The sequence below is a fragment of the Zeugodacus cucurbitae genome, unplaced genomic scaffold (genome assembly GCF_028554725.1).
Source record: "Zeugodacus cucurbitae isolate PBARC_wt_2022May unplaced genomic scaffold, idZeuCucr1.2 ctg00000019.1, whole genome shotgun sequence".
NCBI classification, from domain to species: Eukaryota; Metazoa; Arthropoda; class Insecta; order Diptera; family Tephritidae; genus Zeugodacus; species Zeugodacus cucurbitae.
This window is the reverse complement of record NW_026530832.1, coordinates 62,643-134,731: the sequence shown is the minus strand read 5'-3', so window position 1 is coordinate 134,731 and position 72,089 is coordinate 62,643. Positions and strand designations below refer to the sequence as shown.

The 72,089-nt window shown below is 36.4% G+C and overlaps 3 protein-coding genes across 3 annotated transcripts; all 3 read left to right on the top strand.

Annotated features, from left to right (window-relative positions):
- Positions 1 to 44: 44 nt before the first annotated feature.
- On the top strand, positions 45 to 2,108 carry LOC128923616 (glutamate dehydrogenase, mitochondrial-like). The gene is given in 5 exon segments (XM_054235855.1): positions 45 to 510; positions 706 to 993; positions 1,055 to 1,359; positions 1,426 to 1,842; positions 1,896 to 2,108. Coding segments are annotated over 5 exon segments (1,620 nt in total). The 5' UTR covers positions 45 to 113.
- A 40,736-nt stretch (positions 2,109 to 42,844) lies between these two features.
- LOC128923617 (glutamate dehydrogenase, mitochondrial-like) lies at positions 42,845 to 44,743 on the top strand. The gene is given in 5 exon segments (XM_054235856.1): positions 42,845 to 43,145; positions 43,341 to 43,628; positions 43,690 to 43,994; positions 44,061 to 44,477; positions 44,531 to 44,743. Coding segments are annotated over 5 exon segments (1,524 nt in total).
- A 10,148-nt stretch (positions 44,744 to 54,891) lies between these two features.
- LOC128923618 (glutamate dehydrogenase, mitochondrial-like) lies at positions 54,892 to 56,790 on the top strand. The gene is given in 5 exon segments (XM_054235858.1): positions 54,892 to 55,192; positions 55,388 to 55,675; positions 55,737 to 56,041; positions 56,108 to 56,524; positions 56,578 to 56,790. Coding segments are annotated over 5 exon segments (1,524 nt in total).
- The last annotated feature ends 15,299 nt before the right edge of the window (positions 56,791 to 72,089 follow it).

The window sequence follows — 72,089 nt, the reverse complement described above, 5'->3', positions numbered from 1 at the left end:
TATACAACAAAATCAGCGGATACCAAAATAATTGCCGTAAAAGTGAGTGCAAAAAATTTCTTACAAAAACACAAAAAAAAATCATAACTGGGATTGCATTATCGCAAGGCAATATGTCCTTCCTTTTAAATGGTAAACTTTTACGATCTTCACTATCGAAGACAGTTTTAAACTGGACCGGACTTGGGGCTACGCGTGAAAAGCACGTGATGCCCAAGCATTTGGAAAAAATCAATAAAGACAAAGACCCACCATTTGCACACATGGTTGAGTATTATTATCACTCGGCCGCTCAGCTAATGGAGCCGATGATGATAAAGGAGCTGGAAAAGTATCCTTACATGAAGAAGGAACAGCGTGAACAACGTGTTTCCGCCATGCTTAAATTGATGGGCTGCACTACAAATCTATTGGAAGTTACCTTCCCTATAATAAGAAGTGATGGCAATTACGAGCTAATCACCGGCTATCGCGCACACCACACTAGACACAGATTACCACTCAAAGGCGGTGGGTTCAATTATATTATTGGCTATTATTTTTCTAGAAAAGCTGGTATATTCAAAAAATTTCTCAACGAATTTTCTAGAATATATGCATGTAGTTGTGTGTTTCAAGAAAATGTTCTTCCTTTTCAATGCTTCAACTGCTGATGTCTAGCATGATATATATAACTGACTGATCATATCCGTTCCTCTTTTGTAGGCATACGTTTTGCCATGGACGTCGACGCCGATGAGATACGCGCTTTGGCTTATCTGATGGCGTTTAAGACGGCTTGCGTGAATGTACCGTTTGGTGGTTCCAAGGGTGGCATACGTATCGACCCGAAGAAGTATACTGCACAAGAATTGCAAACAATTACGCGTCGCTATACAATGGAGCTATTACGTCGCAATATGATAGGTCCGGGTATAGATGTACCGGCACCAGATGTGAATACCAGCCAACGCGAGATGAGTTGGTTGGTGGATCAATATATTAAAACTTTTGGTAATTTTTTTTTATGAAATATTAGAAAACGTCTTGATAGACAAATAAATTGTTCTTCTAGGCTATAACGATGTAGATGCATTGGCCATCACGACTGGTAAGCCAGTAGAAATAGGCGGTATAAATGGTCGCACCGCCGCCACGGGACGTGGTCTATTTAAGGCGGCTGAATGTTTTATTATGGATAAAGATTGGATGGATTTATTAGGCTGGAAGACTGGTTGGAAAGATAAAACCGTGATCGTACAAGGGTTTGGCAATGTCGGTTCCCATGCATCCGTTTTTGTAGTGGAAGCCGGTGCCAAACTGATCGGTGTTCAAGAATTTGACGTGTCTCTAGTAAATGAGAATGGCATTGATCCAAAGGTATGTGGCGTATTGAAAATAAATATCTCCATGATAATATTTTTTTAATTTTCTTCATATACTTAGGACTTAATGGAGTATTATGCAAAAAATAATAAATCAATCAAGGGCTATACCAAAGCCACCGAAAAAGAGGGCAGTTTGTTGGGTGAAAAATGCGATATACTAATGCCTTGCTCTACGCAAAAGGTTCTCACTGTCGAAAATGCTAACAGTGTACAAGCCAAGATGATTTTAGAAGGCGCTAATGGTCCTTCGACGCCAGCTGCCGATGAAATATTACGTAAAAAGAATGTACTCATTATACCGGATTTGTTTTGCAATGCTGGCGGTGTAACGGTATCCTACTTTGAGTACTTAAAGAATATCAATCATGTATCTTATGGCAAAATGAATGTTAAACGCGAGAAAGCCATAATCAACGAGATCTTTAACTCCATGAATGAGTGCGAGGTAAGTGAACTTTGACCACCGTGCAAATAAGTTAATTTGTTAATATGAATTTTTTTTATTTATTTATTTAGGATAAGTTCAAGCCAAACAAAAAGTTAAAGCTCATAAGAGACTGTACGAAGGAGGCGGATATTGTAGACGCAGGACTACAAACAGTTATGGAAACTGCGGGGGCAGGCATTAAGATTGTGGCCAATGAATTCGGTCTCTGCAATGATTTACGCACCGCTGCCTTTATTTACTCGATTTCTAAGATTTTCCGAGCCTTAGAAATGGAGGGCATTTCTCAACAATAATTACAGAATGCGTCTGAAGTCGCTTGGCGATTATTTATTTTTACAAATTTTACATTTATATATTTATAAGATCCAAAGTGTAATATCCTTTTGTATATTTTTCTTAAATTTTTAAATAAATATTTCTTTACAAAAACACAAACAGAATGGCTTCTTGACAGCAACAGTTTAACAATTAAAAAAAAAAACCCCTACCCACTTACTACGCCAATTTTGGTGGCATTCACCACTGCAATGATTTACGCACCGCCGCCTTTATTTACTCGATTTCGAAGATTTTCCGAGCATTAGAATTGGAGGGCATTTCTCAGCAATAATTGCAGAATGCGTCTGAAGTCGCTAGGCGATTGTTTATTTTTACACATTTTACATTTATATATTTATAAGATCCAAAGTGTAATATCCTTTTGTATATTTTTCTTCAATTTTTAAATAAATATTTCTTTACACAAACACAAACAAAATGGCTTCTTGACAGCAACAGTTTTACAATTAAAAAACAAAACCCCTACCCACTTACCTCTGTTTTTGGTACCCTTATATCTGTTTTTCTGTTTTTGGTAATATGGTACTCATACGACCTGTATAACCCCATTTGCGCGCCGTGAAAAAATCGGTTTTTCACCACGCGCCAATGCATCAAATGCACCAAAATGCACCAAAAAAGTGGTGAATGGTACCAAAAATCCATCCACCAAATGCACCAAAAATAGCGTAGTAAGTGGGTAGGGGTTATTATGCATTATTCGTCATTTTTTACGATCCCCAAAATCCAAAATTTTTGCCAGAATAAAATAATTAACATTAAAAAAACATTAACATTAACATATTTTCAACAGAAAAAATCAAAACTTCAAAACATAAACAGTCAATATTGTCAAATTTATTTTTCTCAGTTCAGTTGATATTGAGATTTTCATAAGAACAGTTGTGTTGAACGGAGCGATTTGAATTTGTTCTCGAAGAAAATAATTACAAAAAAAAAACCTGACGCAAATAATAAATAAACAAAAAATATTTTCTTACTGAATATTGTGGAATATTTATATATTCGTAATACAATTGTATATATACAATATACAACAAAATCAGCGGATACCAAAATAATTGCCGAAAAAGTGAGTGCAAAAAATTTCTTACAAAAACACACAAAAAAAATCATAACTGGGATTGCATTATCGCAAGGCAATATGTCCTTCCTTTTAAATGGTAAACTTTTACGATCTTCACTATCGAAGACAGTTTTAAACTGGACCGGACTTGGGGCTACGCGTGAAAAGCACGTGATGCCCAAGCATTTGGAAAAAATCAATAAAGACAAAGACCCACCATTTGCACACATGGTTGAGTATTATTATCACTCGGCCGCTCAGCTAATGGAGCCGATGATGATAAAGGAGCTGGAAAAGTATCCTTACATGAAGAAGGAACAGCGTGAACAACGTGTTTCCGCCATGCTTAAATTGATGGGCTGCACTACAAATCTATTGGAAGTTACCTTCCCTATAATAAGAAGTGATGGCAATTACGAGCTAATCACCGGCTATCGCGCACACCACACTAGACACAGATTACCACTCAAAGGCGGTGGGTTCAATTATATTATTGGCTATTATTTTTCTAGAAAAGCTGGTATATTCAAAAAATTTCTCAACGAATTTTCTAGAATATATGCATGTAGTTGTGTGTTTCAAGAAAATGTTCTTCCTTTTCAATGCTTCAACTGCTGATGTCTAGCATGATATATATAACTGACTGATAATATCCGTTCCTCTTTTGTAGGCATACGTTTTGCCATGGCCGTCGACGCCGATGAGATACGCGCTTTGGCTTATCTGATGGCGTTTAAGACGGCTTGCGTGAATGTACCGTTTGGTGGTTCCAAGGGTGGCATACGTATCGACCCGAAGAAGTATACTGCACAAGAATTGCAAACAATTACGCGTCGCTATACAATGGAGCTATTACGTCGCAATATGATAGGTCCGGGTATAGATGTACCGGCACCAGATGTGAATACCAGCCAACGCGAGATGAGTTGGTTGGTGGATCAATATATTAAAACTTTTGGTAATTTTTTTTTATGAAATATTAGAAAACGTCTTGATAGACAAATAAATTGTTCTTCTAGGCTATAACGATGTAGATGCATTGGCCATCACGACTGGTAAGCCAGTAGAAATAGGCGGTATAAATGGTCGCACCGCCGCCACGGGACGTGGTCTATTTAAGGCGGCTGAATGTTTTATTATGGATAAAGATTGGATGGATTTATTAGGCTGGAAGACTGGTTGGAAAGATAAAACCGTGATCGTACAAGGGTTTGGCAATGTCGGTTCCCATGCATCCGTTTTTGTAGTGGAAGCCGGTGCCAAACTGATCGGTGTTCAAGAATTTGACGTGTCTCTAGTAAATGAGAATGGCATTGATCCAAAGGTATGTGGCGTATTGAAAATAAATATCTCCATGATAATATTTTTTTAATTTTCTTCATATACTTAGGACTTAATGGAGTATTATGCAAAAAATAATAAATCAATCAAGGGCTATACCAAAGCCACCGAAAAAGAGGGCAGTTTGTTGGGTGAAAAATGCGATATACTAATGCCTTGCTCTACGCAAAAGGTTCTCACTGTCGAAAATGCTAACAGTGTACAAGCCAAGATGATTTTAGAAGGCGCTAATGGTCCTTCGACGCCAGCTGCCGATGAAATATTACGTAAAAAGAATGTACTCATTATACCGGATTTGTTTTGCAATGCTGGCGGTGTAACGGTATCCTACTTTGAGTACTTAAAGAATATCAATCATGTATCTTATGGCAAAATGAATGTTAAACGCGAGAAAGCCATAATCAACGAGATCTTTAACTCCATGAATGAGTGCGAGGTAAGTGAACTTTGACCACCGTGCAAATAAGTTAATTTGTTAATATGAATTTTTTTAATTTATTTATTTAGGATAAGTTTAAGCCAAACAAAAAGTTAAAGCTCATAAGAGACTGTACGAAGGAGGCGGATATTGTAGACGCAGGACTACAAACAGTTATGGAAACTGCGGGGGCAGGCATTAAGATTGTGGCCAATGAATTCGGTCTCTGCAATGATTTACGCACCGCTGCCTTTATTTACTCGATTTCTAAGATTTTCCGAGCCTTAGAAATGGAGGGCATTTCTCAACAATAATTACAGAATGCGTCTGAAGTCGCTTGGCGATTATTTATTTTTACAAATTTTACATTTATATATTTATAAGATCCAAAGTGTAATATCCTTTTGTATATTTTTCTTAAATTTTTAAATAAATATTTCTTTACAAAAACACAAACAGAATGGCTTCTTGACAGCAACAGTTTAACAATTAAAAAAAAACCCCTACCCACTTACTACGCCAATTTTGGTGGCATTCACCACTGCAATGATTTACGCACCGCCGCCTTTATTTACTCGATTTCGAAGATTTTCCGAGCATTAGAATTGGAGGGCATTTCTCAGCAATAATTGCAGAATGCGTCTGAAGTCGCTAGGCGATTGTTTATTTTTACACATTTTACATTTATATATTTATAAGATCGAAAGTGTAATATCCTTTTGTATATTTTTCTTCAATTTTTAAAGAAATATTTCTTTACACAAACACAAACAAAATGGCTTCTTGACAGCAACAGTTTTACAATTAAAAAACAAAACCCCTACCCACTTACCTCTGTTTTTGGTACCCTTATATCTGTTTTTCTGTTTTTGGTAATATGGTACTCATACGACCTGTATAACCCCATTTGCGCGCCGTGAAAAAATCGGTTTTTCACCACGCGCCAATGCATCAAATGCACCAAAATGCGCCAAAAAAGTGGTGAATGGTACCAAAAATCCATCCACCAAATGCACCAAAAATAGCGTAGTAAGTGGGTAGGGGTTATTATGCATTATTCGTCATTTTTTACGATCCCCAAAATCCAAAATTTTTGCCAGAATAAAATAATTAACATTAAAAAAACATTAACATTAACATATTTTCAACAGAAAAAATTAAAACTTCAAAACATAAACAGTCAATATTGTCAAATTTATTTTTCTCAGTTCAGTTGATATTGAGATTTTCATAAGAACAGTTGTGTTGAACGGAGCGATTTGAATTTGTTCTCGAAGAAAATAATTAAATTCTTACTGAATATTGTGGAATATTTATATATTCGTAATACAATTGTATATATACAATATACAACAAAATCAGCGGATACCAAAATAATTGCCGAAAAAGTGAGTGCAAAAAATTTCTTACAAAAACACACAAAAAAAAATCATAACTGGGATTGCATTATCGCAAGGCAATATGTCCTTCCTTTTAAATGGTAAACTTTTACGATCTTCACTATCGAAGACAGTTTTAAACTGGACCGGACTTGGAGCTACGCGTGAAAAGCACGTGATGCCCAAGCATTTGGAAAAAATCAATAAAGACAAAGACCCACCATTTGCACACATGGTTGAGTATTATTATCACTCGGCCGCTCAGCTAATGGAGCCGATGATGATAAAGGAGCTGGAAAAGTATCCTTACATGAAGAAGGAACAGCGTGAACAACGTGTTTCCGCCATGCTTAAATTGATGGGCTGCACTACAAATCTATTGGAAGTTACCTTCCCTATAATAAGAAGTGATGGCAATTACGAGCTAATCACCGGCTATCGCGCACACCACACTAGACACAGATTACCACTCAAAGGCGGTGGGTTCAATTATATTATTGGCTATTATTTTTCTAGAAAAGCTGGTATATTCAAAAAATTTCTCAACGAATTTTCTAGAATATATGCATGTAGTTGTGTGTTTCAAGAAAATGTTCTTCCTTTTCAATGCTTCAACTGCTGATGTCTAGCATGATATATATAACTGACTGATAATATCCGTTCCTCTTTTGTAGGCATACGTTTTGCCATGGACGTCGACGCCGATGAGATACGCGCTTTGGCTTATCTGATGGCGTTTAAGACGGCTTGCGTGAATGTACCGTTTGGTGGTTCCAAGGGTGGCATACGTATCGACCCGAAGAAGTATACTGCACAAGAATTGCAAACAATTACGCGTCGCTATACAATGGAGCTATTACGTCGCAATATGATAGGTCCGGGTATAGATGTACCGGCACCAGATGTGAATACCAGCCAACGCGAGATGAGTTGGTTGGTGGATCAATATATTAAAACTTTTGGTAATTTTTTTTTATGAAATATTAGAAAACGTCTTGATAGACAAATAAATTGTTCTTCTAGGCTATAAGCCAGTAGAAATAGGCGGTATAAATGGTCGCACCGCCGCCACGGGACGTGGTCTATTTAAGGCGGCTGAATGTTTTATTATTAAAAATTTATTTACTCGATTTCGAAGATTTTCCGAGCATTAGAATTGGAGGGCATTTCTCAGCAATAATTGCAGAATGCGTCTGAAGTCGCTAGGCGATTGTTTATTTTTACACATTTTACATTTATATATTTATAAGATCCAAAGTGTAATATCCTTTTGTATATTTTTCTTCAATTTTTAAATAAATATTTCTTTACACAAACACAAACAAAATGGCTTCTTGACAGCAACAGTTTTACAATTAAAAAACAAAACCCCTACCCACTTACCCACTTTTGGTAATATGGTACTCATACGACCTGTATAACCCCATTTGCGCGACGTGAAAAAATCGGGTTTTCACCACGCGTCAATGCATCAAATGCACCAAAATGCACCAAAAAAGTGGTGAATGGTACCAAAAATCAATCCACCAAATGCACCAAAAATAGCGTAGTAAGTGGGTAGGGGTTATTATGCATTATTCGTCATTTTTTACGATCCCCAAAATCCAAAATTTTTGCCAGAATAAAATAATTAACATTAAAAAAACATTAACATTAACATATTTTCAACAGAAAAAATCAAAACTTCAAAACATAAACAGTCAATATTGTCAAATTTATTTTTCTCAGTTCAGTTGATATTGAGATTTTCATAAGAACAGTTGTGTTGAACGGAGCGATTTGAATTTGTTCTCGAAGAAAATAATTACAAAAAAAAACCTGACGCAAATAATAAATAAACAAAAAATATTTTCTTACTGAATATTGTGGAATATTTATATATTCGTAATACAATTGTATATATACAATATACAACAAAATCAGCGGATACCAAAATAATTGCCGAAAAAGTGAGTGCAAAAAATTTCTTACAAAAACACACAAAAAAAATCATAACTGGGATTGCATTATCGCAAGGCAATATGTCCTTCCTTTTAAATGGTAAACTTTTACGATCTTCACTATCGAAGACAGTTTTAAACTGGACCGGACTTGGAGCTACGCGTGAAAAGCACGTGATGCCCAAGCATTTGGAAAAAATCAATAAAGACAAAGACCCACCATTTGCACACATGGTTGAGTATTATTATCACTCGGCCGCTCAGCTAATGGAGCCGATGATGATAAAGGAGCTGGAAAAGTATCCTTACATGAAGAAGGAACAGCGTGAACAACGTGTTTCCGCCATGCTTAAATTGATGGGCTGCACTACAAATCTATTGGAAGTTACCTTCCCTATAATAAGAAGTGATGGCAATTACGAGCTAATCACCGGCTATCGCGCACACCACACTAGACACAGATTACCACTCAAAGGCGGTGGGTTCAATTATATTATTGGCTATAATTTTTCTAGAAAAGCTGGTATATTCAAAAAATTTCTCAACGAATTTTCTAGAATATATGCATGTAGTTGTGTGTTTCAAGAAAATGTACTTCCTTTTCAATGCTTCAACTGCTGATGTCTAGCATGATATATATAACTGACTGATCATATCCGTTCCTCTTTTGTAGGCATACGTTTTGCCATGGACGTCGACGCCGATGAGATACGCGCTTTGGCTTATCTGATGGCGTTTAAGACGGCTTGCGTGAATGTACCGTTTGGTGGTTCCAAGGGTGGCATACGTATCGACCCGAAGAAGTATACTGCACAAGAATTGCAAACAATTACGCGTCGCTATACAATGGAGCTATTACGTCGCAATATGATAGGTCCGGGTATAGATGTACCGGCACCAGATGTGAATACCAGCCAACGCGAGATGAGTTGGTTGATGGATCAATATATTAAAACTTTTGGTAATTTTTTTTTATGAAATATTAGAAAACGTCTTGATAGACAAATAAATTGTTCTTCTAGGCTATAACGATGTAGATGCATTGGCCATCACGACTGGTAAGCCAGTAGAAATAGGCGGTATAAATGGTCGCACCGCCGCCACGGGACGTGGTCTATTTAAGGCGGCTGAATGTTTTATTATGGATAAAGATTGGATGGATTTATTAGGCTGGAAGACTGGTTGGAAAGATAAAACCGTGATCGTACAAGGGTTTGGCAATGTCGGTTTCCATGCATCCGTTTTTGTAGTGGAAGCCGGTGCCAAACTGATCGGTGTTCAAGAATTTGACGTGTCTCTAGTAAATGAGAATGGCATTGATCCAAAGGTATGTGGCGTATTGAAAATAAATATCTCCATGATAATATTTTTTTAATTTTCTTCATATACTTAGGACTTAATGGAGTATTATGCAAAAAATAATAAATCAATCAAGGGCTATACCAAAGCCACCGAAAAAGAGGGCAGTTTGTTGGGTGAAAAATGCGATATACTAATGCCTTGCTCTACGCAAAAGGTTCTCACTGTCGAAAATGCTAACAGTGTACAAGCCAAGATGATTTTAGAAGGCGCTAATGGTCCTTCGACGCCAGCTGCCGATGAAATATTACGTAAAAAGAATGTACTCATTATACCGGATTTGTTTTGCAATGCTGGCGGTGTAACGGTATCCTACTTTGAGTACTTAAAGAATATCAATCATGTATCTTATGGCAAAATGAATGTTAAACGCGAGAAAGTCATAATCAACGAGATCTTTAACTCCATGAATGAGTGCGAGGTAAGTGAACTTTGACCACCGTGCAAATAAGTTAATTTGTTAATATGAATTTTTTTAATTTATTTATTTAGGATAAGTTCAAGCCAAACAAAAAGTTAAAGCTCATAAGAGACTGTACGAAGGAGGCGGATATTGTAGACGCAGGACTACAAACAGTTATGGAAACTGCGGGGGCAGGCATTAAGATTGTGGCCAATGAATTCGGTCTCTGCAATGATTTACGCACCGCTGCCTTTATTTACTCGATTTCTAAGATTTTCCGAGCCTTAGAAATGGAGGGCATTTCTCAACAATAATTACAGAATGCGTCTGAAGTCGCTTGGCGATTATTTATTTTTACAAATTTTACATTTATATATTTATAAGATCCAAAGTGTAATATCCTTTTGTATATTTTTCTTCAATTTTTAAATAAATATTTCTTTACACAAACACAAACAAAATGGCTTCTTGACAGCAACAGTTTTACAATTAAAAAACAAAACCCCTACCCACTTACCTCTGTTTTTGGTACCCTTATATCTGTTTTTCTGTTTTTGGTAATATGGTACTCATACGACCTGTATAACCCCATTTGCGCGCCGTGAAAAAATCGGGTTTTCACCACGCGCCAATGCATCAAATGCACCAAAATGCACCAAAAAAGTTGTGAATGGTACCAAAAATCCATCCACCAAATGCACCAAAAATAGCGTAGTAAGTGGGTAGGGGTTATTATGCATTATTCGTCATTTTTTACGATCCCCAAAATCCAAAATTTTTGCCAGAATAAAATAATTAACATTAAAAAAACATTAACATTAACATATTTTCAACAGAAAAAATCAAAACTTCAAAACATAAACAGTCAATATTGTCAAATTTATTTTTCTCAGTTCAGTTGATATTGAGATTTTCATAAGAACAGTTGTGTTGAACGGAGCGATTTGAATTTGTTCTCGAAGAAAATAATTACAAAAAAAAACCTGACGCAAATAATAAATAAACAAAAAATATTTTCTTACTGAATATTGTGGAATATTTATATATTCGTAATACAATTGTATATATACAATATACAACAAAATCAGCGGATACCAAAATAATTGCCGAAAAAGTGAGTGCAAAAAATTTCTTACAAAAACACACAAAAAAAAATCATAACTGGGATTGCATTATCGCAAGGCAATATGTCCTTCCTTTTAAATGGTAAACTTTTACGATCTTCACTATCGAAGACAGTTTTAAACTGGACCGGACTTGGGGCTACGCGTGAAAAGCACGTGATGCCCAAGCATTTGGAAAAAAATCAATAAAGACAAAGACCCACCATTTGCACACATGGTTGAGTATTATTATCACTCGGCCGCTCAGCTAATGGAGCCGATGATGATAAAGGAGCTGGAAAAGTATCCTTACAGGAAGAAGGAACAGCGTGAACAACGTGTTTCCGCCATGCTTAAATTGATGGGCTGCACTACAAATCTATTGGAAGTTACCTTCCCTATAATAAGAAGTGATGGCAATTACGAGCTAATCACCGGCTATCGCGCACACCACACTAGACACAGATTACCACTCAAAGGCGGTGGGTTCAATTATATTATTGGCTATTATTTTTCTAGAAAAGCTGGTATATTCAAAAAATTTCTCAACGAATTTTCTAGAATATATGCATGTAGTTGTGTGTTTCAAGAAAATGTTCTTCCTTTTCAATGCTTCAACTGCTGATGTCTAGCATGATATATATAACTGACTGATCATATCCGTTCCTCTTTTGTAGGCATACGTTTTGCCATGGACGTCGACGCCGATGAGATACGCGCTTTGGCTTATCTGATGGCGTTTAAGACGGCTTGCGTGAATGTACCGTTTGGTGGTTCCAAGGGTGGCATACGTATCGACCCGAAGAAGTATACTGCACAAGAATTACAAACAATTACGCGTCGCTATACAATGGAGCTATTACGTCGCAATATGATAGGTCCGGGTATAGATGTACCGGCACCAGATGTGAATACCAGCCAACGCGAGATGAGTTGGTTGGTGGATCAATATATTAAAACTTTTGGTAATTTTTTTTTATGAAATATTAGAAAACGTCTTGATAGACAAATAAATTGTTCTTCTAGGCTATAACGATGTAGATGCATTGGCCATCACGACTGGTAAGCCAGTAGAAATAGGCGGTATAAATGGTCGCACCGCCGCCACGGGACGTGGTCTATTTAAGGCGGCTGAATGTTTTATTATGGATAAAGATTGGATGGATTTATTAGGCTGGAAGACTGGTTGGAAAGATAAAACCGTGATCGTACAAGGGTTTGGCAATGTCGGTTCCCATGCATCCGTTTTTGTAGTGGAAGCCGGTGCCAAACTGATCGGTGTTCAAGAATTTGACGTGTCTCTAGTAAATGAGAATGGCATTGATCCAAAGGTATGTGGCGTATTGAAAATAAATATCTCCATGATAATATTTTTTTAATTTTCTTCATATACTTAGGACTTAATGGAGTATTATGCAAAAAATAATAAATCAATCAAGGGCTATACCAAAGCCACCGAAAAAGAGGGCAGTTTGTTGGGTGAAAAATGCGATATACTAATGCCTTGCTCTACGCAAAAGGTTCTCACTGTCGAAAATGCTAACAGTGTACAAGCCAAGATGATTTTAGAAGGCGCTAATGGTCCTTCGACGCCAGCTGCCGATGAAATATTACGTAAAAAGAATGTACTCATTATACCGGATTTGTTTTGCAATGCTGGCGGTGTAACGGTATCCTACTTTGAGTACTTAAAGAATATCAATCATGTATCTTATGGCAAAATGAATGTTAAACGCGAGAAAGCCATAATCAACGAGATCTTTAACTCCATGAATGAGTGCGAGGTAAGTGAACTTTGACCACCGTGCAAATAAGTTAATTTGTTAATATGAATTTTTTTAATTTATTTATTTAGGATAAGTTCAAGCCAAACAAAAAGTTAAAGCTCATAAGAGACTGTACGAAGGAGGCGGATATTGTAGACGCAGGACTACAAACAGTTATGGAAACTGCGGGGGCAGGCATTAAGATTGTGGCCAATGAATTCGGTCTCTGCAATGATTTACGCACCGCTGCCTTTATTTACTCGATTTCTAAGATTTTCCGAGCCTTAGAAATGGAGGGCATTTCTCAACAATAATTACAGAATGCGTCTGAAGTCGCTTGGCGATTATTTATTTTTACAAATTTTACATTTATATATTTATAAGATCCAAAGTGTAATATCCTTTTGTATATTTTTCTTCAATTTTTAAATAAATATTTCTTTACACAAACACAAACAAAATGGCTTCTTGACAGCAACAGTTTTACAATTAAAAAACAAAACCCCTACCCACTTACCTCTGTTTTTGGTACCCTTATATCTGTTTTTCTGTTTTTGGTAATATGGTACTCATACGACCTGTATAACCCCATTTGCGCGCCGTGAAAAAATCGGGTTTTCACCACGCGCCAATGCATCAAATGCACCAAAATGCACCAAAAAAGTTGTGAATGGTACCAAAAATCCATCCACCAAATGCACCAAAAATAGCGTAGTAAGTGGGTAGGGGTTATTATGCATTATTCGTCATTTTTTACGATCCCCAAAATCCAAAATTTTTGCCAGAATAAAATAATTAACATTAAAAAAACATTAACATTAACATATTTTCAACAGAAAAAATCAAAACTTCAAAACATAAACAGTCAATATTGTCAAATTTATTTTTCTCAGTTCAGTTGATATTGAGATTTTCATAAGAACAGTTGTGTTGAACGGAGCGATTTGAATTTGTTCTCGAAGAAAATAATTACAAAAAAAAACCTGACGCAAATAATAAATAAACAAAAAATATTTTCTTACTGAATATTGTGGAATATTTATATATTCGTAATACAATTGTATATATACAATATACAACAAAATCAGCGGATACCAAAATAATTGCCGAAAAAGTGAGTGCAAAAAATTTCTTACAAAAACACACAAAAAAAAATCATAACTGGGATTGCATTATCGCAAGGCAATATGTCCTTCCTTTTAAATGGTAAACTTTTACGATCTTCACTATCGAAGACAGTTTTAAACTGGACCGGACTTGGGGCTACGCGTGAAAAGCACGTGATGCCCAAGCATTTGGAAAAAAATCAATAAAGACAAAGACCCACCATTTGCACACATGGTTGAGTATTATTATCACTCGGCCGCTCAGCTAATGGAGCCGATGATGATAAAGGAGCTGGAAAAGTATCCTTACAGGAAGAAGGAACAGCGTGAACAACGTGTTTCCGCCATGCTTAAATTGATGGGCTGCACTACAAATCTATTGGAAGTTACCTTCCCTATAATAAGAAGTGATGGCAATTACGAGCTAATCACCGGCTATCGCGCACACCACACTAGACACAGATTACCACTCAAAGGCGGTGGGTTCAATTATATTATTGGCTATTATTTTTCTAGAAAAGCTGGTATATTCAAAAAATTTCTCAACGAATTTTCTAGAATATATGCATGTAGTTGTGTGTTTCAAGAAAATGTTCTTCCTTTTCAATGCTTCAACTGCTGATGTCTAGCATGATATATATAACTGACTGATCATATCCGTTCCTCTTTTGTAGGCATACGTTTTGCCATGGACGTCGACGCCGATGAGATACGCGCTTTGGCTTATCTGATGGCGTTTAAGACGGCTTGCGTGAATGTACCGTTTGGTGGTTCCAAGGGTGGCATACGTATCGACCCGAAGAAGTATACTGCACAAGAATTACAAACAATTACGCGTCGCTATACAATGGAGCTATTACGTCGCAATATGATAGGTCCGGGTATAGATGTACCGGCACCAGATGTGAATACCAGCCAACGCGAGATGAGTTGGTTGGTGGATCAATATATTAAAACTTTTGGTAATTTTTTTTTATGAAATATTAGAAAACGTCTTGATAGACAAATAAATTGTTCTTCTAGGCTATAACGATGTAGATGCATTGGCCATCACGACTGGTAAGCCAGTAGAAATAGGCGGTATAAATGGTCGCACCGCCGCCACGGGACGTGGTCTATTTAAGGCGGCTGAATGTTTTATTATGGATAAAGATTGGATGGATTTATTAGGCTGGAAGACTGGTTGGAAAGATAAAACCGTGATCGTACAAGGGTTTGGCAATGTCGGTTCCCATGCATCCGTTTTTGTAGTGGAAGCCGGTGCCAAACTGATCGGTGTTCAAGAATTTGACGTGTCTCTAGTAAATGAGAATGGCATTGATCCAAAGGTATGTGGCGTATTGAAAATAAATATCTCCATGATAATATTTTTTTAATTTTCTTCATATACTTAGGACTTAATGGAGTATTATGCAAAAAATAATAAATCAATCAAGGGCTATACCAAAGCCACCGAAAAAGAGGGCAGTTTGTTGGGTGAAAAATGCGATATACTAATGCCTTGCTCTACGCAAAAGGTTCTCACTGTCGAAAATGCTAACAGTGTACAAGCCAAGATGATTTTAGAAGGCGCTAATGGTCCTTCGACGCCAGCTGCCGATGAAATATTACGTAAAAAGAATGTACTCATTATACCGGATTTGTTTTGCAATGCTGGCGGTGTAACGGTATCCTACTTTGAGTACTTAAAGAATATCAATCATGTATCTTATGGCAAAATGAATGTTAAACGCGAGAAAGCCATAATCAACGAGATCTTTAACTCCATGAATGAGTGCGAGGTAAGTGAACTTTGACCACCGTGCAAATAAGTTAATTTGTTAATATGATTTTTTTTAATTTATTTATTTAGGATAAGTTCAAGCCAAACAAAAAGTTAAAGCTCATAAGAGACTGTACGAAGGAGGCGGATATTGTAGACGCAGGACTACAAACAGTTATGGAAACTGCGGGGGCAGGCATTAAGATTGTGGCCAATGAATTCGGTCTCTGCAATGATTTACGCACCGCTGCCTTTATTTACTCGATTTCTAAGATTTTCCGAGCCTTAGAAATGGAGGGCATTTCTCAACAATAATTACAGAATGCGTCTGAAGTCGCTTGGCGATTATTTATTTTTACAAATTTTACATTTATATATTTATAAGATCCAAAGTGTAATATCCTTTTGTATATTTTTCTTCAATTTTTAAATAAATATTTCTTTACAAAAACACAAACAGAATGGCTTCTTGACAGCAACAGTTTAACAATTAAAAAAAAAAACCCCTGCCCACTTACTACGCCAATTTTGGTGGCATTCACCACTGCAATGATTTACGCACCGCCGCCTTTATTTACTCGATTTCGAAGATTTTCCGAGCATTAGAATTGGAGGGCATTTCTCAGCAATAATTGCAGAATGCGTCTGAAGTCGCTAGGCGATTGTTTATTTTTACACATTTTACATTTATATATTTATAAGATCCAAAGTGTAATATCCTTTTGTATATTTTTCTTCAATTTTTAAATAAATATTTCTTTACACAAACACAAACAAAATGGCTTCTTGACAGCAACAGTTTTACAATTAAAAAACAAAACCCCTACCCACTTACCTCTGTTTTTGGTACCCTTATATCTGTTTTTCTGTTTTTGGTAATATGGTACTCATACGACCTGTATAACCCCATTTGCGCGCCGTGAAAAAATCGGGTTTTCACCACGCGTCAATGCATCAAATGCACCAAAATGCACCAAAAAAGTGGTGAATGGTACCAAAAATCCATCCACCAAATGCACCAAAAATAGCGTAGTAAGTGGGTAGGGGTTATTATGCATTATTCGTCATTTTTTACGATCCCCAAAATCCAAAATTTTTGCCAGAATAAAATAATTAACATTAAAAAAACATTAACATTAACATATTTTCAACAGAAAAAATCAAAACTTCAAAACATAAACAGTCAATATTGTCAAATTTATTTTTCTCAGTTCAGTTGATATTGAGATTTTCATAAGAACAGTTGTGTTGAACGGAGCGATTTGAATTTGTTCTCGAAGAAAATAATTACAAAAAAAAAAACCTGACGCAAATAATAAATAAACAAAAAATATTTTCTTACTGAATATTGTGGAATATTTATATATTCGTAATACAATTGTATATATACAATATACAACAAAATCAGCGGATACCAAAATAATTGCCGAAAAAGTGAGTGCAAAAAATTTCTTACAAAAACACACAAAAAAAATCATAACTGGGATTGCATTATCGCAAGGCAATATGTCCTTCCTTTTAAATGGTAAACTTTTACGATCTTCACTATCGAAGACAGTTTTAAACTGGACCGGACTTGGAGCTACGCGTGAAAAGCACGTGATGCCCAAGCATTTGGAAAAAATCAATAAAGACAAAGACCCACCATTTGCACACATGGTTGAGTATTATTATCACTCGGCCGCTCAGCTAATGGAGCCGATGATGATAAAGGAGCTGGAAAAGTATCCTTACATGAAGAAGGAACAGCGTGAACAACGTGTTTCCGCCATGCTTAAATTGATGGGCTGCACTACAAATCTATTGGAAGTTACCTTCCCTATAATAAGAAGTGATGGCAATTACGAGCTAATCACCGGCTATCGCGCACACCACACTAGACACAGATTACCACTCAAAGGCGGTGGGTTCAATTATATTATTGGCTATTATTTTTCTAGAAAAGCTGGTATATTCAAAAAATTTCTCAACGAATTTTCTAGAATATATGCATGTAGTTGTGTGTTTCAAGAAAATGTTCTTCCTTTTCAATGCTTCAACTGCTGATGTCTAGCATGATATATATAACTGACTGATAATATCCGTTCCTCTTTTGTAGGCATACGTTTTGCCATGGACGTCGACGCCGATGAGATACGCGCTTTGGCTTATCTGATGGCGTTTAAGACGGCTTGCGTGAATGTACCGTTTGGTGGTTCCAAGGGTGGCATACGTATCGACCCGAAGAAGTATACTGCACAAGAATTGCAAACAATTACGCGTCGCTATACAATGGAGCTAACGGGTGATTTTTTTGAGGTTAGGATTTTCATGCATTAGTATTTGACAGATCACGTGGGATTTCAGACATGGTGTCAAAGAGAAAGATGCTCAGTATGCTTTGACATTTCATCATGAATAGACTTACTAACGAGCAACGCTTGCAAATCATTGAATTTTATTACCAAAATCAGTGTTCGGTTCGAAATGTGTTTCGCGCTTTACGTCCGATTTATGGTCTACATAATCGACCAAGTGAGCAAACAATTAATGCGATTGTGACCAAGTTTCGCACTCAGTTTACTTTATTGGACATTAAACCAACCACACGAATGCGTACAGTGCGTACAGAAGAGAATATTGCGTCTGTTTCTGAGAGTGTGGCTGAAGACCGTGAAATGTCGATTCGTCGCCGTTCGCAGCAATTGGGTTTGTGTTATTCGACCACATGGAAGATTTTACGCAAAGATCTTGGTGTAAAACCGTATAAAATACAGCTCGTGCAAGAACTGAAGCCGAACGATCTGCCACAACGTCGAATTTTCAGTGAATGGGCCCTAGAAAAGTTGGCAGAAAATCCGCTTTTTTATCGACAAATTTTGTTCAGCGATGAGGCTCATTTCTGGTTGAATGGCTACGTAAATAAGCAAAATTGCCGCATTTGGGGTGAAGAGCAACCAGAAGCCGTTCAAGAACTGCCCATGCATCCCGAAAAATGCACTGTTTGGTGTGGTTTGTACGCTGGTGGAATCATTGGACCGTATTTTTTCAAAGATGCTGTTGGACGCAACGTTACGGTGAATGGCGATCGCTATCGTTCGATGCTAACAAACTTTTTGTTGCCAAAAATGGAAGAACTGAACTTGGTTGACATGTGGTTTCAACAAGATGGCGCTACATGCCACACAGCTCGCGATTCTATGGCCATTTTGAGGGAAAACTTCGGAGAACAATTCATCTCAAGAAATGGACCCGTAAGTTGGCCACCAAGATCATGCGATTTAACGCCTTTAGACTATTTTTTGTGGGGCTACGTCAAGTCTAAAGTCTACAGAAATAAGCCAGCAACTATTCCAGCTTTGGAAGACAACATTTCCGAAGAAATTCGGGCTATTCCGGCCGAAATGCTCGAAAAAGTTGCCCAAAATTGGACTTTCCGAATGGACCACCTAAGACGCAGCCGCGGTCAACATTTAAATGAAATTATCTTCAAAAAGTAAATGTCATGAACCAATCTAACGTTTCAAATAAAGAACCGGTGAGATTTTGCAAATTTTATGCGTTTTTTTTTTAAAAAAGTTATCAAGCTCTTAAAAAATCACCCTTTATTACGTCGCAATATGATAGGTCCGGGTATAGATGTACCGGCACCAGATGTGAATACCAGCCAACGCGAGATGAGTTGGTTGGTGGATCAATATATTAAAACTTTTGGTAATTTTTTTTTATGAAATATTAGAAAACGTCTTGATAGACAAATAAATTGTTCTTCTAGGCTATAACGATGTAGATGCATTGGCCATCACGACTGGTAAGCCAGTAGAAATAGGCGGTATAAATGGTCGCACCGCCGCCACGGGACGTGGTCTATTTAAGGCGGCTGAATGTTTTATTATGGATAAAGATTGGATGGATTTATTAGGCTGGAAGACTGGTTGGAAAGATAAAACCGTGATCGTACAAGGGTTTGGCAATGTCGGTTCCCATGCATCCGTTTTTGTAGTGGAAGCCGGTGCCAAACTGATCGGTGTTCAAGAATTTGACGTGTCTCTAGTAAATGAGAATGGCATTGATCCAAAGGTATGTGGCGTATTGAAAATAAATATCTCCATGATAATATTTTTTTAATTTTCTTCATATACTTAGGACTTAATGGAGTATTATGCAAAAAATAATAAATCAATCAAGGGCTATACCAAAGCCACCGAAAAAGAGGGCAGTTTGTTGGGTGAAAAATGCGATATACTAATGCCTTGCTCTACGCAAAAGGTTCTCACTGTCGAAAATGCTAACAGTGTACAAGCCAAGATGATTTTAGAAGGCGCTAATGGTCCTTCGACGCCAGCTGCCGATGAAATATTACGTAAAAAGAATGTACTCATTATACCGGATTTGTTTTGCAATGCTGGCGGTGTAACGGTATCCTACTTTGAGTACTTAAAGAATATCAATCATGTATCTTATGGCAAAATGAATGTTAAACGCGAGAAAGCCATAATCAACGAGATCTTTAACTCCATGAATGAGTGCGAGGTAAGTGAACTTTGACCACCGTGCAAATAAGTTAATTTGTTAATATGAATTTTTTTAATTTATTTATTTAGGATAAGTTCAAGCCAAACAAAAAGTTAAAGCTCATAAGAGACTGTACGAAGGAGGCGGATATTGTAGACGCAGGACTACAAACAGTTATGGAAACTGCGGGGGCAGGCATTAAGATTGTGGCCAATGAATTCGGTCTCTGCAATGATTTACGCACCGCTGCCTTTATTTACTCGATTTCTAAGATTTTCCGAGCCTTAGAAATGGAGGGCATTTCTCAACAATAATTACAGAATGCGTCTGAAGTCGCTTGGCGATTATTTATTTTTACAAATTTTACATTTATATATTTATAAGATCCAAAGTGTAATATCCTTTTGTATATTTTTCTTAAATTTTTAAATAAATATTTCTTTACAAAAACACAAACAGAATGGCTTCTTGACAGCAACAGTTTAACAATTAAAAAAAAAAAACCCCTACCCACTTACTACGCCAATTTTGGTGGCATTCACCACTGCAATGATTTACGCACCGCCGCCTTTATTTACTCGATTTCGAAGATTTTCCGAGCATTAGAATTGGAGGGCATTTCTCAGCAATAATTGCAGAATGCGTCTGAAGTCGCTAGGCGATTGTTTATTTTTACACATTTTACATTTATATATTTATAAGATCGAAAGTGTAATATCCTTTTGTATATTTTTCTTCAATTTTTAAATAAATATTTCTTTACACAAACACAAACAAAATGGCTTCTTGACAGCAACAGTTTTACAATTAAAAAACAAAACCCCTACCCACTTACCTCTGTTTTTGGTACCCTTATATCTGTTTTTCTGTTTTTGGTAATATGGTACTCATACGACCTGTATAACCCCATTTGCGCGCCGTGAAAAAATCGGTTTTTCACCACGCGCCAATGCATCAAATGCACCAAAATGCACCAAAAAAGTGGTGAATGGTACCAAAAATCCATCCACCAAATGCACCAAAAATAGCGTAGTAAGTGGGTAGGGGTTATTATGCATTATTCGTCATTTTTTACGATCCCCAAAATCCAAAATTTTTGACAGAATAAAATAATTATCATTAAAAAAACATTAACATTAACATATTTTCAACAGAAAAAATTAAAACTTCAAAACATAAACAGTCAATATTGTCAAATTTATTTTTCTCAGTTCAGTTGATATTGAGATTTTCATAAGAACAGTTGTGTTGAACGGAGCGATTTGAATTTGTTCTCGAAGAAATTAATTACAAAAAAAAACCTGACGCAAATAATAAATAAACAAAAAATATTTTCTTACTGAATATTGTGGAATATTTATATATTCGTAATACAATTGTATATATACAATATACAACAAAATCAGCGGATACCAAAATAATTGCCGAAAAAGTGAGTGCAAAAAATTTCTTACAAAAACACACAAAAAAAATCATAACTGGGATTGCATTATCGCAAGGCAATATGTCCTTCCTTTTAAATGGTAAACTTTTACGATCTTCACTATCGAAGACAGTTTTAAACTGGACCGGACTTGGAGCTACGCGTGAAAAGCACGTGATGCCCAAGCATTTGGAAAAAATCAATAAAGACAAAGACCCACCATTTGCACACATGGTTGAGTATTATTATCACTCGGCCGCTCAGCTAATGGAGCCGATGATGATAAAGGAGCTGGAAAAGTATCCTTACATGAAGTAGGAACAGCGTGAACAACGTGTTTCCGCCATGCTTAAATTGATGGGCTGCACTACAAATCTATTGGAAGTTACCTTCCCTATAATAAGAAGTGATGGCAATTACGAGCTAATCACCGGCTATCGCGCACACCACACTAGACACAGATTACCACTCAAAGGCGGTGGGTTCAATTATATTATTGGCTATTATTTTTCTAGAAAAGCTGGTATATTCAAAAAATTTCTCAACGAATTTTCTAGAATATATGCATGTAGTTGTGTGTTTCAAGAAAATGTTCTTCCTTTTCAATGCTTCAACTGCTGATGTCTAGCATGATATATATAACTGACTGATAATATCTGTTCCTCTTTTGTAGGCATACGTTTTGCCATGGACGTCGACGCCGATGAGATACGCGCTTTGGCTTATCTGATGGCGTTTAAGACGGCTTGCGTGAATGTACCGTTTGGTGGTTCCAAGGGTGGCATACGTATCGACCCGAAGAAGTATACTGCACAAGAATTGCAAACAATTACGCGTCGCTATACAATGGAGCTATTACGTCGCAATATGATAGGTCCGGGTATAGATGTACCGGCACCAGATGTGAATACCAGCCAACGCGAGATGAGTTGGTTGGTGGATCAATATATTAAAACTTTTGGTAATTTTTTTTTATGAAATATTAGAAAACGTCTTGATAGACAAATAAATTGTTCTTCTAGGCTATAACGATGTAGATGCATTGGCCATCACGACTGGTAAGCCAGTAGAAATAGGCGGTATAAATGGTCGCACCGCCGCCACGGGACGTGGTCTATTTAAGGCGGCTGAATGTTTTATTATGGATAAAGATTGGATGGATTTATTAGGCTGGAAGACTGGTTGGAAAGATAAAACCGTGATCGTACAAGGGTTTGGCAATGTCGGTTCCCATGCATCCGTTTTTGTAGTGGAAGCCGGTGCCAAACTGATCGGTGTTCAAGAATTTGACGTGTCTCTAGTAAATGAGAATGGCATTGATCCAAAGGTATGTGGCGTATTGAAAATAAATATCTCCATGATAATATTTTTTTAATTTTCTTCATATACTTAGGACTTAATGGAGTATTATGCAAAAAATAATAAATCAATCAAGGGCTATACCAAAGCCACCGAAAAAGAGGGCAGTTTGTTGGGTGAAAAATGCGATATACTAATGCCTTGCTCTACGCAAAAGGTTCTCACTGTCGAAAATGCTAACAGTGTACAAGCCAAGATGATTTTAGAAGGCGCTAATGGTCCTTCGACGCCAGCTGCCGATGAAATATTACGTAAAAAGAATGTAATGTTAAACGCGAGAAAGCCATAATCAACGAGATCTTTAACTCCATGAATGAGTGCGAGGTAAGTGAACTTTGACCACCGTGCAAATAAGTTAATTTGTTAATATGAATTTTTTTAATTTATTTATTTAGGATAAGTTCAAGCCAAACAAAAAGTTAAAGCTCATAAGAGACTGTACGAAGGAGGCGGATATTGTAGACGCAGGACTACAAACAGTTATGGAAACTGCGGGGGCAGGCATTAAGATTGTGGCCAATGAATTCGGTCTCTGCAATGATTTACGCACCGCTGCCTTTATTTACTCGATTTCTAAGATTTTCCGAGCCTTAGAAATGGAGGGCATTTCTCAACAATAATTACAGAATGCGTCTGAAGTCGCTTGGCGATTATTTATTTTTACAAATTTTACATTTATATATTTATAAGATCCAAAGTGTAATATCCTTTTGTATATTTTTCTTAAATTTTTAAATAAATATTTCTTTACAAAAACACAAACAGAATGGCTTCTTGACAGCAACAGTTTAACAATTAAAAAAAAAAACCCCTACCCACTTACTACGCCAATTTTGGTGGCATTCACCACTGCAATGATTTACGCACCGCCGCCTTTATTTACTCGATTTCGAAGATTTTCCGAGCATTAGAATTGGAGGGCATTTCTCAGCAATAATTGCAGAATGCGTCTGAAGTCGCTAGGCGATTGTTTATTTTTACACATTTTACATTTATATATTTATAAGATCGAAAGTGTAATATCCTTTTGTATATTTTTCTTCAATTTTTAAATAAATATTTCTTTACACAAACACAAACAAAATGGCTTCTTGACAGCAACAGTTTTACAATTAAAAAACAAAACCCCTACCCACTTACCTCTGTTTTTGGTACCCTTATATCTGTTTTTCTGTTTTTGGTAATATGGTACTCATACGACCTGTATAACCCCATTTGCGCGCCGTGAAAAAATCGGGTTTTCACCACGCGCCAATGCATCAAATGCACCAAAATGCACCAAAAAAGTTGTGAATGGTACCAAAAATCCATCCACCAAATGCACCAAAAATAGCGTAGTAAGTGGGTAGGGGTTATTATGCATTATTCGTCATTTTTTACGATCCCCAAAATCCAAAATTTTTGCCAGAATAAAATAATTAACATTAAAAAAACATTAACATTAACATATTTTCAACAGAAAAAATCAAAACTTCAAAACATAAACAGTCAATATTGTCAAATTTATTTTTCTCAGTTCAGTTGATATTGAGATTTTCATAAGAACAGTTGTGTTGAACGGAGCGATTTGAATTTGTTCTCGAAGAAAATAATTACAAAAAAAAACCTGACGCAAATAATAAATAAACAAAAAATATTTTCTTACTGAATATTGTGGAATATTTATATATTCGTAATACAATTGTATATATACAATATACAACAAAATCAGCGGATACCAAAATAATTGCCGAAAAAGTGAGTGCAAAAAATTTCTTACAAAAACACACAAAAAAAAATCATAACTGGGATTGCATTATCGCAAGGCAATATGTCCTTCCTTTTAAATGGTAAACTTTTACGATCTTCACTATCGAAGACAGTTTTAAACTGGACCGGACTTGGGGCTACGCGTGAAAAGCACGTGATGCCCAAGCATTTGGAAAAAAATCAATAAAGACAAAGACCCACCATTTGCACACATGGTTGAGTATTATTATCACTCGGCCGCTCAGCTAATGGAGCCGATGATGATAAAGGAGCTGGAAAAGTATCCTTACAGGAAGAAGGAACAGCGTGAACAACGTGTTTCCGCCATGCTTAAATTGATGGGCTGCACTACAAATCTATTGGAAGTTACCTTCCCTATAATAAGAAGTGATGGCAATTACGAGCTAATCACCGGCTATCGCGCACACCACACTAGACACAGATTACCACTCAAAGGCGGTGGGTTCAATTATATTATTGGCTATTATTTTTCTAGAAAAGCTGGTATATTCAAAAAATTTCTCAACGAATTTTCTAGAATATATGCATGTAGTTGTGTGTTTCAAGAAAATGTTCTTCCTTTTCAATGCTTCAACTGCTGATGTCTAGCATGATATATATAACTGACTGATCATATCCGTTCCTCTTTTGTAGGCATACGTTTTGCCATGGACGTCGACGCCGATGAGATACGCGCTTTGGCTTATCTGATGGCGTTTAAGACGGCTTGCGTGAATGTACCGTTTGGTGGTTCCAAGGGTGGCATACGTATCGACCCGAAGAAGTATACTGCACAAGAATTACAAACAATTACGCGTCGCTATACAATGGAGCTATTACGTCGCAATATGATAGGTCCGGGTATAGATGTACCGGCACCAGATGTGAATACCAGCCAACGCGAGATGAGTTGGTTGGTGGATCAATATATTAAAACTTTTGGTAATTTTTTTTTATGAAATATTAGAAAACGTCTTGATAGACAAATAAATTGTTCTTCTAGGCTATAACGATGTAGATGCATTGGCCATCACGACTGGTAAGCCAGTAGAAATAGGCGGTATAAATGGTCGCACCGCCGCCACGGGACGTGGTCTATTTAAGGCGGCTGAATGTTTTATTATGGATAAAGATTGGATGGATTTATTAGGCTGGAAGACTGGTTGGAAAGATAAAACCGTGATCGTACAAGGGTTTGGCAATGTCGGTTCCCATGCATCCGTTTTTGTAGTGGAAGCCGGTGCCAAACTGATCGGTGTTCAAGAATTTGACGTGTCTCTAGTAAATGAGAATGGCATTGATCTAAAGGTATGTGGCGTATTGAAAATAAATATCTCCATGATAATATTTTTTTAATTTTCTTCATATACTTAGGACTTAATGGAGTATTATGCAAAAAATAATAAATCAATCAAGGGCTATACCAAAGCCACCGAAAAAGAGGGCAGTTTGTTGGGTGAAAAATGCGATATACTAATGCCTTGCTCTACGCAAAAGGTTCTCACTGTCGAAAATGCTAACAGTGTACAAGCCAAGATGATTTTAGAAGGCGCTAATGGTCCTTCGACGCCAGCTGCCGATGAAATATTACGTAAAAAGAATGTACTCATTATACCGGATTTGTTTTGCAATGCTGGCGGTGTAACGGTATCCTACTTTGAGTACTTAAAGAATATCAATCATGTATCTTATGGCAAAATGAATGTTAAACGCGAGAAAGCCATAATCAACGAGATCTTTAACTCCATGAATGAGTGCGAGGTAAGTGAACTTTGACCACCGTGCAAATAAGTTAATTTGTTAATATGAATTTTTTTAATTTATTTATTTAGGATAAGTTCAAGCCAAACAAAAAGTTAAAGCTCATAAGAGACTGTACGAAGGAGGCGGATATTGTAGACGCAGGACTACAAACAGTTATGGGAACTGCGGGGGCAGGCATTAAGATTGTGGCCAATGAATTCGGTCTCTGCAATGATTTACGCACCGCTGCCTTTATTTACTCGATTTCTAAGATTTTCCGAGCCTTAGAAATGGAGGGCATTTCTCAACAATAATTACAAAATGCGTCTGAAGTCGCTTGGCGATTATTTATTTTTACAAATTTTACATTTATATATTTATAAGATCCAAAGTGTAATATCCTTTTGTATATTTTTCTTAAATTTTTAAATAAATATTTCTTTACAAAAACACAAACAGAATGGCTTCTTGACAGCAACAGTTTAACAATTAAAAAAAAAAACCCCTACCCACTTACTACGCCAATTTTGGTGGCATTCACCACTGCAATGATTTACGCACCGCCGCCTTTATTTACTCGATTTCGAAGATTTTCCGAGCATTAGAATTGGAGGGCATTTCTCAGCAATAATTGCAGAATGCGTCTGAAGTCGCTAGGCGATTGTTTATTTTTACACATTTTACATTTATATATTTATAAGATCGAAAGTGTAATATCCTTTTGTATATTTTTCTTCAATTTTTAAATAAATATTTCTTTACACAAACACAAACAAAATGGCTTCTTGACAGCAACAGTTTTACAATTAAAAAACAAAACCCCTACCCACTTACCTCTGTTTTTGGTACCCTTATATCTGTTTTTCTGTTTTTGGTAATATGGTACTCATACGACCTGTATAACCCCATTTGCGCGCCGTGAAAAAATCGGTTTTTCACCACGCGCCAATGCATCAAATGCACCAAAATGCACCAAAAAAGTGGTGAATGGTACCAAAAATCCATCCACCAAATGCACCAAAAATAGCGTAGTAAGTGGGTAGGGGTTATTATGCATTATTCGTCATTTTTTACGATCCCCAAAATCCAAAATTTTTGCCAGAATAAAATAATTAACATTAAAAAAACATTAACATTAACATATTTTCAACAGAAAAAATCAAAACTTCAAAACATAAACAGTCAATATTGTCAAATTTATTTTTCTCAGTTCAGTTGATATTGAGATTTTCATAAGAACAGTTGTGTTGAACGGAGCGATTTGAATTTGTTCTCGAAGAAAATAATTACAAAAAAAAACCTGACGCAAATAATAAATAAACAAAAAATATTTTCTTACTGAATATTGTGGAATATTTATATATTCGTAATACAATTGTATATATACAATATACAACAAAATCAGCGGATACCAAAATAATTGCTGAAAAAGTGAGTGCAAAAAATTTCTTACAAAAACACACAAAAAAAATCATAACTGGGATTGCATTATAGCAAGGCAATATGTCCTTCCTTTTAAATGGTAAACTTTTACGATCTTCACTATCGAAGACAGTTTTAAACTGGACCGGACTTGGAGCTACGCGTGAAAAGCACGTGATGCCCAAGCATTTGGAAAAAATCAATAAAGACAAAGACCCACCATTTGTACACATGGTTGAGTATTATTATCACTCGGCCGCTCAGCTAATGGAGCCGATGATGATAAAGGAGCTGGAAAAGTATCCTTACATGAAGAAGGAACAGCGTGAACAACGTGTTTCCGCCATGCTTAAATTGATGGGCTGCACTACAAATCTATTGGAAGTTACCTTCCCTATAATAAGAAGTGATGGCAATTACGAGCTAATCACCGGCTATCGCGCACACCACACTAGACACAGATTACCACTCAAAGGCGGTGGGTTCAATTATATTATTGGCTATTATTTTTCTAGAAAAGCTGGTATATTCAAAAAATTTCTCAACGAATTTTCTAGAATATATGCATGTAGTTGTGTGTTTCAAGAAAATGTTCTTCCTTTTCAATGCTTCAACTGCTGATGTCTAGCATGATATATATAACTGACTGATAATATCCGTTCCTCTTTTGTAGGCATACGTTTTGCCATGGACGTCGACGCCGATGAGATACGCGCTTTGGCTTATCTGATGGCGTTTAAGACGGCTTGCGTGAATGTACCGTTTGGTGGTTCCAAGGGTGGCATACGTATCGACCCGAAGAAGTATACTGCACAAGAATTGCAAACAATTACGCGTCGCTATACAATGGAGCTATTACGTCGCAATATGATAGGTCCGGGTATAGATGTACCGGCACCAGATGTGAATACCAGCCAACGCGAGATGAGTTGGTTGGTGGATCAATATATTAAAACTTTTGGTAATTTTTTTTTATGAAATATTAGAAAACGTCTTGATAGACAAATAAATTGTTCTTCTAGGCTATAACGATGTAGATGCATTGGCCATCACGACTGGTAAGCCAGTAGAAATAGGCGGTATAAATGGTCGCACCGCCGCCACGGGACGTGGTCTATTTAAGGCGGCTGAATGTTTTATTATGGATAAAGATTGGATGGATTTATTAGGCTGGAAGACTGGTTGGAAAGATAAAACCGTGATCGTACAAGGGTTTGGCAATGTCGGTTCCCATGCATCCGTTTTTGTAGTGGAAGCCGGTGCCAAACTGATCGGTGTTCAAGAATTTGACGTGTCTCTAGTAAATGAGAATGGCATTGATCCAAAGGTATGTGGCGTATTGAAAATAAATATCTCCATGATAATATTTTTTTAATTTTCTTCATATACTTAGGACTTAATGGAGTATTATGCAAAAAATAATAAATCAATCAAGGGCTATACCAAAGCCACCGAAAAAGAGGGCAGTTTGTTGGGTGAAAAATGCGATATACTAATGCCTTGCTCTACGCAAAAGGTTCTCACTGTCGAAAATGCTAACAGTGTACAAGCCAAGATGATTTTAGAAGGCGCTAATGGTCCTTCGACGCCAGCTGCCGATGAAATATTACGTAGAATGTACTCATTATACCGGATTTGTTTTGCAATGCTGGCGGTGTAACGGTATCCTACTTTGAGTACTTAAAGAATATCAATCATGTATCTTATGGCAAAATGAATGTTAAACGCGAGAAAGCCATAATCAACGAGATCTTTAACTCCATGAATGAGTGCGAGGTAAGTGAACTTTGACCACCGTGCAAATAAGTTAATTTGTTAATATGAATTTTTTTAATTTATTTATTTAGGATAAGTTCAAGCCAAACAAAAAGTTAAAGCTCATAAGAGACTGTACGAAGGAGGCGGATATTGTAGACGCAGGACTACAAACAGTTATGGAAACTGCGGGGGCAGGCATTAAGATTGTGGCCAATGAATTCGGTCTCTGCAATGATTTACGCACCGCTGCCTTTATTTACTCGATTTCTAAGATTTTCCGAGCCTTAGAAATGGAGGGCATTTCTCAACAATAATTACAGAATGCGTCTGAAGTCGCTTGGCGATTATTTATTTTTACAAATTTTACATTTATATATTTATAAGATCCAAAGTGTAATATCCTTTTGTATATTTTTCTTAAATTTTTAAATAAATATTTCTTTACAAAAACACAAACAGAATGGCTTCTTGACAGCAACAGTTTAACAATTAAAAAAAAAACCCCTACCCACTTACTACGCCAATTTTGGTGGCATTCACCACTGCAATGATTTACGCACCGCCGCCTTTATTTACTCGATTTCGAAGATTTTCCGAGCATTAGAATTGGAGGGCATTTCTCAGCAATAATTGCAGAATGCGTCTGAAGTCGCTAGGCGATTGTTTATTTTTACACATTTTACATTTATATATTTATAAGATCGAAAGTGTAATATCCTTTTGTATATTTTTCTTCAATTTTTAAATAAATATTTCTTTACACAAACACAAACAAAATGGCTTCTTGACAGCAACAGTTTTACAATTAAAAAACAAAACCCCTACCCACTTACCTCTGTTTTTGGTACCCTTATATCTGTTTTTCTGTTTTTGGTAATATGGTACTCATACGACCTGTATAACCCCATATGCGCGCCGTGAAAAAATCGGTTTTTCACCACGCACCAATGCATCAAATGCCCCAAAATGCACCAAAAAAGTGGTGAATGGTACCAAAAATCCATCCACCAAATGCACCAAAAATAGCGTAGTAAGTGGGTAGGGGTTATTATGCATTATTCGTCATTTTTTACGATCCCCAAAATCCAAAATTTTTGCCAGAATAAAATAATTAACATTAAAAAAACATTAACATTAACATATTTTCAACAGAAAAAATCAAAACTTCAAAACATAAACAGTCAATATTGTCAAATTTATTTTTCTCAGTTCAGTTGATATTGAGATTTTCATAAGAACAGTTGTGTTGAACGGAGCGATTTGAATTTGTTCTCGAAGAAAATAATTACAAAAAAAAACCTGACGCAAATAATAAATAAACAAAAAATATTTTCTTACTGAATATTGTGGAATATTTATATATTCGTAATACAATTGTATATATACAATATACAACAAAATCAGCGGATACCAAAATAATTGCCGAAAAAGTGAGTGCAAAAAATTTCTTACAAAAACACACAAAAAAAATCATAACTGGGATTGCATTATCGCAAGGCAATATGTCCTTCCTTTTAAATGGTAAACTTTTACGATCTTCACTATCGAAGACAGTTTTAAACTGGACCGGACTTGGAGCTACGCGTGAAAAGCACGTGATGCCCAAGCATTTGGAAAAAATCAATAAAGACAAAGACCCACCATTTGCACACATGGTTGAGTATTATTATCACTCGGCCGCTCAGCTAATGGAGCCGATGATGATAAAGGAGCTGGAAAAGTATCCTTACATGAAGAAGGAACAGCGTGAACAACGTGTTTCCGCCATGCTTAAATTGATGGGCTGCACTACAAATCTATTGGAAGTTACCTTCCCTATAATAAGAAGTGATGGCAATTACGAGCTAATCACCGGCTATCGCGCACACCACACTAGACACAGATTACCACTCAAAGGCGGTGGGTTCAATTATATTATTGGCTATTATTTTTCTAGAAAAGCTGGTATATTCAAAAAATTTCTCAACGAATTTTCTAGAATATATGCATGTAGTTGTGTGTTTCAAGAAAATGTTCTTCCTTTTCAATGCTTCAACTGCTGATGTCTAGCATGATATATATAACTGACTGATAATATCCGTTCCTCTTTTGTAGGCATACGTTTTGCCATGGACGTCGACGCCGATGAGATACGCGCTTTGGCTTATCTGATGGCGTTTAAGACGGCTTGCGTGAATGTACCGTTTGGTGGTTCCAAGGGTGGCATACGTATCGACCCGAAGAAGTATACTGCACAAGAATTGCAAACAATTACGCGTCGCTATACAATGGAGCTATTACGTCGCAATATGATAGGTCCGGGTATAGATGTACCGGCACCAGATGTGAATACCAGCCAACGCGAGATGAGTTGGTTGGTGGATCAATATATTAAAACTTTTGGTAATTTTTTTTAATGAAATATTAGAAAACGTCTTGATAGACAAATAAATTGTTCTTCTAGGCTATAACGATGTAGATGCATTGGCCATCACGACTGGTAAGCCAGTAGAAATAGGCGGTATAAATGGTCGCACCGCCGCCACGGGACGTGGTCTATTTAAGGCGGCTGAATGTTTTATTATGGATAAAGATTGGATGGATTTATTAGGCTGGAAGACTGGTTGGAAAGATAAAACCGTGATCGTACAAGGGTTTGGCAATGTCGGTTCCCATGCATCCGTTTTTGTAGTGGAAGCCGGTGCCAAACTGATCGGTGTTCAAGAATTTGACGTGTCTCTAGTAAATGAGAATGGCATTGATCCAAAGGTATGTGGCGTATTGAAAATAAATATCTCCATGATAATATTTTTTTAATTTTCTTCATATACTTAGGACTTAATGGAGTATTATGCAAAAAATAATAAATCAATCAAGGGCTATACCAAAGCCACCGAAAAAGAGGGCAGTTTGTTGGGTGAAAAATGCGATATACTAATGCCTTGCTCTACGCAAAAGGTTCTCACTGTCGAAAATGCTAACAGTGTACAAGCCAAGATGATTTTAGAAGGCGCTAATGGTCCTTCGACGCCAGCTGTCGATGAAATATTACGTAAAAAGAATGTACTCATTATACCGGATTTGTTTTGCAATGCTGGCGGTGTAACGGTATCCTACTTTGAGTACTTAAAGAATATCAATCATGTTTCTTATGGCAAAACGAATGTTAAACGCGAGAAAGCCATAATCAACGAGATCTTTAACTCCATGAATGAGTGCGAGGTAAGTGAACTTTGACCACCGTGCAAATAAGTTAATTTGTTAATATGCATTTTTTTAATTTATTTATTTAGGATAAGTTCAAGCCAAACAAAAAGTTAAAGCTCATAAGAGACTGTACGAAGGAGGCGGATATTGTAGACGCAGGACTACAAACAGTTATGGAAACTGCGGGGGCAGGCATTAAGATTGTGGCCAATGAATTCGGTCTCTGCAATGATTTACGCACCGCCGCCTTTATTTACTCGATTTCGAAGATTTTCCGAGCATTAGAATTGGAGGGCATTTCTCAGCAATAATTGCAGAATGCGTCTGAAGTCGCTAGGCGATTGTTTATTTTTACACATTTTACATTTATATATTTATAAGATCCAAAGTGTAATATCCTTTTGTATATTTTTCTTCAATTTTTAAATAAATATTTCTTTACACAAACACAAACAAAATGGCTTCTTGACAGCAACAGTTTAACAATTTAAAAAAACCCCCTACCCACTTACTACGCCAATTTTGGTGGCATTCACCACTGCAATGATTTACGCACCGCCGCCTTTATTTACTCGATTTCGAAGATTTTCCGAGCATTAGAATTGAAGGGCATTTCTCAGCAATAATTGCAGAATGCGTCTGAAGTCGCTAGGCGATTGTTTATTTTTACACATTTTACATTTATATATTTATAAGATCCAAAGTGTAATATCCTTTTGTATATTTTTCTTCAATTTTTAAATAAATATTTCTTTACACAAACACAAACAAAATGGCTTCTTGACAGCAACAGTTTAACAATTAAAAAAAAAAACCCCTACCCACTTACTACGCCAATTTTGGTGGCATTCACCACTGCAATGATTTATGCACCGCCGCCTTTATTTACTCGATTTCTATGATTTTCCTAGCCTTAGAAATGGAGGGCATTTCTCAACAATAATTACAGAATGCGTCTGAAGTCGCTTGGCGATTATTTATTTTTACAAATTTTACATTTATATATTTATAAGATCCAAAGTGTAATATCCTTTTGTATATTTTTCTTAAATTTTTAAATAAATATTTCTTTACAAAAACACAAACAGAATGGCTTCTTGACAGCAACAGTTTAACAATTAAAAAAAAAAACCCCTACCCACTTACTACGCCAATTTTGGTGGCATTCACCACTGCAATGATTTACGCACCGCCGCCTTTATTTACTCGATTTCGAAGATTTTCCGAGCATTAGAATTGGAGGGCATTTCTCAGCAATAATTGCAGAATGCGTCTGAAGTCGCTAGGCGATTGTTTATTTTTACACATTTTACATTTATATATTTATAAGATCCAAAGTGTAATATCCTTTTGTATATTTTTCTTCAATTTTTAAATAAATATTTCTTTACACAAACACAAACAAAATGGCTTCTTGACAGCAACAGTTTTACAATTAAAAAACAAAACCCCTACCCACTTACCTCTGTTTTTGGTACCCTTATATCTGTTTTTCTGTTTTTGGTAATATGGTACTCATACGACCTGTATAACCCCATTTGCGCGCCGTGAAAAAATCGGTTTTTCACCACGCGCCAATGCATCAAATGCACCAAAATGCACCAAAAAAGTGGTGAATGGTACCAAAAATCCATCCACCAAATGCACCAAAAATAGCGTAGTAAGTGGGTAGGGGTTATTATACATTATTCGTCATTTTTTACGATCCCCAAAATCCAAAATTTTTGCCAGAATAAAATAATTAACATTAAAAAAACATTAACATTAACATATTTTCAACAGAAAAAATCAAAACTTCAAAACATAAACAGTCAATATTGTCAAATTTATTTTTCTCAGTTCAGTTGATATTGAGATTTTCATAAGAACAGTTGTGTTGAACGGAGCGATTTGAATTTGTTCTCGAAGAAAATAATTACAAAAAAAAACCTGACGCAAATAATAAATAAACAAAAAATATTTTCTTACTGAATATTGTGGAATATTTATATATTCGTAATACAATTGTATACATATACATACAATATACAACAAAATCAGCGGATACCAAAATAATTGCCAAAAAAGTGAGTGCAAAAAATTTCTTACAAAAACACACAAAAAAAAATCATAACTGGGATTGCATTATCGCAAGGCAATATGTCCTTCCTTTTAAATGGTAAACTTTTACGATCTTCACTATCGAAGACAGTTTTAAACTGGACCGGACTTGGGGCTACGCGTGAAAAGCACGTGATGCCCAAGCATTTGGAAAAAATCAATAAAGACAAAGACCCACCATTTGCACACATGGTTGAGTATTATTATCACTCGGCCGCTCAGCTAATGGAGCCGATGATGATAAAGGAGCTGGAAAAGTATCCTTACATGAAGAAGGAACAGCGTGAACAACGTGTTTCCGCCATGCTTAAATTGATGGGCTGCACTACAAATCTATTGGAAGTTACCTTCCCTATAATAAGAAGTGATGGCAATTACGAGCTAATCACCGGCTATCGCGCACACCACACTAGACACAGATTACCACTCAAAGGCGGTGGGTTCAATTATATTATTGGCTATTATTTTTCTAGAAAAGCTGGTATATTCAAAAAATTTCTCAACGAATTTTCTAGAATATATGCATGTAGTTGTGTGTTTCAAGAAAATGTTCTTCCTTTTCAATGCTTCAACTGCTGATGTCTAGCATGATATATATAACTGACTGATAATATCCGTTCCTCTTTTGTAGGCATACGTTTTGCCATGGACGTCGACGCCGATGAGATACGCGCTTTGGCTTATCTGATGGCGTTTAAGACGGCTTGCGTGAATGTACCGTTTGGTGGTTCCAAGGGTGGCATACGTATCGACCCGAAGAAGTATACTGCACAAGAATTGCAAACAATTACGCGTCGCTATACAATGGAGCTAACGGGTGATTTTTTTGAGGTTAGGATTTTCATGCATTAGTATTTGACAGATCACGTGGGATTTCAGACATGGTGTCAAAGAGAAAGATGCTCAGTATGCTTTGACATTTCATCATGAATAGACTTACTAACGAGCAACGCTTGCAAATCATTGAATTTTATTACCAAAATCAGTGTTCGGTTCGAAATGTGTTTCGCGCTTTACGTCCGATTTATGGTCTACATAATCGACCAAGTGAGCAAACAATTAATGCGATTGTGACCAAGTTTCGCACTCAGTTTACTTTATTGGACATTAAACCAACCACACGAATGCGTACAGTGCGTACAGAAGAGAATATTGCGTCTGTTTCTGAGAGTGTGGCTGAAGACCGTGAAATGTCGATTCGTCGCCGTTCGCAGCAATTGGGTTTGTGTTATTCGACCACATGGAAGATTTTACGCAAAGATCTTGGTGTAAAACCGTATAAAATACAGCTCGTGCAAGAACTGAAGCCGAACGATCTGCCACAACGTCGAATTTTCAGTGAATGGGCCCTAGAAAAGTTGGCAGAAAATCCGCTTTTTTATCGACAAATTTTGTTCAGCGATGAGGCTCATTTCTGGTTGAATGGCTACGTAAATAAGCAAAATTGCCGCATTTGGGGTGAAGAGCAACCAGAAGCCGTTCAAGAACTGCCCATGCATCCCGAAAAATGCACTGTTTGGTGTGGTTTGTACGCTGGTGGAATCATTGGACCGTATTTTTTCAAAGATGCTGTTGGACGCAACGTTACGGTGAATGGCGATCGCTATCGTTCGATGCTAACAAACTTTTTGTTGCCAAAAATGGAAGAACTGAACTTGGTTGACATGTGGTTTCAACAAGATGGCGCTACATGCCACACAGCTCGCGATTCTATGGCCATTTTGAGGGAAAACTTCGGAGAACAATTCATCTCAAGAAATGGACCCGTAAGTTGGCCACCAAGATCATGCGATTTAACGCCTTTAGACTATTTTTTGTGGGGCTACGTCAAGTCTAAAGTCTACAGAAATAAGCCAGCAACTATTCCAGCTTTGGAAGACAACATTTCCGAAGAAATTCGGGCTATTCCGGCCGAAATGCTCGAAAAAGTTGCCCAAAATTGGACTTTCCGAATGGACCACCTAAGACGCAGCCGCGGTCAACATTTAAATGAAATTATCTTCAAAAAGTAAATGTCATGAACCAATCTAACGTTTCAAATAAAGAACCGGTGAGATTTTGCAAATTTTATGCGTTTTTTTTTTTTTTAAAGTTATCAAGCTCTTAAAAAATCACCCTTTATTACGTCGCAATATGATAGGTCCGGGTATAGATGTACCGGCACCAGATGTGAATACCAGCCAACGCGAGATGAGTTGGTTGGTGGATCAATATATTAAAACTTTTGGTAATTTTTTTTTATGAAATATTAGAAAACGTCTTGATAGACAAATAAATTGTTCTTCTAGGCTATAACGATGTAGATGCATTGGCCATCACGACTGGTAAGCCAGTAGAAATAGGCGGTATAAATGGTCGCACCGCCGCCACGGGACGTGGTCTATTTAAGGCGGCTGAATGTTTTATTATGGATAAAGATTGGATGGATTTATTAGGCTGGAAGACTGGTTGGAAAGATAAAACCGTGATCGTACAAGGGTTTGGCAATGTCGGTTCCCATGCATCCGTTTTTGTAGTGGAAGCCGGTGCCAAACTGATCGGTGTTCAAGAATTTGACGTGTCTCTAGTAAATGAGAATGGCATAGATCCAAAGGTATGTGGCGTATTGAAAATAAATATCTCCATGATAATATTTTTTTAATTTTCTTCATATACTTAGGACTTAATGGAGTATTATGCAAAAAATAATAAATCAATCAAGGGCTATACCAAAGCCACCGAAAAAGAGGGCAGTTTGTTGGGTGAAAAATGCGATATACTAATGCCTTGCTCTACGCAAAAGGTTCTCACTATCGAAAATGCTAACAGTGTACAAGCCAAGATGATTTTAGAAGGCGCTAATGGTCCTTCGACGCCAGCTGCCGATGAAATATTACGTAAAAAGAATGTACTCATTATACCGGATTTGTTTTGCAATGCTGGCGGTGTAACGGTATCCTACTTTGAGTACTTAAAGAATATCAATCATGTATCTTATGGCAAAATGAATGTTAAACGCGAGAAAGCCATAATCAACGAGATCTTTAACTCCATGAATGAGTGCGAGGTAAGTGAACTTTGACCACCGTGCAAATAAGTTAATTTGTTAATATGAATTTTTTTAATTTATTTATTTAGGATAAGTTCAAGCCAAACAAAAAGTTAAAGCTCATAAGAGACTGTACGAAGGAGGCGGATATTGTAGACGCAGGACTACAAACAGTTATGGAAACTGCGGGGGCAGGCATTAAGATTGTGGCCAATGAATTCGGTCTCTGCAATGATTTACGCACCGCTGCCTTTATTTACTCGATTTCTAAGATTTTCCGAGCCTTAGAAATGGAGGGCATTTCTCAACAATAATTACAGAATGCGTCTGAAGTCGCTTGGCGATTATTTATTTTTACAAATTTTACATTTATATATTTATAAGATCCAAAGTGTAATATCCTTTTGTATATTTTTCTTAAATTTTTAAATAAATATTTCTTTACAAAAACACAAACAGAATGGCTTCTTGACAGCAACAGTTTAACAATTAAAAAAAAAAACCCCTACCCACTTACTACGCCAATTTTGGTGGCATTCACCACTGCAATGATTTACGCACCGCCGCCTTTATTTACTCGATTTCTAAGATTTTCCGAGCCTTAGAAATGGAGGGCATTTCTCAGCAATAATTGCAGAATGCGTCTGAAGTCGCTAGGCGATTGTTTATTTTTACACATTTTACATTTATATATTTATAAGATCCAAAGTGTAATATCCTTTTGTATATTTTTCTTCAATTTTTAAATAAATATTTCTTTACACAAACACAAACAAAATGGCTTCTTGACAGCAACAGTTTTACAATTAAAAAACAAAACCCCTACCCACTTACCTCTGTTTTTGGTACCCTTATATCTGTTTTTCTGTTTTTGGTAATATGGTACTCATACGACCTGTATAACCCCATTTGCGCGCCGTGAAAAAATCGGGTTTTCACCACGCGTCAATGCATCAAATGCACCAAAATGCACCAAAAAAGTGGTGAATGGTACCAAAAATCCATCCACCAAATGCACCAAAAATAGCGTAGTAAGTGGGTAGGGGTTATTATGCATTATTCGGCATTTTTTTCGATCCCCAAAATCCAAAATTTTTACCAGAATAAAATAATTAACATTAAAAAAACATTAACATTAACATATTTTCAACAGAAAAAATCAAAACTTCAAAACATAAACAGTCAATATTGTCAAATTTATTTTTCTCAGTTCAGTTGATATTGAGATTTTCATAAGAACAGTTGTGTTGAACGGAGCGATTTGAATTTGTTCTCGAAGAAAATAATTACAAAAAAAAACCTGACGCAAATAATAAATAAACAAAAAATATTTTCTTACTGAATATTGTGGAATATTTATATATTCGTAATACAATTGTATATATACAATATACAACAAAATCAGCGGATACCAAAATAATTGCCGAAAAAGTGAGTGCAAAAAATTTCTTACAAAAACACACAAAAAAAAATCATAACTGGGATTGCATTATCGCAAGGCAATATGTCCTTCCTTTTAAATGGTAAACTTTTACGATCTTCACTATCGAAGACAGTTTTAAACTGGACCGGACTTGCGGCTACGCGTGAAAAGCACGTGATGCCCAAGCATTTGGAAAAAATCAATAAAGACAAAGACCCACCATTTGCACACATGGTTGAGTATTATTATCACTCGGCCGCTCAGCTAATGGAGCCGATGATGATAAAGGAGCTGGAAAAGTATCCTTACATGAAGAAGGAACAGCGTGAACAACGTGTTTCCGCCATGCTTAAATTGATGGGCTGCACTACAAATCTATTGGAAGTTACCTTCCCTATAATAAGAAGTGATGGCAATTACGAGCTAATCACCGGCTATCGCGCACACCACACTAGACACAGATTACCACTCAAAGGCGGTGGGTTCAATTATATTATTGGCTATTATTTTTCTAGAAAAGCTGGTATATTCAAAAAATTTCTCAACGAATTTTCTAGAATATATGCATGTAGTTGTGTGTTTCAAGAAAATGTTCTTCCTTTTCAATGCTTCAACTGCTTATGTCTAGCATGATATATATAACTGACTGATCATATCCGTTCCTCTTTTGTAGGCATACGTTTTGCCATGGACGTCGACGCCGATGAGATACGCGCTTTGGCTTATCTGATGGCGTTTAAGACGGCTTGCGTGAATGTACCGTTTGGTGGTTCCAAGGGTGGCATACGTATCGACCCGAAGAAGTATACTGCACAAGAATTGCAAACAATTACGCGTCGCTATACAATGGAGCTATTACGTCGCAATATGATAGGTCCGGGTATAGATGTACCGGCACCAGATGTGAATACCAGCCAACGCGAGATGAGTTGGTTGGTGGATCAATATATTAAAACTTTTGGTAATTTTTTTTTATGAAATATTAGAAAACGTCTTGATAGACAAATAAATTGTTCTTCTAGGCTATAACGATGTAGATGCATTGGCCATCACGACTGGTAAGCCAGTAGAAATAGGCGGTATAAATGGTCGCACCGCCGCCACGGGACGTGGTCTATTTAAGGCGGCTGAATGTTTTATTATGGATAAAGATTGGATGGATTTATTAGGCTGGAAGACTGGTTGGAAAGATAAAACCGTGATCGTACAAGGGTTTGGCAATGTCGGTTCCCATGCATCCGTTTTTGTAGTGGAAGCCGGTGCCAAACTGATCGGTGTTCAAGAATTTGACGTGTCTCTAGTAAATGAGAATGGCATAGATCCAAAGGTATGTGGCGTATTGAAAATAAATATCTCCATGATAATATTTTTTTAATTTTCTTCATATACTTAGGACTTAATGGAGTATTATGCAAAAAATAATAAATCAATCAAGGGCTATACCAAAGCCATCGAAAAAGAGGGCAGTTTGTTGGGTGAAAAATGCGATATACTAATGCCTTGCTCTACGCAAAAGGTTCTCACTGTCGAAAATGCTAACAGTGTACAAGCCAAGATGATTTTAGAAGGCGCTAATGGTCCTTCGACGCCAGCTGCCGATGAAATATTACGTAAAAAGAATGTACTCATTATACCGGATTTGTTTTGCAATGCTGGCGGTGTAACGGTATCCTACTTTGAGTACTTAAAGAATATCAATCATGTATCTTATGGCAAAATGAATGTTAAACGCGAGAAAGCCATAATCAACGAGATCTTTAACTCCATGAATGAGTGCGAGGTAAGTGAACTTTGACCACCGTGCAAATAAGTTAATTTGTTAATATGAATTTTTTTAATTTATTTATTTAGGATAAGTTCAAGCCAAACAAAAAGTTAAAGCTCATAAGAGACTGTACGAAGGAGGCGGATATTGTAGACGCAGGACTACAAACAGTTATGGAAACTGCGGGGGCAGGCATTAAGATTGTGGCCAATGAATTCGGTCTCTGCAATGATTTACGCACCGCTGCCTTTATTTACTCGATTTCTAAGATTTTCCGAGCCTTAGAAATGGAGGGCATTTCTCAACAATAATTACAGAATGCGTCTGAAGTCGCTTGGCGATTATTTATTTTTACAAATTTTACATTTATATATTTATAAGATCCAAAGTGTAATATCCTTTTGTATATTTTTCTTAAATTTTTAAATAAATATTTCTTTACAAAAACACAAACAGAATGGCTTCTTGACAGCAACAGTTTAACAATTAAAAAAAAAAACCCCCTACCCACTTACTACGCCAATTTTGGTGGCATTCACCACTGCAATGATTTACGCACCGCCGCCTTTATTTACTCGATTTCGAAGATTTTCCGAGCATTAGAATTGGAGGGCATTTCTCAGCAATAATTGCAGAATGCGTCTGAAGTCGCTAGGCGATTGTTTATTTTTACACATTTTACATTTATATATTTATAAGATCCAAAGTGTAATATCCTTTTGTATATTTTTCTTCAATTTTTAAATAAATATTTCTTTACACAAACACAAACAAAATGGCTTCTTGACAGCAACAGTTTTACAATTAAAAAACAAAACCCCTACCCACTTACCTCTGTTTTTGGTACCCTTATATCTGTTTTTCTGTTTTTGGTAATATGGTACTCATACGACCTGTATAACCCCATTTGCGCGCCGTGAAAAAATCGGTTTTTCACCACGCGCCAATGCATCAAATGCACCAAAATGCACCAAAAAAGTGGTGAATGGTACCAAAAATCCATCCACCAAATGCACCAAAAATAGCGTAGTAAGTGGGTAGGGGTTATTATGCATTATTCGTCATTTTTTACGATCCCCAAAATCCAAAATTTTTGCCAGAATAAAATAATTAACATTAAAAAAACATTAACATTAACATATTTTCAACAGAAAAAATCAAAACTTCAAAACATAAACAGTCAATATTGTCAAATTTATTTTTCTCAGTTCAGTTGATATTGAGATTTTCATAAGAACAGTTGTGTTGAACGGAGCGATTTGAATTTGTTCTCGAAGAAAATAATTACAAAAAAAAACCTGACGCAAATAATAAATAAACAAAAAATATTTTCTTACTGAATATTGTGGAATATTTATATATTCGTAATACAATTGTATATATACAATATACAACAAAATCAGCGGATACCAAAATAATTGCCGAAAAAGTGAGTGCAAAAAATTTCTTACAAAAACACACAAAAAAAATCATAACTGGGATTGCATTATCGCAAGGCAATATGTCCTTCCTTTTAAATGGTAAACTTTTACGATCTTCACTATCGAAGACAGTTTTAAACTGGACCGGACTTGGAGCTACGCGTGAAAAGCACGTGATGCCCAAGCATTTGGAAAAAATCAATAAAGACAAAGACCCACCATTTGCACACATGGTTGAGTATTATTATCACTCGGCCGCTCAGCTAATGGAGCCGATGATGATAAAGGAGCTGGAAAAGTATCCTTACATGAAGAAGGAACAGCGTGAACAACGTGTTTCCGCCATGCTTAAATTGATGGGCTGCACTACAAATCTATTGGAAGTTACCTTCCCTATAATAAGAAGTGATGGCAATTACGAGCTAATCACCGGCTATCGCGCACACCACACTAGACACAGATTACCACTCAAAGGCGGTGGGTTCAATTATATTATTGGCTATTATTTTTCTAGAAAAGCTGGTATATTCAAAAAATTTCTCAACGAATTTTCTAGAATATATGCATGTAGTTGTGTGTTTCAAGAAAATGTTCTTCCTTTTCAATGCTTCAACTGCTGATGTCTAGCATGATATATATAACTGACTGATAATATCCGTTCCTCTTTTGTAGGCATACGTTTTGCCATGGACGTCGACGCCGATGAGATACGCGCTTTGGCTTATCTGATGGCGTTTAAGACGGCTTGCGTGAATGTACCGTTTGGTGGTTCCAAGGGTGGCATACGTATCGACCCGAAGAAGTATACTGCACAAGAATTGCAAACAATTACGCGTCGCTATACAATGGAGCTATTACGTCGCAATATGATAGGTCCGGGTATAGATGTACCGGCACCAGATGTGAATACCAGCCAACGCGAGATGAGTTGGTTGGTGGATCAATATATTAAAACTTTTGGTAATTTTTTTTTATGAAATATTAGAAAACGTCTTGATAGACAAATAAATTGTTCTTCTAGGCTATAACGATGTAGATGCATTGGCCATCACGACTGGTAAGCCAGTAGAAATAGGCGGTATAAATGGTCGCACCGCCGCCACGGGACGTGGTCTATTTAAGGCGGCTGAATGTTTTATTATGGATAAAGATTGGATGGATTTATTAGGCTGGAAGACTGGTTGGAAAGATAAAACCGTGATCGTACAAGGGTTTGGCAATGTCGGTTCCCATGCATCCGTTTTTGTAGTGGAAGCCGGTGCCAAACTGATCGGTGTTCAAGAATTTGACGTGTCTCTAGTAAATGAGAATGGCATTGATCCAAAGGTATGTGGCGTATTGAAAATAAATATCTCCATGATAATATTTTTTTAATTTTCTTCATATACTTAGGACTTAATGGAGTATTATGCAAAAAATAATAAATCAATCAAGGGCTATACCAAAGCCACCGAAAAAGAGGGCAGTTTGTTGGGTGAAAAATGCGATATACTAATGCCTTGCTCTACGCAAAAGGTTCTCACTGTCGAAAATGCTAACAGTGTACAAGCCAAGATGATTTTAGAAGGCGCTAATGGTCCTTCGACGCCAGCTGCCGATGAAATATTACGTAAAAAGAATGTACTCATTATACCGGATTTGTTTTGCAATGCTGGCGGTGTAACGGTATCCTACTTTGAGTACTTAAAGAATATCAATCATGTATCTTATGGCAAAATGAATGTTAAACGCGAGAAAGCCATAATCAACGAGATCTTTAACTCCATGAATGAGTGCGAGGTAAGTGAACTTTGACCACCGTGCAAATAAGTTAATTTGTTAATATGAATTTTTTTAATTTATTTATTTAGGATAAGTTCAAGCCAAACAAAAAGTTAAAGCTCATAAGAGACTGTACGAAGGAGGCGGATATTGTAGACGCAGGACTACAAACAGTTATGGAAACTGCGGGGGCAGGCATTAAGATTGTGGCCAATGAATTCGGTCTCTGCAATGATTTACGCACCGCTGCCTTTATTTACTCGATTTCTAAGATTTTCCGAGCCTTAGAAATGGAGGGCATTTCTCAACAATAATTACAGAATGCGTCTGAAGTCGCTTGGCGATTATTTATTTTTACAAATTTTACATTTATATATTTATAAGATCCAAAGTGTAATATCCTTTTGTATATTTTTCTTAAATTTTTAAATAAATATTTCTTTACAAAAACACAAACAGAATGGCTTCTTGACAGCAACAGTTTAACAATTAAAAAAAAAACCCCTACCCACTTACTACGCCAATTTTGGTGGCATTCACCACTGCAATGATTTACGCACCGCCGCCTTTATTTACTCGATTTCGAAGATTTTCCGAGCATTAGAATTGGAGGGCATTTCTCAGCAATAATTGCAGAATGCGTCTGAAGTCGCTAGGCGATTGTTTATTTTTACACATTTTACATTTATATATTTATAAGATCCAAAGTGTAATATCCTTTTGTATATTTTTCTTCAATTTTTAAATAAATATTTCTTTACACAAACACAAACAAAATGGCTTCTTGACAGCAACAGTTTTACAATTAAAAAACAAAACCCCTACCCACTTACCTCTGTTTTTGGTACCCTTATATCTGTTTTTCTGTTTTTGGTAATATGGTACTCATACGACCTGTATAACCCCATTTGCGCGCCGTGAAAAAATCGGTTTTTCACCACGCGCCAATGCATCAAATGCACCAAAATGCACCAAAAAAGTGGTGAATGGTACCAAAAATCCATCCACCAAATGCACCAAAAATAGCGTAGTAAGTGGGTAGGGGTTATTATGCATTATTCGTCATTTTTTACGATCCCCAAAATCCAAAATTTTTGCCAGAATAAAATAATTAACATTAAAAAAACATTAACATTAACATATTTTCAACAGAAAAAATCAAAACTTCAAAACATAAACAGTCAATATTGTCAAATTTATTTTTCTCAGTTCAGTTGATATTGAGATTTTCATAAGAACAGTTGTGTTGAACGGAGCGATTTGAATTTGTTCTCGAAGAAAATAATTACAAAAAAAAACCTGACGCAAATAATAAATAAACAAAAAATATTTTCTTACTGAATATTGTGGAATATTTATATATTCGTAATACAATTGTATATATACAATATACAACAAAATCAGCGGATACCAAAATAATTGCCGAAAAAGTGAGTGCAAAAAATTTCTTACAAAAACACACAAAAAAAATCATAACTGGGATTGCATTATCGCAAGGCAATATGTCCTTCCTTTTAAATGGTAAACTTTTACGATCTTCACTATCGAAGACAGTTTTAAACTGGACCGGACTTGGAGCTACGCGTGAAAAGCACGTGATGCCCAAGCATTTGGAAAAAATCAATAAAGACAAAGACCCACCATTTGCACACATGGTTGAGTATTATTATCACTCGGCCGCTCAGCTAATGGAGCCGATGATGATAAAGGAGCTGGAAAAGTATCCTTACATGAAGAAGGAACAGCGTGAACAACGTGTTTCCGCCATGCTTAAATTGATGGGCTGCACTACAAATCTATTGGAAGTTACCTTCCCTATAATAAGAAGTGATGGCAATTACGAGCTAATCACCGGCTATCGCGCACACCACACTAGACACAGATTACCACTCAAAGGCGGTGGGTTCAATTATATTATTGGCTATTATTTTTCTAGAAAAGCTGGTATATTCAAAAAATTTCTCAACGAATTTTCTAGAATATATGCATGTAGTTGTGTGTTTCAAGAAAATGTTCTTCCTTTTCAATGCTTCAACTGCTGATGTCTAGCATGATATATATAACTGACTGATAATATCCGTTCCTCTTTTGTAGGCATACGTTTTGCCATGGACGTCGACGCCGATGAGATACGCGCTTTGGCTTATCTGATGGCGTTTAAGACGGCTTGCGTGAATGTACCGTTTGGTGGTTCCAAGGGTGGCATACGTATCGACCCGAAGAAGTATACTGCACAAGAATTGCAAACAATTACGCGTCGCTATACAATGGAGCTATTACGTCGCAATATGATAGGTCCGGGTATAGATGTACCGGCACCAGATGTGAATACCAGCCAACGCGAGATGAGTTGGTTGGTGGATCAATATATTAAAAATTTTGGTAATTTTTTTTTATGAAATATTAGAAAACGTCTTGATAGACAAATAAATTGTTCTTCTAGGCTATAACGATGTAGATGCATTGGCCATCACGACTGGTAAGCCAGTAGAAATAGGCGGTATAAATGGTCGCACCGCCGCCACGGGACGTGGTCTATTTAAGGCGGCTGAATGTTTTATTATGGATAAAGATTGGATGGATTTATTAGGCTGGAAGACTGGTTGGAAAGATAAAACCGTGATCGTACAAGGGTTTGGCAATGTCGGTTCCCATGCATCCGTTTTTGTAGTGGAAGCCGGTGCCAAACTGATCGGTGTTCAAGAATTTGACGTGTCTCTAGTAAATGAGAATGGCATTGATCCAAAGGTATGTGGCGTATTAAAAATAAATATCTCCATGATAATATTTTTTTAATTTTCTTCATATACTTAGGACTTAATGGAGTATTATGCAAAAAATAATAAATCAATCAAGGGCTATACCAAAGCCACCGAAAAAGAGGGCAGTTTGTTGGGTGAAAAATGCGATATACTAATGCCTTGCTCTACGCAAAAGGTTCTCACTGTCGAAAATGCTAACAGTGTACAAGCCAAGATGATTTTAGAAGGCGCTAATGGTCCTTCGACGCCAGCTGCCGATGAAATATTACGTAAAAAGAATGTACTCATTATACCGGATTTGTTTTGCAATGCTGGCGGTGTAACGGTATCCTACTTTGAGTACTTAAAGAATATCAATCATGTATCTTATGGCAAAATGAATGTTAAACGCGAGAAAGCCATAATCAACGAGATCTTTAACTCCATGAATGAGTGCGAGGTAAGTGAACTTTGACCACCGTGCAAATAAGTTAATTTGTTAATATGAATTTTTTTAATTTATTTATTTAGGATAAGTTCAAGCCAAACAAAAAGTTAAAGCTCATAAGAGACTGTACGAAGGAGGCGGATATTGTAGACGCAGGACTACAAACAGTTATGGAAACTGCGGGGGCAGGCATTAAGATTGTGGCCAATGAATTCGGTCTCTGCAATGATTTACGCACCGCTGCCTTTATTTACTCGATTTCTAAGATTTTCCGAGCCTTAGAAATGGAGGGCATTTCTCAACAATAATTACAGAATGCGTCTGAAGTCGCTTGGCGATTATTTATTTTTACAAATTTTACATTTATATATTTATAAGATCCAAAGTGTAATATCCTTTTGTATATTTTTCTTAAATTTTTAAATAAATATTTCTTTACAAAAACACAAACAGAATGGCTTCTTGACAGCAACAGTTTAACAATTAAAAAAAAAAACCCCTACCCACTTACTACGCCAATTTTGGTGGCATTCACCACTGCAATGATTTACGCACCGCCGCCTTTATTTACTCGATTTCGAAGATTTTCCGAGCATTAGAATTGGAGGGCATTTCTCAGCAATAATTGCAGAATGCGTCTGAAGTCGCTAGGCGATTGTTTATTTTTACACATTTTACATTTATATATTTATAAGATCCAAAGTGTAATATCCTTTTGTATATTTTTCTTCAATTTTTAAATAAATATTTCTTTACACAAACACAAACAAAATGGCTTCTTGACAGCAACAGTTTTACAATTAAAAAACAAAACCCCTACCCACTTACCTCTGTTTTTGGTACCCTTATATCTGTTTTTCTGTTTTTGGTAATATGGTACCTGTACCGACCTGTATAACCCCATTTGCGCGCCGTGAAAAAATCGGTTTTTCACCACGCGTCAATGCATCAAATGCACCAAAATGCACCAAAAAAGTGGTGAATGGTACCAAAAATCCATCCACCAAATGCACCAAAAATAGCGTAGTAAGTGGGTAGGGGTTATTATGCATTATTCGTCATTTTTTACGATCCCCAAAATCCAAAATTTTTGCCAGAATAAAATAATTAACATTAAAAAAACATTAACATTAACATATTTTCAACAGAAAAAATCAAAACTTCAAAACATAAACAGTCAATATTGTCAAATTTATTTTTCTCAGTTCAGTTGATATTGAGATTTTCATAAGAACAGTTGTGTTGAACGGAGCGATTTGAATTTGTTCTCGAAGAATATAATTACAAAAAAAAACCTGACGCAAATAATAAATAAACAAAAAATATTTTCTTACTGAATATTGTGGAATATTTATATATTCGTAATACAATTGTATACATATACATACAATATACAACAAAATCAGCGGATACCAAAATAATTGCCAAAAAAGTGAGTGCAAAAAATGTCTTACAAAAACACACAAAAAAAAATCATAACTGGGATTGCATTATCGCAAGGCAATATGTCCTTCCTTTTAAATGGTAAACTTTTACGATCTTCACTATCGAAGACAGTTTTAAACTGGACCGGACTTGGGGCTACGCGTGAAAAGCACGTGATGCCCAAGCATTTGGAAAAAATCAATAAAGACAAAGACCCACCATTTGCACACATGGTTGAGTATTATTATCACTCGGCCGCTCAGCTAATGGAGCCGATGATGATAAAGGAGCTGGAAAAGTATCCTTACATGAAGAAGGAACAGCGTGAACAACGTGTTTCCGCCATGCTTAAATTGATGGGCTGCACTACAAATCTATTGGAAGTTACCTTCCCTATAATAAGAAGTGATGGCAATTACGAGCTAATCACCGGCTATCGCGCACACCACACTAGACACAGATTACCACTCAAAGGCGGTGGGTTCAATTATATTATTGGCTATTATTTTTCTAGAAAAGCTGGTATGTCGGTTCCCATGCATCCGTTTTTGTAGTGGAAGCCGGTGCCAAACTGATCGGTGTTCAAGAATTTGACGTGTCTCTAGTAAATGAGAATGGCATTGATCCAAAGGTATGTGGCGTATTGAAAATAAATATCTCCATGATAATATTTTTTTAATTTTCTTCATATACTTAGGACTTAATGGAGTATTATGCAAAAAATAATAAATCAATCAAGGGCTATACCAAAGCCACCGAAAAAGAGGGCAGTTTGTTGGGTGAAAAATGCGATATACTAATGCCTTGCTCTACGCAAAAGGTTCTCACTGTCGAAAATGCTAACAGTGTACAAGCCAAGATGATTTTAGAAGGCGCTAATGGTCCTTCGACGCCAGCTGCCGATGAAATATTACGTAAAAAGAATGTACTCATTATACCGGATTTGTTTTGCAATGCTGGCGGTGTAACGGTATCCTACTTTGAGTACTTAAAGAATATCAATCATGTATCTTATGGCAAAATGAATGTTAAACGCGAGAAAGCCATAATCAACGAGATCTTTAACTCCATGAATGAGTGCGAGGTAAGTGAACTTTGACCACCGTGCAAATAAGTTAATTTGTTAATATGAATTTTTTTTAATTTATTTATTTAGGATAAGTTCAAGCCAAACAAAAAGTTAAAGCTCATAAGAGACTGTACGAAGGAGGCGGATATTGTAGACGCAGGACTACAAACAGTTATGGAAACTGCGGGGGCAGGCATTAAGATTGTGGCCAATGAATTCGGTCTCTGCAATGATTTACGCACCGCTGCCTTTATTTACTCGATTTCTAAGATTTTCCGAGCCTTAGAAATGGAGGGCATTTCTCAACAATAATTACAGAATGCGTCTGAAGTCGCTTGGCGATTATTTATTTTTACAAATTTTACATTTATATATTTATAAGATCCAAAGTGTAATATCCTTTTGTATATTTTTCTTAAATTTTTAAATAAATATTTCTTTACAAAAACACAAACAGAATGGCTTCTTGACAGCAACAGTTTAACAATTAAAAAAAAAACCCCTACCCACTTACTACGCCAATTTTGGTGGCATTCACCACTGCAATGATTTACGCACCGCCGCCTTTATTTACTCGATTTCGAAGATTTTCCGAGCATTAGAATTGGAGGGCATTTCTCAGCAATAATTGCAGAATGCGTCTGAAGTCGCTAGGCGATTGTTTATTTTTACACATTTTACATTTATATATTTATAAGATCCAAAGTGTAATATCCTTTTGTATATTTTTCTTCAATTTTTAAATAAATATTTCTTTACACAAACACAAACAAAATGGCTTCTTGACAGCAACAGTTTTACAATTAAAAAACAAAACCCCTACCCACTTACCTCTGTTTTTGGTACCCTTATATCTGTTTTTCTGTTTTTGGTAATATGGTACTCATACGACCTGTATAACCCCATTTGCGCGCCGTGAAAAAATCGGTTTTTCACCACGCGCCAATGCATCAAATGCACCAAAATGCACCAAAAAAGTGGTGAATGGTACCAAAAATCCATCCACCAAATGCACCAAAAATAGCGTAGTAAGTGGGTAGGGGTTATTATGCATTATTCGTCATTTTTTACGATCCCCAAAATCCAAAATTTTTGCCAGAATAAAATAATTAACATTAAAAAAACATTAACATTAACATATTTTCAACAGAAAAAATCAAAACTTCAAAACATAAACAGTCAATATTGTCAAATTTATTTTTCTCAGTTCAGTTGATATTGAGATTTTCATAAGAACAGTTGTGTTGAACGGAGCGATTTGAATTTGTTCTCGAAGAAAATAATTACAAAAAAAAACCTGACGCAAATAATAAATAAACAAAAAATATTTTCTTACTGAATATTGTGGAATATTTATATATTCGTAATACAATTGTATATATACAATATACAACAAAATCAGCGGATACCAAAATAATTGCCGAAAAAGTGAGTGCAAAAAATTTCTTACAAAAACACACAAAAAAAATCATAACTGGGATTGCATTATCGCAAGGCAATATGTCCTTCCTTTTAAATGGTAAACTTTTACGATCTTCACTATCGAAGACAGTTTTAAACTGGACCGGACTTGGAGCTACGCGTGAAAAGCACGTGATGCCCAAGCATTTGGAAAAAATCAATAAAGACAAAGACCCACCATTTGCACACATGGTTGAGTATTATTATCACTCGGCCGCTCAGCTAATGGAGCCGATGATGATAAAGGAGCTGGAAAAGTATCCTTACATGAAGAAGGAACAGCGTGAACAACGTGTTTCCGCCATGCTTAAATTGATGGGCTGCACTACAAATCTATTGGAAGTTACCTTCCCTATAATAAGAAGTGATGGCAATTACGAGCTAATCACCGGCTATCGCGCACACCACACTAGACACAGATTACCACTCAAAGGCGGTGGGTTCAATTATATTATTGGCTATTATTTTTCTAGAAAAGCTGGTATATTCAAAAAATTTCTCAACGAATTTTCTAGAATATATGCATGTAGTTGTGTGTTTCAAGAAAATGTTCTTCCTTTTCAATGCTTCAACTGCTGATGTCTAGCATGATATATATAACTGACTGATAATATCCGTTCCTCTTTTGTAGGCATACGTTTTGCCATGGACGTCGACGCCGATGAGATACGCGCTTTGGCTTATCTGATGGCGTTTAAGACGGCTTGCGTGAATGTACCGTTTGGTGGTTCCAAGGGTGGCATACGTATCGACCCGAAGAAGTATACTGCACAAGAATTGCAAACAATTACGCGTCGCTATACAATGGAGCTATTACGTCGCAATATGATAGGTCCGGGTATAGATGTACCGGCACCAGATGTGAATACCAGCCAACGCGAGATGAGTTGGTTGGTGGATCAATATATTAAAACTTTTGGTAATTTTTTTTTATGAAATATTAGAAAACGTCTTGATAGACAAATAAATTGTTCTTCTAGGCTATAACGATGTAGATGCATTGGCCATCACGACTGGTAAGCCAGTAGAAATAGGCGGTTTAAATGGTCGCACCGCCGCCACGGGACGTGGTCTATTTAAGGCGGCTGAATGTTTTATTATGGATAAAGATTGGATGGATTTATTAGGCTGGAAGACTGGTTGGAAAGATAAAACCGTGATCGTACAAGGGTTTGGCAATGTCGGTTCCCATGCATCCGTTTTTGTAGTGGAAGCCGGTGCCAAACTGATCGGTGTTCAAGAATTTGACGTGTCTCTAGTAAATGAGAATGGCATTGATCCAAAGGTATGTGGCGTATTGAAAATAAATATCTCCATGATAATATTTTTTTAATTTTCTTCATATACTTAGGACTTAATGGAGTATTATGCAAAAAATAATAAATCAATCAAGGGCTATACCAAAGCCACCGAAAAAGAGGGCAGTTTGTTGGGTGAAAAATGCGATATACTAATGCCTTGCTCTACGCAAAAGGTTCTCACTGTCGAAAATGCTAACAGTGTACAAGCCAAGATGATTTTAGAAGGCGCTAATGGTCCTTCGACGCCAGCTGCCGATGAAATATTACGTAAAAAGAATGTACTCATTATACCGGATTTGTTTTGCAATGCTGGCGGTGTAACGGTATCCTACTTTGAGTACTTAAAGAATATCAATCATGTATCTTATGGCAAAATGAATGTTAAACGCGAGAAAGCCATAATCAACGAGATCTTTAACTCCATGAATGAGTGCGAGGTAAGTGAACTTTGACCACCGTGCAAATAAGTTAATTTGTTAATATGAATTTTTTTAATTTATTTATTTAGGATAAGTTCAAGCCAAACAAAAAGTTAAAGCTCATAAGAGACTGTACGAAGGAGGCGGATATTGTAGACGCAGGACTACAAACAGTTATGGAAACTGCGGGGGCAGGCATTAAGATTGTGGCCAATGAATTCGGTCTCTGCAATGATTTACGCACCGCTGCCTTTATTTACTCGATTTCTAAGATTTTCCGAGCCTTAGAAATGGAGGGCATTTCTCAACAATAATTACAGAATGCGTCTGAAGTCGCTTGGCGATTATTTATTTTTACAAATTTTACATTTATATATTTATAAGATCCAAAGTGTAATATCCTTTTGTATATTTTTCTTCAATTTTTAAATAAATATTTCTTTACACAAACACAAACAAAATGGCTTCTTGACAGCAACAGTTTAACAATTTAAAAAAACCCCCTACCCACTTACTACGCCAATTTTGGTGGCATTCACCACTGCAATGATTTACGCACCGCCGCCTTTATTTACTCGATTTCGAAGATTTTCCGAGCATTAGAATTGAAGGGCATTTCTCAGCAATAATTGCAGAATGCGTCTGAAGTCGCTAGGCGATTGTTTATTTTTACACATTTTACATTTATATATTTATAAGATCCAAAGTGTAATATCCTTTTGTATATTTTTCTTCAATTTTTAAATAAATATTTCTTTACACAAACACAAACAAAATGGCTTCTTGACAGCAACAGTTTTACAATTAAAAAACAAAACCCCTACCCACTTACCTCTGTTTTTGGTACCCTTATATCTGTTTTTCTGTTTTTGGTAATATGGTACTCATACGACCTGTATAACCCCATTTGCGCGCCGTGAAAAAATCGGTTTTTCACCACGCGCCAATGCATCAAATGCACCAAAATGCACCAAAAAAGTGGTGAATGGTACCAAAAATCCATCCACCAAATGCACCAAAAATAGCGTAGTAAGTGGGTAGGGGTTATTATGCATTATTCGGCATTTTTTACGATCCCCAAAATCCAAAATTTTTGCCAGAATAAAATAATTAACATTAAAAAAACATTAACATTAACATATTTTCAACAGAAAAAATCAAAACTTCAAAACATAAACAGTCAATATTGTCAAATTTATTTTTCTCAGTTCAGTTGATATTGAGATTTTCATAAGAACAGTTGTGTTGAACGGAGCGATTTGAATTTGTTCTCGAAGAAAATAATTACAAAAAAAAACCTGACGCAAATAATAAATAAACAAAAAATATTTTCTTACTGAATATTGTGGAATATTTATATATTCGTAATACAATTGTATATATACAATATACAACAAAATCAGCGGATACCAAAATAATTGCCGAAAAAGTGAGTGCAAAAAATTTCTTACAAAAACACACAAAAAAAAATCATAACTGGGATTGCATTATCGCAAGGCAATATGTCCTTCCTTTTAAATGGTAAACTTTTACGATCTTCACTATCGAAGACAGTTTTAAACTGGACCGGACTTGGGGCTACGCGTGAACAGCACGTGATGCCCAAGCATTTGGAAAAAATCAATAAAGACAAAGACCCACCATTTGCACACATGGTTGAGTATTATTATCACTCGGCCGCTCAGCTAATGGAGCCGATGATGATAAAGGAGCTGGAAAAGTATCCTTACATGAAGAAGGAACAGCGTGAACAACGTGTTTCCGCCATGCTTAAATTGATGGGCTGCACTACAAATCTATTGGAAGTTACCTTCCCTATAATAAGAAGTGATGGCAATTACGAGCTAATCACCGGCTATCGCGCACACCACACTAGACACAGATTACCACTCAAAGGCGGTGGGTTCAATTATATTATTGGCTATTATTTTTCTAGAAAAGCTGGTATATTCAAAAAATTTCTCAACGAATTTTCTAGAATATATGCATGTAGTTGTGTGTTTCAAGAAAATGTTCTTCCTTTTCAATGCTTCAACTGCTGATGTCTAGCATGATATATATAACTGACTGATCATATCCGTTCCTCTTTTGTAGGCATACGTTTTGCCATGGACGTCGACGCCGATGAGATACGCGCTTTAGCTTATCTGATGGCGTTTAAGACGGCTTGCGTGAATGTACCGTTTGGTGGTTCCAAGGGTGGCATACGTATCGACCCGAAGAAGTATACTGCACAAGAATTGCAAACAATTACGCGTCGCTATACAATGGAGCTATTACGTCGCAATATGATAGGTCCGGGTATAGATGTACCGGCACCAGATGTGAATACCAGCCAACGCGAGATGAGTTGGTTGGTGGATCAATATATTAAAACTTTTGGTAATTTTTTTTTATGAAATATTAGAAAACGTCTTGATAGACAAATAAATTGTTCTTCTAGGCTATAACGATGTAGATGCATTGGCCATCACGACTGGTAAGCCAGTAGAAATAGGCGGTATAAATGGTCGCACCGCCGCCACGGGACGTGGTCTATTTAAGGCGGCTGAATGTTTTATTATGGATAAAGATTGGATGGATTTATTAGGCTGGAAGACTGGTTGGAAAGATAAAACCGTGATCGTACAAGGGTTTGGCAATGTCGGTTCCCATGCATCCGTTTTTGTAGTGGAAGCCGGTGCCAAACTGATCGGTGTTCAAGAATTTGACGTGTCTCTAGTAAATGAGAATGGCATAGATCCAAAGGTATGTGGCGTATTGAAAATAAATATCTCCATGATAATATTTTTTTAATTTTCTTCATATACTTAGGACTTAATGGAGTATTATGCAAAAAATAATAAATCAATCAAGGGCTATACCAAAGCCACCGAAAAAGAGGGCAGTTTGTTGGGTGAAAAATGCGATATACTAATGCCTTGCTCTACGCAAAAGGTTCTCACTGTCGAAAATGCTAACAGTGTACAAGCCAAGATGATTTTAGAAGGCGCTAATGGTCCTTCGACGCCAGCTGCCGATGAAATATTACGTAAAAAGAATGTACTCATTATACCGGATTTGTTTTGCAATGCTGGCGGTGTAACGGTATCCTACTTTGAGTACTTAAAGAATATCAATCATGTATCTTATGGCAAAATGAATGTTAAACGCGAGAAAGCCATAATCAACGAGATCTTTAACTCCATGAATGAGTGCGAGGTAAGTGAACTTTGACCACCGTGCAAATAAGTTAATTTATTAATATGAATTTTTTTAATTTATTTATTTAGGATAAGTTCAAGCCAAACAAAAAGTTAAAGCTCATAAGAGACTGTACGAAGGAGGCGGATATTGTGGACGCAGGACTACAAACAGTTATGGAAACTGCGGGGGCAGGCATTAAGATTGTGGCCAATGAATTCGGTCTCTGCAATGATTTACGCACCGCTGCCTTTATTTACTCGATTTCTAAGATTTTCCGAGCCTTAGAAATGGAGGGCATTTCTCAACAATAATTACAGAATGCGTCTGAAGTCGCTTGGCGATTATTTATTTTTACAAATTTTACATTTATATATTTATAAGATCCAAAGTGTAATATCCTTTTGTATATTTTTCTTAAATTTTTAAATAAATATTTCTTTACAAAAACACAAACAGAATGGCTTCTTGACAGCAACAGTTTAACAATTAAAAAAAAAAAACCCCTACCCACTTACTACGCCAATTTTGGTGGCATTCACCACTGCAATGATTTACGCACCGCCGCCTTTATTTACTCGATTTCGAAGATTTTCCGAGCATTAGAATTGGAGGGCATTTCTCAGCAATAATTGCAGAATGCGTCTGAAGTCGCTAGGCGATTGTTTATTTTTACACATTTTACATTTATATATTTATAAGATCCAAAGTGTAATATCCTTTTGTATATTTTTCTTCAATTTTTAAATAAATATTTCTTTACACAAACACAAACAAAATGGCTTCTTGACAGCAACAGTTTTACAATTAAAAAACAAAACCCCTACCCACTTACCTCTGTTTTTGGTACCCTTATATCTGTTTTTCTGTTTTTGGTAATATGGTACTCATACGACCTGTATAACCCCATTTGCGCGCCGTGAAAAAATCGGTTTTTCACCACGCGTCAATGCATCACATGCACCAAAATGCACCAAAAAAGTGGTGAATGGTACCAAAAATCCATCCACCAAATGCACCAAAAATAGCGTAGTAAGTGGGTAGGGGTTATTATGCATTATTCGTCATTTTTTACGATCCCCAAAATCCAAAATTTTTGCCAGAATAAAATAATTAACATTAAAAAAACATTACCATTAACATATTTTCAACAGAAAAAATCAAAACTGCAAAACATACACAGTCAATACAATACAATACAAAATACAATACAATACAATAATAAATACAAAAAAAAACCTGACGCAAATAATAAATAAACAAAAAATATTTTCTTACTGAATATTGTGGAATATTTATATATTCGTAATACAATTGTATATATACAATATACAACAAAATCAGCGGATACCAAAATAATTGCCGAAAAAGTGAGTGCAAAAAATTTCTTACAAAAACACACAAAAAAAAATCATAACTGGGATTGCATTATCGCAAGGCAATATGTCCTTCCTTTTAAATGGTAAACTTTTACGATCTTCACTATCGAAGACAGTTTTAAACTGGACCGGACTTGGGGCTACGCGTGAAAAGCACGTGATGCCCAAGCATTTGGAAAAAATCAATAAAGACAAAGACCCACCATTTGCACACATGGTTGAGTATTATTATCACTCGGCCGCTCAGCTAATGGAGCCGATGATGATAAAGGAGCTGGAAAAGTATCCTTACATGAAGAAGGAACAGCGTGAACAACGTGTTTCCGCCATGCTTAAATTGATGGGCTGCACTACAAATCTATTGGAAGTTACCTTCCCTATAATAAGAAGTGATGGCAATTATGAGCTAATCACCGGCTATCGCGCACACCACACTAGACACAGATTACCACTCAAAGGCGGTGGGTTCAATTATATTATTGGCTATTATTTTTCTAGAAAAGCTGGTATATTCAAAAAATTTCTCAACGAATTTTCTAGAATATATGCATGTAGTTGTGTGTTTCAAGAAAATGTTCTTCCTTTTCAATGCTTCAACTGCTGATGTCTAGCATGATATATATAACTGACTGATCATATCCGTTCCTCTTTTGTAGGCATACGTTTTGCCATGGACGTCGACGCCGATGAGATACGCGCTTTGGCTTATCTGATGGCGTTTAAGACGGCTTGCGTGAATGTACCGTTTGGTGGTTCCAAGGGTGGCATACGTATCGACCCGAAGAAGTATACTGCACAAGAATTGCAAACAATTACGCGTCGCTATACAATGGAGCTATTACGTCGCAATATGATAGGTCCGGGTATAGATGTACCGGCACCATATGTGAATACCAGCCAACGCGAGATGAGTTGGTTGGTGGATCAATATATTAAAACTTTTGGTAATTTTTTTTATGAAATATTAGAAAACGTCTTGATAGACAAATAAATTGTTCTTCTAGGCTATAACGATGTAGATGCATTGGCCATCACGACTGGTAAGCCAGTAGAAATAGGCGGTATAAATGGTCGCACCGCCGCCACGGGACGTGGTCTATTTAAGGCGGCTGAATGTTTTATTATGGATAAAGATTAGATGGATTTATTAGGCTGGAAGACTGGTTGGAAAGATAAAACCGTGATCGTACAAGGGTTTGGCAATGTCGGTTGCCATGCATCCGTTTTTGTAGTGGAAGCCGGTGCCAAACTGATCGGTGTTCAAGAATTTGACGTGTCTCTAGTAAATGAGAATGGCATTGATCCAAAGGTATGTGGCGTATTGAAAATAAATATCTCCATGATAATATTTTTTTAATTTTCTTCATATACTTAGGACTTAATGGAGTATTATGCAAAAAATAATAAATCAATCAAGGGCTATACCAAAGCCACCGAAAAAGAGGGCAGTTTGTTGGGTGAAAAATGCGATATACTAATGCCTTGCTCTACGCAAAAGGTTCTCACTGTCGAAAATGCTAACAGTGTACAAGCCAAGATGATTTTAGAAGGCGCTAATGGTCCTTCGACGCCAGCTGCCGATGAAATATTACGTAAAAAGAATGTACTCATTATACCGGATTTGTTTTGCAATGCTGGCGGTGTAACGGTATCCTACTTTGAGTACTTAAAGAATATCAATCATGTATCTTATGGCAAAATGAATGTTAAACGCGAGAAAGCCATAATCAACGAGATCTTTAACTCCATGAATGAGTGCGAGGTAAGTGAACTTTGACCACCGTGCAAATAAGTTAATTTGTTAATATGAATTTTTTTAATTTATTTATTTAGGATAAGTTCAAGCCAAACAAAAAGTTAAAGCTCATAAGAGACTGTACGAAGGAGGTGGATATTGTAGACGCAGGACTACAAACAGTTATGGAAACTGCGGGGGCAGGCATTAAGATTGTGGCCAATGAATTCGGTCTCTGCAATGATTTACGCACCGCTGCCTTTATTTACTCGATTTCTAAAATTTTCCGAGCCTTAGAAATGGAGGGCATTTCTCAACAATAATTACAGAATGCGTCTGAAGTCGCTTGGCGATTATTTATTTTTACAAATTTTACATTTATATATTTATAAGATCCAAAGTGTAATATCCTTTTGTATATTTTTCTTAAATTTTTAAATAAATATTTCTTTACAAAAACACAAACAGAATGGCTTCTTGACAGCAACAGTTTAACAATTAAAAAAAAACCCCTACCCACTTACTACGCCAATTTTGGTGGCATTCACCACTGCAATGATTTACGCACCGCCGCCTTTATTTACTCGATTTCGAAGATTTTCCGAGCATTAGAATTGGAGGGCATTTCTCAGCAATAATTGCAGAATGCGTCTGAAGTCGCTAGGCGATTGTTTATTTTTACACATTTTACATTTATATATTTATAAGATCCAAAGTGTAATATCCTTTTGTATATTTTTCTTCAATTTTTAAATAAATATTTCTTTACACAAACACAAACAAAATGGCTTCTTGACAGCAACAGTTTTACAATTAAAAAACAAAACCCCTACCCACTTACCTCTGTTTTTGGTACCCTTATATCTGTTTTTCTGTTTTTGGTAATATGGTACTCATACGACCTGTATAACCCCATTTGCGCGCCGTGAAAAAATCGGTTTTTCACCACGCGTCAATGCATCAAATGCACCAAAATGCACCAAAAAAGTGGTGAATGGTACCAAAAATCCATCCACCAAATGCACCAAAAATAGCGTAGTAAGTGGGTAGGGGTTATTATGCATTATTCGTCATTTTTTACGATCCCCAAAATCCAAAATTTTTGCCAGAATAAAATAATTAACATTAAAAAAACATTAACATTAACATATTTTCAACAGAAAAAATCAAAACTTCAAAACATAAACAGTCAATATTGTCAAATTTATTTTTCTCAGTTCAGTTGATATTGAGATTTTCATAAGAACAGTTGTGTTGAACGGAGCGATTTGAATTTGTTCTCGAAGAAAATAATTACAAAAAAAAACCTGACGCAAATAATAAATAAACAAAAAATATTTTCTTACTGAATATTGTGGAATATTTATATATTCGTAATACAATTGTATATATACAATATACAACAAAATCAGCGGATACCAAAATAATTGCCGAAAAAGTGAGTGCAAAAAATTTCTTACAAAAACACACAAAAAAAAATCATAACTGGGATTGCATTATCGCAAGGCAATATGTCCTTCCTTTTAAATGGTAAACTTTTACGATCTTCACTATCGAAGACAGTTTTAAACTGGACCGGACTTGGGGCTACGCGTGAAAAGCACGTGATGCCCAAGCATTTGGAAAAAATCAATAAAGACAAAGACCCACCATTTGCACACATGGTTGAGTATTATTATCACTCGGCCGCTCAGCTAATGGAGCCGATGATGATAAAGGAGCTGGAAAAGTATCCTTACATGAAGAAGGAACAGCGTGAACAACGTGTTTCCGCCATGCTTAAATTGATGGGCTGCACTACAAATCTATTGGAAGTTACCTTCCCTATAATAAGAAGTGATGGCAATTACGAGCTAATCACCGGCTATCGCGCACACCACACTAGACACAGATTACCACTCAAAGGCGGTGGGTTCAATTATATTATTGGCTATTATTTTTCTAGAAAAGCTGGTATATTCAAAAAATTTCTCAACGAATTTTCTAGAATATATGCATGTAGTTGTGTGTTTCAAGAAAATGTTCTTCCTTTTCAATGCTTCAACTGCTGATGTCTAGCATGATATATATAACTGACTGATAATATCCGTTCTTCTTTTGTAGGCATACGTTTTGCCATGGACGTCGACGCCGATAAGATACGCGCTTTGGCTTATCTGATGGCGTTTAAGACGGCTTGCGTGAATGTACCGTTTGGTGGTTCCAAGGGTGGCATACGTATCGACCCGAAGAAGTATACTGCACAAGAATTGCAAACAATTACGCGTCGCTATACAATGGAGCTATTACGTCGCAATATGATAGGTCCGGGTATAGATGTACCGGCACCAGATGTGAATACCAGCCAACGCGAGATGAGTTGGTTGGTGGATCAATATATTAAAACTTTTGGTAATTTTTTTTTATGAAATATTAGAAAACGTCTTGATAGACAAATAAATTGTTCTTCTAGGCTATAACGATGTAGATGCATTGGCCATCACGACTGGTAAGCCAGTAGAAATAGGCGGTATAAATGGTCGCACCGCCGCCACGGGACGTGGTCTATTTAAGGCGGCTGAATGTTTTATTATGGATAAAGATTGGATGGATTTATTAGGCTGGAAGACTGGTTGGAAAGATAAAACCGTGATCGTACAAGGGTTTGGCAATGTCGGTTCCCATGCATCCGTTTTTGTAGTGGAAGCCGGTGCCAAACTGATCGGTGTTCAAGAATTTGACGTGTCTCTAGTAAATGAGAATGGCATTGATCCAAAGGTATGTGGCGTATTGAAAATAAATATCTCCATGATAATATTTTTTTAATTTTCTTCATATACTTAGGACTTAATGGAGTATTATGCAAAAAATAATAAATCAATCAAGGGCTATACCAAAGCCACCAAAAAAGAGGGCAGTTTGTTGGGTGAAAAAAGCGATATACTAATGCCTTGCTCTACGCAAAAGGTTCTCACTGTCGAAAATGCTAACAGTGTACAAGCCAAGATGATTTTAGAAGGCGCTAATGGTCCTTCGACGCCAGCTGCCGATGAAATATTACGTAAAAAGAATGTACTCATTATACCGGATTTGTTTTGCAATGCTGGCGGTGTAACGGTATCCTACTTTGAGTACTTAAAGAATATCAATCATGTATCTTATGGCAAAATGAATGTTAAACGCGAGAAAGCTATAATCAACGAGATCTTTAACTCCATGAATGAGTGCGAGGTAAGTGAACTTTGACCACCGTGCAAATAAGTTAATTTGTTAATATGAATTTTTTTAATTTATTTATTTAGGATAAGTTCAAGCCAAACAAAAAGTTAAAGCTCATAAGAGACTGTACGAAGGAGGCGGATATTGTAGACGCAGGACTACAAACAGTTATGGAAACTGCGGGGGCAGGCATTAAGATTGTGGCCAATGAATTCGGTCTCTGCAATGATTTACGCACCGCTGCCTTTATTTACTCGATTTCTAAGATTTTCCGAGCCTTAGAAATGGAGGGCATTTCTCAACAATAATTACAGAATGCGTCTGAAGTCGCTTGGCGATTATTTATTTTTACAAATTTTACATTTATATATTTATAAGATCCAAAGTGTAATATCCTTTTGTATATTTTTCTTAAATTTTTAAATAAATATTTCTTTACAAAAACACAAACAGAATGGCTTCTTGACAGCAACAGTTTAACAATTAAAAAAAAAAACCCCCTACCCACTTACTACGCCAATTTTGGTGGCATTCACCACTGCAATGATTTACGCACCGCCGCCTTTATTTACTCGATTTCGAAGATTTTCCGAGCATTAGAATTGGAGGGCATTTCTCAGCAATAATTGCAGAATGCGTCTGAAGTCGCTAGGCGATTGTTTATTTTTACACATTTTACATTTATATATTTATAAGATCCAAAGTGTAATATCCTTTTGTATATTTTTCTTCAATTTTTAAATAAATATTTCTTTACACAAACACAAACAAAATGGCTTCTTGACAGCAACAGTTTTACAATTAAAAAACAAAACCCCTACCCACTTACCTCTGTTTTTGGTACCCTTATATCTGTTTTTCTGTTTTTGGTAATATGGTACTCATACGACCTGTATAACCCCATTTGCGCGCCGTGAAAAAATCGGTTTTTCACCACGCGTCAATGCATCAAATGCACCAAAATGCACCAAAAAAGTGGTGAATGGTACCAAAAATCCATCCACCAAATGCACCAAAAATAGCGTAGTAAGTGGGTAGGGGTTATTATGCATTATTCGTCATTTTTTACGATCCCCAAAATCCAAAATTTTTGCCAGAATAAAATAATTAACATTAAAAAAACATTAACATTAACATATTTTCAACAGAAAAAATCAAAACTTCAAAACATAAACAGTCAATATTGTCAAATTTATTTTTCTCAGTTCAGTTGATATTGAGATTTTCATAAGAACAGTTGTGTTGAACGGAGCGATTTGAATTTGTTCTCGAAGAAAATAATTACAAAAAAAAACCTGACGCAAATAATAAATAAACAAAAAATATTTTCTTACTGAATATTGTGGAATATTTATATATTCGTAATACAATTGTATATATACAATATACAACAAAATCAGCGGATACCAAAATAATTGCCGAAAAAGTGAGTGCAAAAAATTTCTTACAAAAACACACAAAAAAAAATCATAACTGGGATTGCATTATCGCAAGGCAATATGTCCTTCCTTTTAAATGGTAAACTTTTACGATCTTCACTATCGAAGACAGTTTTAAACTGGACCGGACTTGGAGCTACGCGTGAAAAGCACGTGATGCCCAAGCATTTGGAAAAAATCAATAAAGACAAAGACCCACCATTTGCACACATGGTTGAGTATTATTATCACTCGGCCGCTCAGCTAATGGAGCCGATGATGATAAAGGAGCTGGAAAAGTATCCTTACATGAAGAAGGAACAGCGTGAACAACGTGTTTCCGCCATGCTTAAATTGATGGGCTGCACTACAAATCTATTGGAAGTTACCTTCCCTATAATAAGAAGTGATGGCAATTACGAGCTAATCACCGGCTATCGCGCACACCACACTAGACACAGATTACCACTCAAAGGCGGTGGGTTCAATTATATTATTGGCTATTATTTTTCTAGAAAAGCTGGTATATTCAAAAAATTTCTCAACGAATTTTCTAGAATATATGCATGTAGTTGTGTGTTTCAAGAAAATGTTCTTCCTTTTCAATGCTTCAACTGCTGATGTCTAGCATGATATATATAACTGACTGATAATATCCGTTCCTCTTTTGTAGGCATACGTTTTGCCATGGACGTCGACGCCGATGAGATACGCGCTTTGGCTTATCTGATGGCGTTTAAGACGGCTTGCGTGAATGTACCGTTTGGTGGTTCCAAGGGTGGCATACGTATCGACCCGAAGAAGTATACTGCACAAGAATTGCAAACAATTACGCGTCGCTATACAATGGAGCTATTACGTCGCAATATGATAGGTCCGGGTATAGATGTACCGGCACCAGATGTGAATACCAGCCAACGCGAGATGAGTTGGTTGGTGGATCAATATATTAAAACTTTTGGTAATTTTTTTTTATGAAATATTAGAAAACGTCTTGATAGACAAATAAATTGTTCTTCTAGGCTATAACGATGTAGATGCATTGGCCATCACGACTGGTAAGCCAGTAGAAATAGGCGGTATAAATGGTCGCACCGCCGCCACGGGACGTGGTCTATTTAAGGCGGCTGAATGTTTTATTATGGATAAAGATTGGATGGATTTATTAGGCTAGAAGACTGGTTGGAAAGATAAAACCGTGATCGTACAAGGGTTTGGCAATGTCGGTTCCCATGCATCCGTTTTTGTAGTGGAAGCCGGTGCCAAACTGATCGGTGTTCAAGAATTTGACGTGTCTCTAGTAAATGAGAATGGCATTGATCCAAAGGTATGTGGCGTATTGAAAATAAATATCTCCATGATAATATTTTTTTAATTTTCTTCATATACTTAGGACTTAATGGAGTATTATGCAAAAAATAATAAATCAATCAAGGGCTATACCAAAGCCACCGAAAAAGAGGGCAGTTTGTTGGGTGAAAAATGCGATATACTAATGCCTTGCTCTACGCAAAAGGTTCTCACTGTCGAAAATGCTAACAGTGTACAAGCCAAGATGATTTTAGAAGGCGCTAATGGTCCTTCGACGCCAGCTGCCGATGAAATATTACGTAAAAAGAATGTACTCATTATACCGGATTTGTTTTGCAATGCTGGCGGTGTAACGGTATCCTACTTTGAGTACTTAAAGAATATCAATCATGTATCTTATGGCAAAATGAATGTTAAACGCGAGAAAGCCATAATCAACGAGATCTTTAACTCCATGAATGAGTGCGAGGTAAGTGAACTTTGACCATCGTGCAAATAAGTTAATTTGTTAATATGAATTTTTTTAATTTATTTATTTAGGATAAGTTCAAGCCAAACAAAAAGTTAAAGCTCATAAGAGACTGTACGAAGGAGGCGGATATTGTAGACGCAGGACTACAAACAGTTATGGAAACTGCGGGGGCAGGCATTAAGATTGTGGCCAATGAATTCGGTCTCTGCAATGATTTACGCACCGCTGGCTTTATTTACTCGATTTCTAAGATTTTCCGAGCCTTAGAAATGGAGGGCATTTCTCAACAATAATTACAGAATGCGTCTGAAGTCGCTTGGCGATTATTTATTTTTACAAATTTTACATTTATATATTTATAAGATCCAAAGTGTAATATCCTTTTGTATATTTTTCTTAAATTTTTAAATAAATATTTCTTTACAAAAACACAAACAGAATGGCTTCTTGACAGCAACAGTTTAACAATTAAAAAAAAAAACCCCCTACCCACTTACTACGCCAATTTTGGTGGCATTCACCACTGCAATGATTTACGCACCGCCGCCTTTATTTACTCGATTTCGAAGATTTTCCGAGCATTAGAATTGGAGGGCATTTCTCAGCAATAATTGCAGAATGCGTCTGAAGTCGCTAGGCGATTGTTTATTTTTACACATTTTACATTTATATATTTATAAGATCCAAAGTGTAATATCCTTTTGTATATTTTTCTTCAATTTTTAAATAAATATTTCTTTACACAAACACAAACAAAATGGCTTCTTGACAGCAACAGTTTTACAATTAAAAAACAAAACCCCTACCCACTTACCTCTGTTTTTGGTACCCTTATATCTGTTTTTCTGTTTTTGGTAATATGGTACTCATACGACCTGTATAACCCCATTTGCGCGCCGTGAAAAAATCGGTTTTTCACCACGCGTCAATGCATCAAATGCACCAAAATGCACCAAAAAAGTGGTGAATGGTACCAAAAATCCATCCACCAAATGCACCAAAAATAGCGTAGTAAGTGGGTAGGGGTTATTATGCATTATTCGTCATTTTTTACGATCCCCAAAATCCAAAATTTTTGCCAGAATAAAATAATTAACATTAAAAAAACATTAACATTAACATATTTTCAACAGAAAAAATCAAAACTTCAAAACATAAACAGTCAATATTGTCAAATTTATTTTTCTCAGTTCAGTTGATATTGAGATTTTCATAAGAACAGTTGTGTTGAACGGAGCGATTTGAATTTGTTCTCGAAGAAAATAATTACAAAAAAAAACCTGACGCAAATAATAAATAAACAAAAAATATTTTCTTACTGAATATTGTGGAATATTTATATATTCGTAATACAATTGTATATATACAATATACAACAAAATCAGCGGATACCAAAATAATTGCCGAAAAAGTGAGTGCAAAAAATTTCTTACAAAAACACACAAAAAAAAATCATAACTGGGATTGCATTATCGCAAGGCAATATGTCCTTCCTTTTAAATGGTAAACTTTTACGATCTTCACTATCGAAGACAGTTTTAAACTGGACCGGACTTGGAGCTACGCGTGAAAAGCACGTGATGCCCAAGCATTTGGAAAAAATCAATAAAGACAAAGACCCACCATTTGCACACATGGTTGAGTATTATTATCACTCGGCCGCTCAGCTAATGGAGCCGATGATGATAAAGGAGCTGGAAAAGTATCCTTACATGAAGAAGGAACAGCGTGAACAACGTGTTTCCGCCATGCTTAAATTGATGGGCTGCACTACAAATCTATTGGAAGTTACCTTCCCTATAATAAGAAGTGATGGCAATTACGAGCTAATCACCGGCTATCGCGCACACCACACTAGACACAGATTACCACTCAAAGGCGGTGGGTTCAATTATATTATTGGCTATTATTTTTCTAGAAAAGCTGGTATATTCAAAAAATTTCTCAACGAATTTTCTAGAATATATGCATGTAGTTGTGTGTTTCAAGAAAATGTTCTTCCTTTTCAATGCTTCAACTGCTGATGTCTAGCATGATATATATAACTGACTGATCATATCCGTTCCTCTTTTGTAGGCATACGTTTTGCCATGGACGTCGACGCCGATGAGATACGCGCTTTGGCTTATCTGATGGCGTTTAAGACGGCTTGCGTGAATGTACCGTTTGGTGGTTCCAAGGGTGGCATACGTATCGACCCGAAGAAGTATACTGCACAAGAATTGCAAACAATTACGCGTCGCTATACAATGGAGCTATTACGTCGCAATATGATAGGTCCGGGTATAGATGTACCGGCACCAGATGTGAATACCAGCCAACGCGAGATGAGTTGGTTGGTGGATCAATATATTAAAACTTTTGGTAATTTTTTTTTATGAAATATTAGAAAACGTCTTGATAGACAAATAAATTGTTCTTCTAGGCTATAACGATGTAGATGCATTGGCCATCACGACTGGTAAGCCAGTAGAAATAGGCGGTATAAATGGTCGCACCGAAGCCACGGGACGTGGTCTATTTAAGGCGGCTGAATGTTTTATTATGGATAAAGATTGGATGGATTTATTAGGCTGGAAGACTGGTTGGAAAGATAAAACCGTGATCGTACAAGGGTTTGGCAATGTCGGTTCCCATGCATCCGTTTTTGTAGTGGAAGCCGGTGCCAAACTGATCGGTGTTCAAGAATTTGACGTGTCTCTAGTAAATGAGAATGGCATTGATCCAAAGGTATGTGGCGTATTGAAAATAAATATCTCCATGATAATATTTTTTTAATTTTCTTCATATACTTAGGACTTAATGGAGTATTATGCAAAAAATAATAAATCAATCAAGGGCTATACCAAAGCCACCGAAAAAGAGGGCAGTTTGTTGGGTGAAAAATGCGATATACTAATGCCTTGCTCTACGCAAAAGGTTCTCACTGTCGAAAATGCTAACAGTGTACAAGCCAAGATGATTTTAGAAGGCGCTAATGGTCCTTCGACGCCAGCTGCCGATGAAATATTACGTAAAAAGAATGTACTCATTATACCGGATTTGTTTTGCAATGCTGGCGGTGTAACGGTATCCTACTTTGAGTACTTAAAGAATATCAATCATGTATCTTATGGCAAAATGAATGTTAAACGCGAGAAAGCCATAATCAACGAGATCTTTAACTCCATGAATGAGTGCGAGGTAAGTGAACTTTGACCACCGTGCAAATAAGTTAATTTGTTAATATGAATTTTTTTAATTTATTTATTTAGGATAAGTTCAAGCCAAACAAAAAGTTAAAGCTCATAAGAGACTGTACGAAGGAGGCGGATATTGTAGACGCAGGACTACAAACAGTTATGGAAACTGCGGGGGCAGGCATTAAGATTGTGGCCAATGAATTCGGTCTCTGCAATGATTTACGCACCGCTGCCTTTATTTACTCGATTTCTAAGATTTTCCGAGCCTTAGAAATGGAGGGCATTTCTCAACAATAATTACAGAATGCGTCTGAAGTCGCTTGGCGATTATTTATTTTTACAAATTTTACATTTATATATTTATAAGGTCCAAAGTGTAATATCCTTTTGTATATTTTTCTTAAATTTTTAAATAAATATTTCTTTACAAAAACACAAACAGAATGGCTTCTTGACAGCAACAGTTTAACAATTAAAAAAAAAAAACCCCTACCCACTTACTACGCCAATTTTGGTGGCATTCACCACTGCAATGATTTACGCACCGCCGCCTTTATTTACTCGATTTCGAAGATTTTCCGAGCATTAGAATTGGAGGGCATTTCTCAGCAATAATTGCAGAATGCGTCTGAAGTCGCTAGGCGATTGTTTATTTTTACACATTTTACATTTATATATTTATAAGATCCAAAGTGTAATATCCTTTTGTATATTTTTCTTCAATTTTTAAATAAATATTTCTTTACACAAACACAAACAAAATGGCTTCTTGACAGCAACAGTTTTACAATTAAAAAACAAAACCCCTACCCACTTACCTCTGTTTTTGGTACCCTTATATCTGTTTTTCTGTTTTTGGTAATATGGTACTCATACGACCTGTATAACCCCATTTGCGCGCCGTGAAAAAATCGGTTTTTCACCACGCGTCAATGCATCAAATGCACCAAAATGCACCAAAAAAGTGGTGAATGGTACCAAAAATTCATCCACCAAATGCACCAAAAATAGCGTAGTAAGTGGGTAGGGGTTATTATGCATTATTCGTCATTTTTTACGATCCCCAAAATCCAAAATTTTTGCCAGAATAAAATAATTAACATTAAAAAAACATTAACATTAACATATTTTCAACAGAAAAAATCAAAACTTCAAAACATAAACAGTCAATATTGTCAAATTTATTTTTCTCAGTTCAGTTGATATTGAGATTTTCATAAGAACAGTTGTGTTGAACGGAGCGATTTGAATTTGTTCTCGAAGAAAATAATTACAAAAAAAAACCTGACGCAAATAATAAATAAACAAAAAATATTTTCTTACTGAATATTGTGGAATATTTATATATTCGTAATACAATTGTATATATACAATATACAACAAAATCAGCGGATACCAAAATAATTGCCGAAAAAGTGAGTGCAAAAAATTTCTTACAAAAACACACAAAAAAAATCATAACTGGGATTGCATTATCGCAAGGCAATATGTCCTTCCTTTTAAATGGTAAACTTTTACGATCTTCACTATCGAAGACAGTTTTAAACTGGACCGGACTTGGGGCTACGCGTGAAAAGCACGTGATGCCCAAGCATTTGGAAAAAATCAATAAAGACAAAGACCCACCATTTGCACACATGGTTGAGTATTATTATCACTCGGCCGCTCAGCTAATGGAGCCGATGATGATAAAGGAGCTGGAAAAGTATCCTTACATGAAGAAGGAACAGCGTGAACAACGTGTTTCCGCCATGCTTAAATTGATGGGCTGCACTACAAATCTATTGGAAGTTACCTTCCCTATAATAAGAAGTGATGGCAATTACGAGCTAATCACCGGCTATCGCGCACACCACACTAGACACAGATTACCACTCAAAGGCGGTGGGTTCAATTATATTATTGGCTATTATTTTTCTAGAAAAGCTGGTATATTCAAAAAATTTCTCAACGAATTTTCTAGAATATATGCATGTAGTTGTGTGTTTCAAGAAAATGTTCTTCCTTTTCAATGCTTCAACTGCTGATGTCTAGCATGATATATATAACTGACTGATCATATCCGTTCCTCTTTTGTAGGCATACGTTTTGCCATGGACGTCGACGCCGATGAGATACGCGCTTTGGCTTATCTGATGGCGTTTAAGACGGCTTGCGTGAATGTACCATTTAGTGGTTCCAAGGGTGGCATACGTATCGACCCGAAGAAGTATACTGCACAAGAATTGCAAACAATTACGCGTCGCTATACAATGGAGCTATTACGTCGCAATATGATAGGTCCGGGTATAGATGTACCGGCACCAGATGTGAATACCAGCCAACGCGAGATGAGTTGGTTGGTGGATCAATATATTAAAACTTTTGGTAATTTTTTTTTATGAAATATTAGAAAACGTCTTGATAGACAAATAAATTGTTCTTCTAGGCTATAACGATGTAGATGCATTGGCCATCACGACTGGTAAGCCAGTAGAAATAGGCGGTATAAATGGTCGCACCGCCGCCACGGGACGTGGTCTATTTAAGGCGGCTGAATGTTTTATTATGGATAAAGATTGGATGGATTTATTAGGCTGGAAGACTGGTTGGAAAGATAAAACCGTGATCGTACAAGGGTTTGGCAATGTCGGTTCCCATGCATCCGTTTTTGTAGTGGAAGCCGGTGCCAAACTGATCGGTGTTCAAGAATTTGACGTGTCTCTAGTGAATGAGAATGGCATAGATCCAAAGGTATGTGGCGTATTGAAAATAAATATCTCCATGATAATATTTTTTTAATTTTCTTCATATACTTAGGACTTAATGGAGTATTATGCAAAAAATAATAAATCAATCAAGGGCTATACCAAAGCCACCGAAAAAGAGGGCAGTTTGTTGGGTGAAAAATGCGATATACTAATGCCTTGCTCTACGCA